General features: G+C 42.9%; 3 protein-coding genes and 1 pseudogene across 6 annotated transcripts; 2 read left to right on the top strand and 2 right to left on the bottom strand.

The window, feature by feature from the left end:
- The first annotated feature begins 930 nt into the window (after positions 1-930).
- Positions 931-4,011, top strand: LOC115178681 (trichohyalin). 2 transcript variants are annotated; one of them, XM_029739953.1, is made up of 4 exons: positions 931-1,197; positions 2,137-2,401; positions 2,497-2,699; positions 3,061-4,011. In XM_029739953.1, the coding sequence occupies exons 1-4, from the start codon at positions 1,164-1,166 to the stop codon at positions 3,396-3,398; spliced, it is 840 nt and encodes a 279-aa protein (XP_029595813.1). In that variant the 5' UTR covers positions 931-1,163; the 3' UTR covers positions 3,399-4,011. The 2 variants fall into 2 exon arrangements, with proteins under 2 accessions (XP_029595813.1, XP_029595812.1); XM_029739952.1 differs by lacking the exon at positions 931-1,197 and adding an exon at positions 1,550-1,763.
- Positions 4,012-4,235: 224 nt separating this feature from the next.
- LOC115178680 (phosphoribosyl pyrophosphate synthase-associated protein 1) lies at positions 4,236-27,026 on the top strand. Of its 3 annotated transcripts, XM_029739950.1 has the most exons (12): positions 4,639-4,818; positions 6,877-6,920; positions 10,726-10,778; positions 14,368-14,434; positions 18,629-18,801; positions 22,256-22,371; positions 22,524-22,579; positions 22,710-22,864; positions 24,015-24,059; positions 25,727-25,797; positions 26,062-26,208; positions 26,539-27,026. In XM_029739950.1, the coding sequence occupies exons 1-12, from the start codon at positions 4,789-4,791 to the stop codon at positions 26,695-26,697; spliced, it is 1,116 nt and encodes a 371-aa protein (XP_029595810.1). In that variant the 5' UTR covers positions 4,639-4,788; the 3' UTR covers positions 26,698-27,026. The 3 variants fall into 3 exon arrangements, with proteins under 3 accessions (XP_029595809.1, XP_029595811.1, XP_029595810.1); XM_029739949.1 differs by lacking the exon at positions 6,877-6,920 and having other exon boundaries at positions 4,236-4,818; XM_029739951.1 differs by lacking the exons at positions 6,877-6,920; positions 24,015-24,059 and having other exon boundaries at positions 4,238-4,818.
- Positions 27,027-30,109: 3,083 nt separating this feature from the next.
- LOC115178679 (GTP-binding protein Rhes pseudogene) lies at positions 30,110-32,025 on the bottom strand (annotated as a pseudogene).
- Positions 32,026-54,585: 22,560 nt separating this feature from the next.
- LOC115178678 (E3 ubiquitin-protein ligase TRIM39-like) lies at positions 54,586-57,610 on the bottom strand. The gene is made up of 2 exons (XM_029739948.1): positions 57,332-57,610; positions 54,586-56,395 (listed from the first exon to the last, which is right to left on the bottom strand). Exon 2 carries the CDS (start codon positions 56,391-56,393, stop codon positions 54,717-54,719), a length of 1,677 nt encoding a protein of 558 aa, XP_029595808.1. The 5' UTR covers positions 56,394-56,395; positions 57,332-57,610; the 3' UTR covers positions 54,586-54,716.
- Between the last annotated feature and the right edge of the window lie 3,338 nt (positions 57,611-60,948).

The raw sequence follows: 60,948 nt of genomic DNA, 5'->3' as shown, positions 1-60,948 counted from the left end.
GGGGTGCAACTCAATATTAGGTGTTCCTAATGTTTTGAACACTCAGTGTAGATGTACATTTAACTTCTTCAATGAGACACTGGTCAAGTAGGTCAGTTGCCAGTTGGATCCCATCTCTAAGAGTGTCCCAAATGGCACCCTATTCCCTACTTTTGACCAGGGCACACTTCTTTTGACCAGAGCCCTATGGGCACTGGTAAAAAGTAGTGCACTATATATAGGGAATAGGGTGCCATTTAGGATACAGACTAGATGTATGTTTTTAGGAGTGCGCCTACTCTGGTCTGATGGGGTAGAGACCATTATAACGATTATTGCATAACTATTATGGTGATGTGTTATACACAGCACATTAAGCCTGTCCAATACTTCAGTAGATTTCATTAGTGCCAAGTCACCGTGACAAGATAAGTGCCTTGCATTGCGCCAGTAACCGAAAGGTCGCTTGTTCGAATCTCCAGGCAGGCTAGGTGAAAAATTGGTCAATGTGCCCTTGAGCAAGGCACTTCACCCTAATTGCTCCTGTAAGTCGCTCTGGTTAAGAGCATCTGTTAAATGACTAAAATGTGAGAGAGTTGCAGGGGGGCAGAGTGACGTGTGTGTGTGAGCGAGCGAGATGGATAGGGTCAAAAGGTGGGAGGTAAGAGACCACCTGAATACTGCTGATATTCAAAGGTCATTATTCAACACATCATTCCAGTAAATAGCTCTTGACCTGGAGAGTGAATTATGACATTTGAGGTGTCATTCACTCTGAAGTGAGTACATTGTTCGACTGTTTATGGTCAATAAAAAGAAATCAGATGCAGAATAGAGCAATCTTATGTAGGTCAACTATATATTCCAGATTGCCTGTTACCATGCCAAGTCAAAGCCACAAGTGAATGTGTTCTGTATTATGGATTGCACAGAGCATCCAGACCCTTTTCTCTGTGATGATGGAATTGACTTTACTTGTCAGAATACACCAGAAACTTTACGCGCGGTATTTTGACCCCATCGTGTGGACACTCCGCGGTCCTGCACAATTTCCGTCTCGCCAGTTTTGCCAGATTTCCAGAGAAGTTGAGTTACACGTCAGAATGGAACCTGTACTGGTGAGTGGACGTGTACTGTGACCTCAACATTTTGTGTGTATCAGCTGATCCCGGATACATGCAGATATGGAACGTGTGGTGGAGATGGCAAATAACGGTGGTGAGCCCGACATAAACTGCTACGTCTGACATTACATATTTTATTGTTCATAAATCCATAACCAGCATTTGTCATTTTATGCGGCTCGTGTGATTTTCCTGTGCGCGCGCTGGCCCATAATAAACAATGCAACATTTATACTTTTACTTTTCTAACTGCGTTGCCTCTGCATAGGTAGACGTGCCGTGTTGCTTGCACTTGTGCCTGGGATGGCAAAGCGTTTTAGCAACTAGCCTACATCACCAGGCAAATAGGGGGCTTCGGCTTTGCTTTGACAGTGAAAGTGATAATATCGGCTTTGCTTTGTATGACAGCTGATCCCCAATTGCCAACAAATAGCCTACAGGCCGTTCACAGTTAAATTACGTTTATGATTAAATACTTTGCCAGGGTTGTAATCATTAGCTTAATCTGTTACAAATCGTTTCGCCCTGTTCCACAACCGTTTACTTCAAACGGAAAACGCAACCGAGAGTTTCTCTTGGACAAATTCAAAAAGGGTCTCACCCGTTTTCTTTACGTTTCCTTCTTAAACGGAAACGGTTTCCAAAATGACTACAACCAAGGTATGTTTCACTAACATTCACCAATGTGAACCCCCTTATATTCAGCCCAGTAGTTTATCTTGCAGCTCCCTCCTATGAAACATCATGTTGAACTTCGAGTTATTTCCTTACCATCTGGATTGTCTATCTACTTTCTGAAGTAGCAATTGAGGAGGAACAGTCAGTGAGGCTTGAACCAGTGTTACTGGATTGTCTATCTACTTTCTGAAGTAGCAATTGAGGAGGAACAGTCAGTGAGGCTTGAACCAGTGTTACAGTTTTAGTGCACTAAGGCCCAGACCTCTTGGCAAGGGTCATATCTGAGGATTCTATACCAATAGTCTACGACTTAGATATTGCCTCTCACTTTTTCCGTCCCCCTTCCTCTCCCTAGGTTTCTCCCTCGCCGGCCCCTCCACCACTCCCCGCAAGCGACAGGTGCGATTCTCCGCCCGCCACGACATCCTGCTGCTCCGTGAGGTCATTGCTCAGAACCCGTTCTGTTCCAAGGAGTCGGGTCGTATCTGGGCCCGTGTCGGGGAGATCATCACTGCTGCCCTGCAGGACGAGAGCTTCGAGGTGGACTCCCGGCGTTGCAGGGAGAGGACCATGCTACTGCTGGACTACTACAAGAAGCAGGACTTCCCCAGCCTACGCAGGTTGGTCAAGACTGGCCAGAAGTTGACATTAGACATACATACGCTTAATAGGAGAAATGTATTAGAAGCTGATACCCAACCTTGTATGTGTTCAGGTTTGGGACAGAGAGGCTGTATGCCCAAAAAGAAGACCTACTCCACGAGGTTTTGGAGCTGGAGGCAGAGAAGGGTCTTCTGGCCAGCGGGGAGAGTAAGTACCAGGATGAGGAACTCAGGAAACGAGCCTTGGAAGAGCTGGCTAGTCTACCAGAGCAGGACAAACCCATCATTATCTCCACACAAACAGGACATCCCAAAGGTAAGAACCCCATCCAAGTCTGTTTAGATCTGTGAGGTGAGAGAATAACTTTTAGATCTGTGATCATATCCAAAGGGAGGAAGGAAATAGGACACACACCTGAAGAGATTACTGTTATTATAGCACAACTGTGACCAAACCAGTGGTTCCCCAGCAATTGCTTAGAATGCCCTGCCCTTGCCCCGCCTAAAACAGTTGTCTCTGTGTGTGCTGTTACTCAAGAGACACACAGTGACATGTTTGCTCCTCAGCAAAAATGTTTGAGTGACTACAGATCAAAGAAATGATAACCAAAAAACATTGACCTTTTGAGACTTTATCCTCCCCATCACCGACTATCTTCCCTCCCTGCCCCCTACAGTCCCCACGACCCCAGAGCCCGAGGAGCAGCAGGAGGACCTGGCGGAGCTCTCGCTAGTCTCGGCGGCGCCCATGGCCAAGCAGCCTTGCCAATGCTGCTGCCAGACCTACTCAGAGATCCTCAGCTTCCTGGAGAAGCGCTCGGAGGCGGAACAGCGACTGCGGGAGGAGGAGCTATTGCTGAGGAGGGAGGAGCTAGAGATCCAGAGGAGTAAGATCACTCTGGAGAGAGAGAGGCTGGGGGCGGAGAGGAAGGAGAGGGAGAGGAGGTTCGAGCTGGAGAGCCAGGAAAGACAGGTCATATTGGACCTGCTAAAGGAGAAGGTGCTCAAAGGATGAGAGGATTGGTGGGGGGCAGGTGAGGGGCTGAAGGAACCCTAGGTGTATGGTGTGGATATAACATTAAGACGTTGGGAGGGTGGTACTACCTCTGGATCCCACCCTCTGCCCGTTGTTCTACGCCAATGGCCTTAGTGAAGGAATCTGCTGTGACACCCATATCCAAGTGTGGAGAACCATGCCTAGCATTGAGCTAAGCTGGATGACTGTGTTCCACAAGGACACTGACAAAAAATAGGTAGCACATCCTCACACTGTACACACCCACACGTTATCTTATTAATAGTGTGGGTATAGAATAACAAGCTGTTCATCAAATGTAATTTTTATAGTGAAAAGACAAAATTGCCTCCCAATGTCAATTAACTCTTTAGTCAATTCTGACGTTGTGGTCATTATTATGAAGCTGTTCCTGCTGAAAATTCAAGAAAGTACTTTACGTAACCTACTAATGATATGGGATGGCTGCAATCAATTTTGAAACTGTATTTGTCAATTGAGGAAAGAGTGAAGAAAAGTTTAATTAGGCTAGTTAGATTTCTAGGAAATATGACAAAGTTGTGTGACATTTATTTTAATTGTATTTATATTATATTAAATTATACATGAAATACCACTCTTTCATCATTTAAAACAGAATATGTTACCTACATGTTTCTTCTTCATAATAACTAATTACTTGAACGTCTCTTTACGCCTGCTACGTAAGGTTACTCTTTGACCTCGCGCATGATTGAAGTGCTCTGAGTGGTTGAAAATCCGCACAAACCGCCCTCAGTTCCAAAGCAGCAATCACATTGGATTATTATACTGCCAATATGTTAATCGTTGGCTACCCAATGAAATTACTCGTATTATTTTCTTTGACTCGACCTCATTGCTACAAAGTTTACATTAGCTACGCTAGAAGCAACATTGTATACACTTTTTGAGATTACACGAGTCTGCTGCAGTGTACTTTTATTGCAAAATATTTTTCCAATTGAAGAATTAGGTGGAGGGCGTTTTTCGTAGAGTAGCCTACAGATCTATGTGCGGATGTGGAACAACTCCGTTTTCTAGTTTGTTAGACCAGTCATACTGCGATCGATAAGTAGACTTGTTTACTTACGCCAGTTATGTAGGTTAGCTACATGCAGTTCGGCGTTTATGCTTTGAGATTTTGTAACATTCCGCACTCATTCGACGTATTTCCGTGTTCTTAAATCCTGAATTTATAAAAGGAGTCGATATTGTCAATGTGAGTAGGCAAAATACGTTGCCATTGACTTTTATAAGGCCTCATAAGTCTCGTCTGTCATTCTCGAACTTCAAAGCTTTCCTATAGTCACTCAACAATGAATATCTCAAAAAGTGGGTACCGTGTCTTCTCTGCTAACTCGACCACCGCATGCACCGAGCTCGCCAAGAAGATCACGGAGTAAGTATATGCTGCGCATTCAAATGAATCCCTTGCAACGGTCCTCAAATTACTTTTTTTTCCGCTCTTCAACTGTATTTGAAAGTACTCAAAAGACAAATTAGTGGTGGCCTAGCGCAGTAGTTCCCAAACTTTTTCGGTTACTGTTCCACTAACTGAATTTTGCTCTGCCGGAGTACCCCTGAAGTACCCCCTCGTGTGCATTTTACCAGTGGGCCTATGGTCTCATGATTCTTCTCAAGTACCCCCTGTGGATAGGCCTAGTACCCCTGGGAACCACTGGTCTAGCGGTATAGGGCGCTGCTTCTAGAGAACATGAATCCGGCCCAGTGCTCTTTCAGCAAAAACTCGTAACTTTCCTCTCTCCTATACAATAAAATAAGTAAACGACAGGACTGCCCCACGCCTTAAAAAAAATAAAAAAGTATTGGAAAAATATCTGAATTGATCTGTCTGCGTAAAAGCAGCCTATTAAGCCTACTTTTACGTCGCTAGACTCCAGAGGATCTGTCACTCAAAAGTGCAAGGATGAGAGAGAATGACCTCGCACATAACTTTGCTAAGAGACTTCAAGCAAACTGGGCTAACAAACAGGGCCCATTCCAGGCAAACAGTATTTCAAGCATAGGGGCAGTTACAGTTGGTGCCCGAGACACTGACCCGTTTTTCCGGTTCAAACCGATCCAAATGTAACATGCATCGGTCAGAAAATTCATTAAATTGCATTCTTTCTGGCCTCCCGAGTGGCGCAGTGGTCTAAGGCACTGCATTGCAGTACTATCTGTGTCACTTGAGATCCTGATTCGAGTCCAGGCTCTGTTGCAGCCGGTCGCGACCGGGTTACCCATTGGGCAGCGCACAATTGGCCCAGCGTCTTCTGGGTTAGGGGAGGGTTTGGCCTGTAGGGATGTCCTTGTCCCATCGCGCTCTAGCAACTCCTGCGGCAGGTCGTGTGCGCATGCACGCTGACAAGGTCGCCAGGTGTACGGTGTTTCCTCCGACACATTGGTGTGGCTGGCTTCCTGGTTAAGCGGGCATTGTGTCAAGAAGCATTGCAGCTTGGTTGGGTTTTGGAGGACGTACTGCTCTCGACCTTTGCCTCTCCCAAGTCCATACAGGGTGTTGCAGCGATGAGACAAGGCTAACTACCAATTGGATACCGGGGGGGGTGAATGTAAGAAGCGCTCATCACTTTAAATAGGCTACATAGTTTTTAGAAACAGTCGTTTGGCCATTCTTTGGCATTAGGCTCATGCGAAGGTGCCTGGAAAGCAGGCTAGCAGTGGAGCCACTGTGGATGCTAAACACCCTTTTGGCCACTCTTGCCAGGCTGGGCAGAGATGCATAGTTGTTTTCTTTTTCTATAGGTTGGCCTAAAGATTTTTAATAACCCAATCAAAATGGAAAGCTCCTTGAAAGTGGGAATATGCCAGGCCTATTGGGCCAAAATCAATTCTGGCCTATTGTATAGATAATAGAACAACTGAACAAAGTTTTTAAGATCAGATTTTTAGTTTAGAAATACTTTGTAACAATGACACTTATCTATCCACCTCATTCCTTTCTTTTAGCATGTGCATGTAGTAAGTACACATCATGCTTTTGGAATACTTATCTTTTCAGATTCCACAATGATTCTTTAGTTGTGGACACTACATCACTCTCTTACTCTTGGTCCTCGTCTTTGTAAGTCATCTTGATTTTGCCCCTGTGTTTTATCTGTTTCTTTATGAAAATATTTAGCAAACTCATGACAGTAGCGAAAGCAAGGGGCTGTAGCAGCACACCAGTAGGCTACAAATGCATGCTGGGCCGGGCATGCCCTGAGCTTGTGAAGTGAGCACTGCTGGAGCGAAATTGGAGTGGGCGAGAAAGCCAACGCTCCAGCCTTTGGCAATCTCGCTCCAGCCCCGCTTACATACTCTGCAACTGATGAGTCCTCTTCTTCAGTGTCGAACTGCATGTAACTGTGTTGACAGTCATTGAGCTACAAGTCATTTTGCATGCTGAGAAATCTCAGGCAATATTTTTTTTTAACCCTTATTTTATTTATCCTAGTCAATCTCGTACTGTGCCCAGCTTCACACGCTGACCAACGCAAGGTAGGCGGGCTGTTCGGGATCTTGCTCATCTGCATGGCACTTTCAGCATTCAAATTCTAAAATAGCTTGCATGATATTAGGCTTTATTAGTTGAGTGACAATCTATGTAATTTGCTAGGTTATTGTTATCTATTTTTATTTTATTTAACTAGGCAAGTCAGTTAACCTGTTGTGGTATAGGGGGCAGTATTTTCACAGCCGGATAAAAAAACGTACCAGAAAGTGGAATGGGGTGTCTGCTGTCTTTGTGCAAAGTACAGCAGCAGAGTTTGTAAGTGGTCAGCCTGGGGACAGTGAGACTGGAGATTCGCGTTCACAAGACTTCTCCATTTTTTTCTTTCAGTCTTTGAATGAATACAACGTTGCCCGGTTGGAATATTATCGCTATTTTACGAGAAAAGTAGCATAAAAATTGATTTTAAACAGCGTTTGACATGCTTCTAAGTACGGTAATGGAATATTTTGAAATTTTGTCACGAAATGCGCTCGCGCGTTACCCTTCGGATAGTGACCTGAACGCACGAACAAAACGGAGGTATTTGGATATAACTATGAATTATTTGGAACCAAAATAACATTTGTTGTTGAAGTAGAAGTCCTGGGAGTGCATTCTGACAAAGAACAGCAAAGGTAATCCAATTTTTCTAATAGTAATTCTGAGTTTAGGTGACCCCGATGTTGGCGGATGTCAAAATAGCTAGCCGTGATGGCCGAGCTATGTACTCAGAATATTGCAAAATGTGCTTTCGCCGAAAAGTTATTTTAAAATCGGACATAGCGATTGCATAAAGGAGTTCTGTATCTATAATTCTTAAAATAATTATGTATTTTGTCAACGTTTATCATGAGTAATTTAGTAAATTCACCGGAAGTTTTCGGTGGGTATGCTAGTTCTGAACATCACATGCTAATGTAAAAAGCTGTTTTTTGATATAAATATGAACTTGATTGAACAAAACATGCATGTATTGTGTAACATAATGTCCTAGGAGTGTCATCTGATGAAGATCATGTAAGGTTAGTGCTGCATTTAGCTGTGTTTTGGGTATTTGTGATGCATGCTAGTTGCTTGGAAATGGCTGTGTTTTTTTGTGTCTATGTACTATCCTAACAAATTCTAATGTCTTGCTTTCGCTGTAAAGCCTTTTGGAAATCGGACAACGTGGTTCGATTCAGGAGAAGTGTATCTGTAATATGGTGTAAAATAGTCCTATGTTTGAGAACTTTCAATTATGACATTTTGTGGTTTTAAATTTGGCGCTCTGATTTTTCACTGGCTGTTGAATAGTGTGGGACGATTTCGTCCCACCTCCCCTAGAGAGGTTAAGAACAAATTCTTATTCACAATCACTGCCTACAGCCAAACCCGGACGACGCTGGGCCAATTGTGCGCCGCCCTATGGGACTCCCAATCACGGGCAGTTGTGGATTCGAACCAGGGTGTCTGTAGTGACGCCTCTAGCACTGAGATGCAGTGCCTTAGACCACTGCGCCACTCGGGAGCCCCATTTATGCGCTGTTAAATGTTTTTTACCGGAATAAAAGTAAGGTACTGGAGACAAGTCCTTTATTTTTCTCTAACTAGGCAAGTCCGTTAACAAATTCTTATTTACAATGACTGCCTCCCTGTGTCATGCCAACAGTAAAGCATCCTGAGACCATTCATGTGTGAGGTTACTTCTCAGCCAAGGGAGTGGGCTCACTCACAATTTTGCCATCTGTACAAACAATAGTACGCAAGTATAACACCATGGGACCACGCAGCCGTCATACCGCTCAGGAAGGAGACGTGTTCTGTCTCCTAGAGATTAATGTACTTTGGTGCGAAAAGTGCAAATCAATTCCAGAACAACTGCAAAGGACCTTGTGAAGATGCTGGAGGAAATGGGTACAAAAGTATCTATATCCACAGTAAAACAAGTCTTATATCTACATAACCTGAAAGGCCGCTCAGCAAGGAAGAAGCCTCTGTTCTAAAACCGCCATAAAAATGCCACACTACGGTTTGCAACTGCACATTGGGACAAAGATCGTACTTTCTGGAGAAATGTCTTCTGGTCTGATGAAACAAAAATAGAACTGTTCGGCCATAATGAACATCGTTACGTTTGGAGGAAAAAGGGGGAGGCTTGCAAGCCGAAGAACATCATCTCAACCGTGAAGCACGGGGGTTGCAGCATCATGTTGTGGGGGTGCTTTGCTGCAGGAGGGACTGGTGCACTTCACAAAATAGATGGCATCATGAGGGAAGAAAATTATGTAGATATATTGAAGCAACATCTCAAGACATCAGTCAGGAAGTTAAAGCTTGGTCGAAAATGGGTCTTCCAAATGGACAATGACCCCAATTATAATTCCAAAGTTGTGGCAAAAGGGCTTAAGGACAGCAAAGTCAAGGTATTGGAGTGGCCATCACAAAGCCCTGGCCTCAATCCTATAGAACATTTGTGGGCAGAACTGAAAAAGCATGTGTGAGCAAGGAGGCCTACAAACCTGACTCAGTTACACCAGCTCTGTCAGTAGGAATGGGCCAAAATGCACCCAACTAATTGTGGGAAGCTTGTGGAAGGCTACCGGAAACGTTTGACCTAAGTTAAACAATTTTAAAGGCAATGCTACCAAATACTAATTGAGTGTATGTAAACTTCTGACCCACTGGGAATGTGATGAAAGAAATAAAAGCTGAAATAAATCAAATCACTTCTTGGAAAGGTGGCATCCTATGACAGTGCCTTGTTGAAAGTCACTGAGCTCTTCAGTAAGGCTGTTCTACTGCCAATGTTTGTCTATGGAGATTGCATGGATTTATGCTTGATTTTATACACCGGTCAGCCTCGGGTATGTCGGAAATAGCCAAATCCAGTAATTTGAAGGGGTGTACACACTTTGGTGTGTGTGTATATATATAGTGTATATTAGCATAACTAGGCTACACAGAACCAAACTGACCCATTGTAAAATGAGGCTATTCTTCCCATATTAAAACATATCCAAGTGCAACATGCCTAGCTCTGCCCACCTGGGCTTCGCTTATGGAGCGCTCTTTGAAATGAGCACTCATGTAGTTGTGTTCCAACGGCTCGAGTTCTCTCACCACACTGGTGCAACATTATCTTCCTATTGCGGATTACCGGGACCCCATTTTAAATTCATAAATCAGGTTGTGGGCCTACTAAAACTACTCACCATTTTACACATTTTTCAGTCATGTTACTTCATTGACTAGCTAGCTAACAATGTAACTTCACCAGTATATCCAAACATTTTCAGGCAAAGAAAGGAAAGGGATAGCTTCTTCAGGATATCAATGATCATAGCAAAGAAGGAATGACATCTCTTGCACCTGACATTTTTAGAGAGTGGACAATTTTTTAAATGTAATGCATCTCAATAGAACGTTGTGTTTCTATTGAGATGCATTACATTTACATTCTACACAATGTAGAAACCTAATATTCCACAAATTACTAAGTAATTTTAATGACAGGTATTCATAAACATTTCATCTATAATAAACAAATGTCTTTGCACCACCGCTTTAGAGTTCAAAAGTCCTAACCGACTTGCCAAAACTATAGTTTGTTAATAAGAAATTTGTGGAGTGGTTGAAAAATCAGTTTTAATACTCCAACCTAAGTGTGTGTGTAAACTTCCGACTTCAACTGTATATGAAATAGGACAAATATAAGCACCCACAAGAATAATAATGATTGACAGTTGGGCCAGTTACTCAAAAGGCGGGCATTCCTCCTGTGTGTGGACGATTTTAGTTATGCGTTTTAACACCTTTCTTCTCTCCTTGCAGACGGCTTGGCGTAGACTTGGGAAAGTCAGTTGTTTACCAAGAGTCAAACAGAGGTGAGATGCCAGGTTATACCTTTCAGCTTCATACAGTATACACTGAGTGTACAAAACATTAAGGACACCTTCCTAATATGTGAACGACCAGCTCGATTCAGTCTTGTGGCAAAATTGTGTTTTTTTTTTTTTACATTGGATAAAAGTAGAGACTCAGAGTTGGAAAATGTGATATCATACACTACAGTTGAGGAACAATTGGGAAAGTACTTCTGCCTTGAAAAACTTGTAACCCCACTTTTGATAAAATGGCCCTTGAATGTTTTGTTACACCTATTAGAGATCTTTGTCTACACCCATTCAGTATTGTTCACACCCTCTTAAGGCTTAGCCCCACCCATCTCTTTAAGGATTTACATGTGCTAAACCGAGTGAGTACGGTAGTGAACTAAACAACCAAAGATTTCAAGACTAATGGTTTATACTATGTCTATTGACATGTCTGTATACAGTTGTTGCAGTGACACTGTGGCGCCCCCAGTGGTAGGATATACGCAAGAGGTTAAAAACTACAAACCTCAATTCCACTTCCTGGTTGGATTTTTCTCAGGTTTTCGCCTGCTATATGAGTTCTGTTATACACAGACATTATTTTAACAGTTTTGGAAACTTATGTGTTTTCTATCCAAATCTACTAATTATATGCATATTCTTGCTTCTGGGCCTGAGTAACAGGCAGTTTACTCTGGGCACGCTTTTCATCCAAACTTCCCAATGCTGCCCCCTATCCCTAAAGAGTTAATGCTTCTCCCTCACCGATGCCATGGTTTCCCTTAGTTTGAAGATGTAATCCGGAGACAGGTGTTTTATACAACAGCCTTCTGTGTTCTCTTTTTGACTCCTTCCGCATATTTGCAATTAAACGGCAGAATTTTCTCCATCTCCTTAGCTGTCATACTCTGCTTCCACTGGGCATTCCACCAATTTCAAAACTCTGTCCTCACGAAAGTGGAGAGCATTAGCAACACTTTTGCAGTTCTTTGTGATATCGTTCAAAAAAGCAGCGTTCGAAAGGATTACCTACACATACTGAGCAGTTCACGCTATAGAAAGAAGCGTGCTACATGGCAGACCAATCCAATCGGCATATCCAGCCCATCTATTATCTCAGCCAATCATGGCTAGCGGAAAGGTTCCTGTTTTTTTTTCTGTGGCTAAACCAACTAGGCTCGTAATTTAACTATTTTATTCATATATACAGATGGCATACAATTTTATTAAGGCACTTGAGTACACATTCCAAAAGCATTTTTTATTTAAAAAATGTTTACGTTCAAATACCTCGTCAAGTAGTGACACGCGACAGGAGTTTTCCTGAAACGAGTCACATATTGAGTTGCACCCCCCCACACTTTTGCCCTCAGAACAGCCTCAATTCGTCGGGCAGGGACTCTACAAGGGGTCGAAAGCATTCCACAGGGATGCTGGCCCATGTTGATTCCAATGCTTCCCAAACATGTCAAGTTGGCTGGATGTCCTTTGGGTGGTGGACCAGTCTTGACACACATGGGCAAACTGTTGAGTGTGAAAAACCCAGCAACGTTGTAATTCTTGACACAAACCGGTGCACCTGGCACCTGCTACCATACCCTGTTCAAAGGCTCCCTCTGAATGGCGCACATACACAATCCATGTCTCAATTGTCTTAGGTAAAAAATGATTTTTAAGCCTTGTCTCCTTCCCTTCATCTACACTGATTGAAGAGGATTTAACAAGTGACATCAATAAGGGATTGTAGCTTTCGTCTGGTCAGTCTGTCATGGAAAGAGCAGATGTCCTTTGATGTTTTGTACAGTAAGTGTATATAAAATCTACAGGCCTACTATAGTATAGATCCCTCAAACTCATATCTGGATCTCAAAGCCAGTTCCACTGCATCTTTTCATTGTTCCCATTTAATCAGGGACAGATTTAGACCTGGGATACCAGGTGTGCAATTATCAGGTAGAACAGAATACCAGCAGGCTCTGGACCTCGTAGTGTAAGAGCTAAATATCCCTGGTATACAGTGCATTCGGAAAGTATTCAGACCCCTTGACACTTTCCACATTTTGTTACGTTACAGCCCTATTCTAAAACTGATTAAATTGTTTTCTTTCAATTTACACACAATACCACATAATGACAAAGCAAAAAGAGGTTTAGACAATTTTGCTAATGTATTAAAAATAAACTGATCACATTTATATAAGTATTCAGACCCTTTACTCAATACTTTTGAAGCACCTTTGGCAGCAACTACAGCCTCAAGTCTTCTTGGCTTGGCACACCTGTATATGGGGAGTTTCTTCCATTTTTCTCTGCAGAGCCTCTCAAGCTCTGTCAGGTTGGATGGGGAGCGTCGATCGCGCTTAAGTCCGGGCTTTGGCTGGGCCCCTCTAGGACATTTAGAGACTTGTCCCAAAGCCACTCCTGCGTTGTCTTGGCTGTGTGCTTAGGGTTGATGGCCTTAAGGTCCTGAGCACTCTGGAGCAGGTTTTCAACGAGGATCTTTCTCTACTTTGGTCCGTTCATCTTTCCCTCAATCCTGACTAGTCTCCTAGTCCCTGCCTCTGAAAAACATCCCCACAGTATGATGCTGCCACCACCATGCTTCACGTAGGGATGGTGCCAGGTTTCCTCCAGATGAGACGCTTGGCATTCTGGCCAAAGAGATCAATCTTGGTTTCATCACATCAGAGAATCTTGTTTCAGTCTTTTGTTTAGTCTGAGTCTTTTGGTGGCCATTGGCAAACTCCAAGCAGGCTGTCAATGTGTCTTTTTACTGAGTGTCTTCCGTCTGGCCACTACCATAAAGGCGTGATTGTTGGAGTGCTGCGGAGATGGGAGAACCTTCCAGAAGGAGGACAATCTCCACAGAGGAACTCTGGAGCTCTGTCAGTGACCATCAGGTTCCTGGTCACCTCCCTGACCAAGGCCCTTCTCCCCTGATTGCTCAGTTTGGCCGGGTGTCCAGCTCTAGGAAGAGTCTTGGTGGTTCCAAACTTCTTCCATTTAAGAATGGAGGCTACTGTGTTCTTGGAGACCTTCAATGCTGCAGAAATGTTTTGGTACCCTTCCCCTGATCTGTGCCTCGACACAATCCTGTCTCTGAGCTCTACGGACAATTCCTTTGACCGCATGGCTTGGTTTTTGCTCTGACATGGACTGTCAACTGTGGGACATTATATATAGACGTGTGTGTGTGTGTTTCCAAATCATGCCCAAACATTTGAATTTAACACAGGTCGACTTCAATCATGTTTGAGAAACATCTCAAGGATGATCAATGGGAACAGGATGCACCTGAGCTCAATTTCGAGTCTCATAGCAAAGGGTCTTGATACTTATGTAAATAAGGTATTTCAGTTTTTATTTTTATGTAATTGTGCAATTTTTTCAAACTGTTTTTGCTTTATCATTATGGGGTATTGTGTGTAGATTGAAGTAACATTTTTATTGAAAACGTTTTCGAACAAGGCTGTAACGTGAAAAAATGTAAGGGGTCTGAATACCTTCCGAATGCACTGTAGATGATGGTCCGCATACTGTATCTGGGGTTACTTGCTCTTGGAACTGATTTGCTGCTCTTTTTAAAATGTATTTACAGAAACCAGGGTGGATGTGAAAGAGTCTGTTCGTGGTCAAGACATCTTTATCATTCAGACCATTCCAAGGTGAGAGGATCCGGGTGTCATGTCTTCTACACCGTCTGAATTGAGTGTGTATTTTCTAGTTGGTTGGATATGCAGTATCACCACAGAACCAAATTGATCATTAGAAACTAAAAGTAAATGTATTCCCTTGTGAAATTAGGCAGACATTGTTGATTCATCGCTGACCAGTCAGAATGACCCCCCCCCATGGTTGTCTGTCCTCCACAAACATATTTTCATCCAGTGGTTATGTCATTCATTGGTTGGCAGGAGCTGCCTGTTAAATTATTGGGATTGCAATATTAACAGCCAACTAGGGGGCACTGACCTGTAACGAGTAACTTTCCTGATCTTTATTTAATTTATTTTTAATCGAAAACCAGATGTTTTAGGCTTATTTATAGTGAAACACATCAATTCTGGTCTTAATTTTGACAGTTTGTTGCAAAGGTGATATATTTAGGTATTTTAGTAGTAAATCTAGCTCTTTTTGTCCCCAACAGTTAAACTCAACCATTGAAATCATAATGTAAAGAAGGCACCTTGAAGGTGCCTCTTCATCTCAAGGGAGGGGTTTGGTATGAAATACACTCCCTTCTAGATGTGCTAGGTGGTACAACCTCGAGGCTCACTATATAAAAGCAGGTGACCGCACGCCTTATTTGGTAATGGTCTTGGTAAGTGGAGTGTGCCAGTATATTTTGCATGAGACTTCCTTGACTAGACTACTGACGTTACACAAAATTCAAAAGGCAGTAAGGCACATTTCCGCATATGATAAATGTTTTTGCTTACCGTTTCATACACTTATGTGCTTTTATGAAGAATAAAAACATGTAGGCTATGTGAATTTTACGTTCATATTCGTAGCTATATCCATCATAACGAGAAATGGGTGACAATGGTTTCCCAACTGCTATGACTAATTGGTGGCTCATAGTTCAATGGTTGTGATTTCTAATCCCACATGGGGCAGACACTTTTTATTTCAAGTCCTTAATTTACAATATTTATTCCTGGTAGTAGTTGTAGGGTTTTATAGAGTTCCTACAGGGCTGGTCCTGGCCCTTCTGCACCCCTAGGCGAGACAACAAAAATGGACGCCCCTTCAACAATAGTCCCAGTAAGCAAAATGATGTTGGAAAGACGTCTAAAGTATTTTTTTCCAGACATTGAAGTTAGATTCGTTTTCAGTTCTGAATGAAAGTTGACAAGATGTTATTCATAGTCTGTTTGTTGCAAATAAAGGCTGGTCCAGACCGGACAAAAAATACGTCCAAAATGCGTCAGTATCGGTCCGTTCTTACTGAGATATAGCCTACAGCAGGGATGGTCAACTCCAGTCCTTGGGGTCGGGAGAGGTGTCAAACTTGTTCCACATCTCTGGTCAACACAGCTGCTGACACTAATTCCATTCTAAACTGTAGATGATCATTTGTTGATTATTGGTGTCAGATTTGTTATCTGGGGCAAAAGTGTGACACGAGTCAGGCCCTAGAGGACTGGAGTAGCCCATCCCTGGCCTACAGTGTTGTCTAAAATAAAATTTTAGGAATGCCATCTATGTGGTAGGACTACCCTATGTAAAACACAAAGATGACTGGGGAAAAAAAGGTGTCGGTGCTTAATGGAGTGTAGTCAACCATGTCTGCCCACAATGGAATTTTATGAATGCCCATCCTTGGGGTGTAGGCCCATATTTTGTAAAACAGGCTGTTGCATTGGCTTTATTAGTCCTGATTCCTGCTTTTTAAGCTCTGACTATCAGCAATCCAATTGTATCAGTAGGCATTATCCTGAGCCTATTTGCAATGTGTTTACACAGTGGGAAGTGCAGAATACATTTTTTTGCTAATATCAGTAAAAAAAAACATGTAGGAATACACATGAAATTTAGCACACGGGATGAAAGTCCTGAACAGTGAGTAGCATGATTGTCCATTCCATATTGTCTATTTTACTTTGACTTATCCTGTTTTTAGGATGTTTGTTAATATGTCAGCGCATTCTTTATTTGATTGGACGCCATTTAGGTTTGGCAATTTGATTGGAGAAACCTGCATGATGTAAAAGTTGTTCGTCTCATTACGTTGTTATACATTTTATCTCCAGCCTTTTGGCTACAGAAAAGGCGACATACTCTTTCTACCATATGCTACACGATTTATGTAAAAAAAAATTATGGTATGTTGGAACGCCGTAGCGACGCGTCTCTCCAACTGCACTCTGGAGAGGCGCACTTGGAATGGATAAGTTAAATATTTTGCGGCCCTGCCTTTGACGAAGTTTGCAATGCTTATCATAGGGCAGCATCAGCACTCACCTTAAGCTGGAGACTCATATCTCCCTCACTAACGTCAAGCACCAGCTGTCAGAGCAGCTCACAGATCATTGCACCTGTACGTAGCCCATCTGTAAATAGCCCGTCCAACTACCTCATCCCCGTACTGTATTTATTTTACTCCTTTGCACCCAAGTATCTCTACTTGCACATTCATTTTCTGCACATCAATCACTCGTGTTTAATTGCTATATCGTAATTACCTCGCCACTATGGCCTATTTTATTGCCTTACCTCCCTTACCTCATTTGCACACACTGTATATAGACTTTTTCTACTATGTTTTTTTTTATTCCATGTGTAACTCTGAATGTGTCGAACTGCTTTGCTTTATCTTGGCCAGGTCGCAGTTGTAAATGAGAACTTGTTCTCAACTAGCCTACCTGGTTAAATAAAGGTGAAATTTAAAAAAAAAACATTAAAAGCCCATATGCCACAGGTTGAGAGAAATTGTCATTGTTTTTGGGCAGAATTAATTATGTGAGGTTGGAGGTGAGTCTTGGTCAGTTTAGCTCAGAAAATGGCGCCCTAGTCAATCTGCCACCATAGGTGGATGCCTAATCCTACCTTTGGTCCCGTGTGGCTCAGTTGGTAGAGCATGGTGTTTGCGACGCCAGGGTTGTGGGTTCGATTCCCACGGGGGACCAGTACGGAGAAAAAAAAATAAGGTATGAAATGTATGCATTCACTACTGTAAGTCGCTCTGGATAAGAGCGTCTGCTAAATGACTAAAATGTAAATGTAATGAGCGAGCCGGCCCTGGTACCCAAGACCAATCTGAGTTAATTTGACCGTTGGAAAAAGAGCTACTGCGTAAATAATGCAATACAGGTTGGATTGAATTGAGCCCCTAATCTTAATTTTCAAATTGACGATTGCATTTTTTCCCCTCAACACAATACCGCAATAAATGTGAGTCCACATTTAAAATGTTTTTTGCACCCTAAGGGGGATTTGATCTTAAACCTCAAGTGGCAATAGATGCTAGGAACTTGGTGACTAACCACTGTGCGCTAACTGTCTAGAGATGTATTTGCTCACAATGCACAGAATTGTCAGATTATGCTTTAGTGAGAAAGTGTTGGGATCAGGTACAACTATGTTTACCAATTCCTTCCACCTACAACTTCTAGCCTGAATGCAATTTTAGAACATGCAAAGGGTGAAATTGGGGGTTGAGTTGCCCTTTAATGATTGTGGTTGGCTCTGCTGTTTCAGGAGGCTGCCTAGGCCAAATATACTCTGGCACTACCTTATTGCACTCTTTCTATTAGTTAAGTAATAAGACGTTATCTTTGATTACTAATTATAGTGTTAATAAAAGTGCATCAAGTCCCCAAGAAAGTTTGCCTCTGCTTCTCTCATGAACTGGCTGAATCCCATACAACAAGGGAGTCATTCTTCGATACGATCTTGAGGCTTAATCATTTATAAATGCCCCATAGCTTTCAAGGTTATACTTCAGGTTTTAGGGAACGACTATTAGTGTGGCGCTCAACGTCTTGTCTTACAATGTGGCGATTAGTGCCAGGACAATGGGCACGTAGTCAAGTAAGTTAACATTGTAGGATACTGACTAGAGTCATAGACTCACTCACTTAAATGTGTAGTGAATGTGTTTGTTCAAAGACGAGTGTTAACTCAGAGAGCGAACGCTCTCAGTGGGCTAATGTGGTCTTGAGACGTGCCGACATCTTGAATTTTATACCCCGTCAGTTACTACGACATGCAAATTAAAACCATGACAACACAACAGGCAGTTTTATTCAACAGTTTACTGAAATAACTACTCTGTATCTCACTCTTGCTTATCTTATTACATTATCCTATTTCTGTCTCCATTGTCTCTTGAATGGTTATTTTGTCCTACCCAGAGACGTGAACACGGCCATCATGGAGCTGCTGGTCATGGCCTACGCTCTCAAGACTAACTGTGCCAAGAACATCATTGGGGTCATCCCCTACTTCCCTTACAGCAAGCAGTGCAAGATGAGGAAGAGGGGCTCCATTGTCTGCAAGCTGCTGGCCTCCATGCTCGCTAAAGCCGGTATGATACTATATGGCTACTGTATGCTTCATGTGGCTTTCTCGTTGTTGTGATACCAAGAATTATCTTTTTTTTTTTTTTGCATAGTAGGTTACAATGTTGTAGGAAGATGGTTACAACACTGCTAAGATAAGTTGTACACGTAAGTTATTAAAAAAAACAAAAAACATGTTTTTACCACATACTGGTAGGTAACGCAGCCTGGTATCAAATTGTTGCGCCAACAGTGCAGTAATATCTCAAGTATATCTAACAATTTCACAACAAAACACACAATACACACATCTAAGTAAAGGAATGGAATTAAGAATCTGTAAATATATGGACGGGCAATGTCAGAGCGACAGACTAAGATACAGTGTATATACATATGAGATGAGTAATGCAAAATATGTAAACATTATAAAGTGACTAGTGTTCCATTATTAGTGGCCAGTGATGATTTCAAGTCTATATAGGGCAGCAGTCTAATGTGCTAGTGATGGCTATTTAGTAGTCTGATGGCCTTGAGATGGAAGCTGTTTTTCAGTCTCTCGGCCCCAGCTTTGATGCACCTGTACTGACCTCGCTTTCTGGATGATAGCGGGGTGAACAGGCAGTGGCTCAGGTGGTTGTTGTCCTTGATGATCTACTAGACGTAACAGGAAATGTAAATCCCGGACACTCAAATTGTATGATATGTAACGTATGGTTACATAAGACACAATGGTCTAAGGCAAACATTGAAGTCTGGTGGGTGGGCTTATAAGGCGAACGTCTAGCAACCGAAAGGTTGTGAGTTCAAATGTCATCACAGACAACTTCAGCGTTTTAGCAACTTTTCAACCACTTACTACTTTTCAGCTACTTAGCATGTTAGCTAACCCTTCCCCTAACCTTAACCCTTTTAGCTAACCTTAACCGTATCATATGTTTTGCAAATTTGTAACATATAGCACGTTTTGGAAATTCAGAACATATTGTACGTTTTGCAAATTTGTAATTTATTTTTATTCAACCTTTTATTTAACTAGGCAAGTCAGTTAAGAACAAATTCTTATTTACTATGACGCCCTACCAAAAGGCCGCCTACGGGGGCTGGGATTAAAAAATAAAATAAAAATATAGGAGAAAATATCACGACGAGAGAACACTACACAAAGAGAGACCTAAGACGACAACATAGCATGGCAGTAACACAACATTGTAGCAACACGAAGCATGGTACAAACGTTGGGCACAGGCAACAGCACAAAGGGCAGAGACAACAATACACGTGAAGCAGTCACAACTGTCAGTAAGAGTGTCCACGATTCCATCTTTGAATGAAGATGGAGATAAAGCGGTCCAGTTTGAGTGTTTTTTTTGCACCTCGTTCCAGTTGCTAGCTGCAGCGAACTGAAAAGAGGAGCGACCAGCAGAACAGGTTTTGTATGTGGAGGTTGAGGGGTGCGCTAGGCATCTCAGATAGGGTGGAGTGAGGCCTGAGAGGGTTTTATAAATAAGCATCGACCAGTGCGTCTTACGACGGGTTTACAGAGATGGCCAGTTTACAGAGGAGTATAGAGTGCAGTGATGTGTCCTATAAGGAGCGTTGGTGGCAAATCTGATGGCAGAATGGTAAAGAACATCAAGCCGCTCGAGAGCACCCTTACCTGCCGATCTATAAATTATGTCTCCTTACTCTAGCATGGGTAGGATGGTCATCTCAATCAGGGTTAGTTTGGCAGCTGGGGTGAAAGAGGAGCAATTACGATAGAGGAAACCAAGTCTAGATTGAACTTTAGCCTGCAGCTTTGATATGTGCTGAGAGGACAGTGTACCATCTAGCCATACTCCTTAGTACTTGTATGAGGTGACTACCTCAAGCTCTAAACCCTCAGAGGTAGTAATCACACCTGTGGGGAGAGGGGCATTCTTCTTACCAAACCACATGACCTTTGTTTTGGAGGTGGTCAGAACAAGGTTAAGGATAGAGAACGCTTGTTGGACACTGAGAAAGCTTTGTTGAGCGTTTAACACAAAATCCGGGGAGGGGCCAGCTGAGTATAAGACTGTATCTGTATACAAATGGATGAGAGTGCTTCCTACTGCTTGAGCTATGTTGTTGACATATAATACAAATTGTAATTCATAACATATCATACAAAATGGGTGATGGACATACACAAATTAATAAATACCATATGAAACGTAACATATATTAAATGGAGTGTTTCCGATTTACGTACAGAATAATACGAAATGCTCTGAGACCGAGTTGGGTAACGTTACACCATTGCAAGTCCATCAACTCTGTCACCACATACAGCTAGCAGAAAAGCCAACGGTCATATTATGGTATTTTAGTAGGGAAAAACGTATTGCATCACTCTGTAAAAGCTAACACTCTTACTAGAGTGGGCACATTGCATGCGCTAGCATTGCACATTTTTCTTTACACATGCATGTTATTTAATCATTTTATCCACATTGCTCGCGTGCGTCAACGAGCGTCTGTGTTGCCGAACGCTAAAATAGAACTCGGTTTGGTTTTCACGAGGATACAAACCCACGAGGGTGCTTGATAGACGAAGAATGAGAGAATAATCAAAGATAACAAACTATGCTTTCCTTTTTATCTGTGGATTAATCGTCAGAGTAGAGAAATACTATTTTGTATAACACCGGGTCAAACTTCTACAAAGAACCAGGTAAAAAGAGGACCATATGCATGTCAGGTTAAATCCAATGTTCATCTCCAAGGACAACTAGCTAGCTAGATAAATGTCCATGAATGTTTTTTGTTGCTTGACCCAGTGGCGGAAAAAGTACCAAATTGCCATACTTGAGTCATTTTCTATTAAGGTATCTGTACCTTTTTTTTTTTTTACTCAAGTAAAACTGCAAGTCACCCAGTAAAATACTACTTGAGTAAAACTCAAAGTATTTGGGTTTAAATATACTTAACTATCAAAAGTAAATGTAATTGTAAAAATGTACTTACGTTTCAAAAGTAACTATCAAAAGTAAATGTAATTGTAAAAATGTACTTACGTTTCGAAAGTAAAAGTATAAATCATTTCAAATTGCTTATATTAAGCAAACCAGATGGCACAATTGTCTTTTTAATTTATTTTCTGTCAGGATAACCAGGGTCACACTACAACATGCAGGCATAATTTACAAGCGAAGCATTTATGTTTAGTGAGTCTGCCAGATCAGAGGCAGTAGGGATGACCAGGGATGTTCTCTTGATATTTGCGTGAATTGGACCATTTTCCTGTCCTGCTAAGCATTCAAAATGTATGGAGTACTTTTGGGTGTCAGGGAAAATGTATGAAGGAAAAAAGTATATAATTTTATTTAGGAATGTATTGAAGTAAAAGTTGTCAAAAATACAAATGGTAAAGTACAGATGCCACCGAAAAAAACTATGTAAGTAGTACTTTAAAGTATTTTACACCACTGGCTTGACCCACTGGTGTTATCCCAGGGCTGACTCACATCATCACAATGGACCTACACCAGAAGGAGATCCAGGGCTTCTTCAGTTTCCCTGTTGATAACCTGCGTGCCTCGCCCTTCCTGCTACAGTACATCCAGGAGGAAGTAAGACTACATTACCCAGAATCCTCCAGTCACTTGTATCATTTCAATCATTATATAATGTATTTGTTGACTAAAGTTTAGTTTTTAATGTGGTGTTGAACTGTGAAATCGTGTTGGATAATGTTTATTTGTCACCATTTATTCGTTTCTAGATTCCAGACTACAGAAATGCCATTATCGTTGCGAAGTCTCCTTCGGCGGCCAAAAGGTAACATAAATGTTGGGAGTTTTTTCCAGCAAGATGGATCGTGAATGATGTGAAGTGTTTGTGGCTGCAGATTTGTGGGTAATTGTGATTGTTTGCTCTGTATGTATTTTTGTGTGCGCGTTCTTTCCAGAGCTCAATCCTATGCTGAGAGGCTGCGGCTGGGCCTGGCGGTGATGCACGGGGAGGCCCAGTGTTCAGAGTCTGACATGGCCGACGGAAGACACTCTCCCCCTCCAATGTCTTCAGGACGCACCACCTCTGGCCACCCTGGTCTGGAGCTGCCATGTAAGATACGCCTGACACGCACAGGCGTGTGCACACACACACTAGAAAATATCCCTGCCTTTGACCATAACACACAAAAATCACTGTTGCGTTGCTCTCATGTATATAATCTGCCTAATCAGCAGACAGTGCTGGTTTATGTAACCACTAGTGACAGGATGAGTTGAGCCCTGACTGCTGTCTATCTGAGGAATCCATAGAAAGGTAATTAGTCTGAACAGCAGGGTTTAAACCCCCCGCTGCCTTTGGGGAGTAGACGGCACTGGGATTGGCCTCCCATGTAGCATGCATACACTTGTGAACGCATGTACACCCAGACTCTGATCCTATCTATTGTAGAGACACTGAAACATGGCATTGGGTTAAAGGGAGGCTTTACAGAGATCTAATGGAACAGTATTTACAGAAAGAGAACAAACTGGATTTTACATTTATGGACTGGAAAAGTGGTAATCTGTCTGAATAACAACCCATAGCTCAGAGAAAGTTAGTTTTACAAATCCATTTGTCACAGAAATGCTGTAAAAAAAAAAAAAAAAAATATCCAGCCCTGAATGCCCAAAGGCACTGGTAGCAAAGAGGACCTCCACACATTGTCCTCATGCTGACGGTGTACAACTGCAGTGGTTCAGCCAGTCAGGGCTGTAGTATGTGTTGGTTCAGCAACAAAGCAATCCTTCTCAGCAGCCTGACACTACTGCGGATGCCTGTGAAATACTGCAGGCAATAACAGGCATCTCTTCCCCTCGTCCCCCTCTCCTCCATACAGCCTCTGGATTTCTCTTCTCACCCTCTTTTTTAAATTGATTTTTTTCTACTTTTATACAGCGACTATTTATTTTCTCTCCATTTCTCCCCTCCTTTATACAGGAACAGGGTTGATCTCCCTTTATCAACACAGCAGCTAAATTCAGATACGGAGCAAAGGGACACCTTTTAATCTTTCAGAAAATAAGACTTCGCCCCCCCCCCCCCCCCTGTTATTCTTTATTTTAAACTTTATTTTATTACATTCCTTGGATAAATAGGACCAGAAGGCCTGTCTTCAGTTCTGGAGTTGTTTGTCTGTATGCTGTCTATGTCTGTCTGTATGTCTATTATATATTCTCTGTATATGACAGTGTTAACATATACCATTTATCTTTTGAAGACACAGGGAGGCACCAGCCTTCATTCCCAGGCATAGAGCTCCCAAGTACGACCGTAATGCTCCACTCTGTCTTCTGCTAACTCCCATCCTGCAATACTATTTGATCGCTTATACCTGCATGTAATGTTGATGTCTACCGAGGGAGTTTCCATTTCTAGCAGTACTGACCTTCTAAATTCCCATTTGTGAAGATCTCAGTTAAGTGTTTAGACCCAGGGCGGGGCCGTCAAACATATGTGGTGTTTGAGTTTATTATTATTTTTTTAAACTGTAGAAATGATAATCGTCCTACAATTATAGTCTCTTCACTTTTCACGTAGCCTGCTAGCTGTCATGGTAATGAAAGCCAGACAGTCGTGGGAGCAACGGAAATTCCTAAAGCGATGTATAGGGGACTATTTAAAAAAATAAAATAAATTGAAGGCAAGGGAATATAATCAATTTTAAGTGCTGCCCTCTGACTGTTGGCTGTCACCAAATTTGGTATGATTATGGAAACAAGATATGTAAAACAGCACATTTCTTCACCTCAAATTGGTGTCACGGTCTCAGATAATCCCAAGCTTACGTTGTACGGTATTCCTCACTTGATACATTTTTGACATTACATGCCTTTTGTCTAATACACAATTAACTGTGAACTTCCAAAATGCTAATAAATTCACCACGTTCACACCCTACCGATAGCAATACGAATCTGCTGGATGCATTCATGCAAGCATCATGGGAAAATACATGGCTCTTTCCATGTATACTTTGGAGTTGCACTACAATTAATACCAGTTTGAAACAATGTGGCCTGTCAACATCCCCTTCAACATGCCTCAAATGTAGCATTTATCTCACTTTTGACCCCTTCAAAGCAACCAACAAAATGGCTGCTAATGCAAATGCCTTACCGGAGGGCACCTACTGTATTACACTGCCAGGTTGGTGATTGGCATATGTTTTATGGGGCCAATCATTGCCCCATAAATGTTATGTCGTTTGGGCAATTTAACCATGTCTCTATAACTCCAATGGAGATGAAGGAAACATTGCAAGCACCTCAGAGGTTGAGTAGGGCATGATGGCAAGCTTGGTTGTGTTCCCCTGCATCCTTTTTCTTGATCAAATTCTAGTTTAGAATTTTTCGAGTTAACTTGCTGATTCAGCAATGGTATGATTGTTGTTTATTTAAAAACTCAACCCCCCTCCCCGAAGCCTTAAAAAAATCTATTTTAACAAAATAATTTTGTTGTTAATGTCAACATCTTGGAGTTCCAAGTAGAGCCTCATGATTCAAACCTGAGTTTTTAAATATGCAGACATCTGGTTGGATGCCTCTGGGCTGACGAGGAAACTGGTTTGAAGTTGGTTGTGATTTGGCATGGCATGGGGTTGCTGTGTGGATCCCTAAATCCCAAACCGGATGTTTTATTTGTGGGAAGGAAGACAGCTCTATACTCATAAGCCATGTGTTGCTATAATTGCAATATGCCTGAAGCTGCCCTATATTTACCCCAAATCATTTCACCTAGTTGTCCCTTTGTCAAAATGAGAGTTTCAGGATTATTCTGTAGCAGTCTGTGGACATTGAGGTAGAGCTGTCTTGCATGGTCTTTGCAGGTGTTGAACTTGATCCCTTACTCAATGTCATTTTTCCCCCCCTCATTTTCCTCTGCACCACTGTTTTGAAAGTGATAATAAACCTCTCTCCTTTTCTCTTTCAGTAATGATGGCCAAGGAGAAACCGCCTATTACTGTAGTGGGAGATGTGGGAGGTCGCATCGCTATCATTGTTGTAAGAATTCTATCGTCTCTTATTTCTGTTAAACTTTAACCCCTATGGGACAAAAAAAACTGCTTTGTCCAAGTTATTGCTAATAAGCGAGAGTGAAAGTGTTATCATCTACTGAAATTTCACACTCACTGTTCTGAGGAAGTCCTCATGTAAGATGTATTTGGACATACTGTATGATACAGAACTAGTGTTTTTATCTATCTAGACGCTAATAACTGTCATTTTGTTCTAAGTCCTTCCGTCCTTGTCGTTTCCCTCTCTCAGGATGACATCATAGACGACGTGGAGGACTTTGTGGCGGCGGCTGAGATTCTGAAAGAGAGAGGGGCCTATAAGATCTACATCATGGCGACACACGGCCTGCTCTCAGCAGAGGCCCCGCGGCTCATAGAGGAATCCGCCATCGACGAGGTAAGACGAAGGACATGGGCCGTACTCTCATAGGCTATTATTAAGCCTGAAATGGCTCTTTTCTAACACAACTGACAATTATTGTAAGTAGTCTGTGCTGCTCTCATACTTGAAGCTGCTCAAGGTCAGAAGTGTCTATTTGCTGGATAAATCAAACAAATCTATGCTTTCTTAAAAAGACAAGTACACACACCGATACAGTAATATGCAATGCATACTCAAACTCTGCAAATACACTATTTTCCAATATGGCCTGAATTATTGAAAGGGCATTCTTAAACAGGTCCTGCTGTAACCTGGCTCTCCATTTTGTGTCCTTGTGCCCCCCAGGTGGTGGTGACCAATACAGTCCCTCATGAGGTCCAGAAGCTCCAGTGTCCCAAGATCAAGACAGTGGACGTCAGTATGATCCTGGCCGAGGCCATCCGACGCATCCACAACGGAGAGTCCATGGCCTACCTGTTCCGTAACATCACAGTAGATGACTGAGCTGCTCGCACAAATACGTTGTTCACACCGTGAGACCAAGGATTTTCAACTCTGTTACATAGGCACGTGTTTCTTTTCATTCTAGTTGACTTCCTATGTAAAAAAATATATATCTTGCATTCTCAATAAATGTCTACTGTTCAGTCCAATACTGTACTGTGTTATACTATATGCATGGTAAATACACCACCCATACAGACTCTTATAAAGAACAAACTGCACTGATATATCTTGGATTAGTTTCATTTAATCCTACAGTGTGTGTTGTATGTAACTTTTCAGTGTTTACTTACAGCACAACATTTGGTTAATAAATCCTTTTTGATGAACATGTATTTGTGATCAAGTGAACTCCAACATTGAAGCAAGATTGGTACATGGTTAGTCTGTTTGAAAGGTTACTGAATTAGGTTGTAGTTAGATGCCTATAGCCTAAAGCCCTTCGCAGCCGTTGAACTATAGCACAGTATTGTAACAAGTGGCAAGGCCTATTTTAGTCAGATACCGACGGACAAGAATAGACACTTGCACACAGTCTGTTTTCTGCACACCTAAAAAAACATGACAATAGGTTTTCATCTGTCACTTTGCAAATTATGATAGTCAAATCAGAGGACCTCAGTCTATCAGCTATCAAAGAAGACTGCTCTGTTTTCATGGGGATTTGATCTCTATTTGCTCATAGATTAAAACAGGGAATATGCATATCGATGACTTTACTGAACCCATTAACCACACAGAAGTAGACGAGGCTAAGCCTTTGAAGAGAACAAATGCTTTAATCTGCTCTTACATATTTTCATGTGTAGCGATAATCTCTTCTCTCTTGTTCCCTTGAAGCTTTGTGTTCTGTTGAAGTCTGTCATGAGCAAACAACTGTCTGAGTGGTGAAGTACTGGCTCTGTTCTGCAGAGGTGCATTGAATTGACCTGCTCTGTGTCCAGATCTTGCGCGCCTCTTGTGTCTCCCTCTCATTTACCACCAGTGGAATGAAATACAACGTTCATAAACCTGTCGAGCTGATGTTGAAGGGTCACGCTGAATAGGTCTGTCAGTTGCCTCTTTCTGCCAGCTTATTCAATAGGCCTGCTTCTCATCTTTTATGATCTGCCACACACGCAATGACTCAATGGAAACATTGTCTCAATGTTGACGGTGGTTTTGGTTGCGTGTGGTTAACATCTTGGTTCTGGGTTCCTCTAAATTCAAATGAAGCTTGTCTGTATTTTCCATCTGAACCATGTCATGAAAGCAAGCGGTACTAGCTCAAATGTACGGCAACGAGGCAAGTGCATGGATCTATTAAACAACTAGTCTGTTAAAGAAGTGAGGACGTATATTTTGTGTAGTTTTATTTTTTTTGCCACTTATGCAAGTGGTATCACCTAATTTCACTTATGCTTGTCTGAGGATACAGTATTAATAGCAACTACGGTATATTGCTGAAAGTAGAAAGAACAGTTCATTATGGGCTAGAACGTGGAGTCAAACGGCACCTGCTAACTGTCCCGTGCAAGCAGTATATTAAGAGAATTGGTGTGTTGTCTCAACCAGCTTGTTTGTCTTCACGGAACACATCACATTTCATAGCAAGTTTTTTAACTTAAGATGTATTGTAGTCTAAAAGAGTCCAGGACCCTGAACTTGTTCTAAACGCCTCAGGATTCTCTGAAACATCTGCTGAGGAGCTTTGACCAAGTCTAGGGGCAGAGACAACTATAGACACTGGACATCCATCTGAACCGAGGACACGATATGTACTTTCAACTTATTTTTATTCTCTACAAAATTAACCAAGTCATTTCAAAACATTAGGTTATAGTACTGCATTCGGTGATCAGTCATCACAGACAGAATTATTGCATATGAGAACCAATTTTAGGTATTGCAATTAAAACGCCTCAGTTATCATTGAATAACACTATTGTGACTCAAAGGCCGACGTACCTGTTTGACTGTGTATATAGACCTCTCTTCTCCAGTCGTCCATTCTATGAATGAATAGGGGGAGAGTACGGAAGAATGTTTTAACTGGACAGAAAGAGGAACTAGAGGACTAACGTTCATCAGGCCACTTCCTCATATTAGACAGGAAACAATGCATCTGATGGGGGGACAGGGGGAAGGACCAACCACAGCTATTGGTGGAGACAGTGTGTTGTACTGTGCTTTACTTGTATGTTGGAAGCTGTGACTGTGTTGTCTGTGTTCATGACATACAGGGAAAATCCGCATACATATTTCTTTCAGAAGTTTTTAACATTCCTAATATCTGATGTATTGCGCAAGGCTATCGAAACAAGACAGAAATACAATACTTTGTAAGGGATATGCTTTGTAAAGTAAAAATGTCCCAAGATGGGCTCACTCAAGTGCAGTATATTGTGCTAAATATCATTTGAGAAAGGTAGCCTATTGTCTCGTGATGATGCTACTTTGCATACAGTACTGAGGCTTGTGGCGCATGCCTAGACTGCTCACAGCAGGTGTAACTAATTAAGCCAAATTTTGTTTGTGTCAGCAACGGTCAATGTCTTAAAGGAAGACTGATTAAATACAGTAATTTAAAGAAATACAATGATTTATGCTTATAAAGTTGATAAATATTTTATGAAGGGGGGCGCAGTGAAAGATAACTGTCGTTAGAGGGCGACGTTGGACTATAATACAGCCTGCACAATTCAGTTTGTTGCCTTTTCTGGACCAAGAAGTGGGGCTGTGTGAACTGAATCACAGTAAGCTATATCTGCAATTTTTATAAGCCTGTCTTATTCTTTACAAATTAAGGTTCAGGCTTAATGTTATTCAATTGTATTCCAGGTAGCCTGATAACGCCAGCATAGTTGTCTTTAAACAGTTTGGCGGAAAATCCCTTGAGCCTTGTGTAATTGTAGGCTATACCCTAAGTCAGGGATGGGCAACTGGCAGCTTGTTTGTAGGCCCGCGGATCAACCCCCCCCCCCCCCCCCCCCCCCCCAGAAAATGTAGCTTTGGGCCCCCAAAAGGCTAGGGCCTGCTCTGACTGCATGTGTGGGTATGGATGTGGGTATGCAGACCCGTGCGCCACAGCGGCCCCTCATGATGAGTCCCCACCCCCATCAAAGTTGCCCATCCCTGGCCTAGGCCGTATCCTACAGTGCAAACGTTCACCAGTAAGTGTGCTTTGGTAGTATGTTTTTGTAGTTTGTTTGTGGAAATTTGATCCACATCATGGTGCACCTGCACATCTATTGGGGTCCTGATGACAGACAGACCGTTGCTATTTGATTGACGTGTGCGATGTCTGATGTGTGTGATATCCATTTCCCTCCTCCAGTTTGTGTTTGCGTTGTTCATTCTCTATTGAGAGTGCAAATATGTGTCTCATATTCATAAGGCAGTTAGTTATTACAGGAGACCATAGCTTTTTTTATTTGTGTACTATTTATTTAGCTTTATGGGGTAAACATTCCATCTTAAAATGAACACTGGTAAAGCAGTTTAATGTATAAATCGTGAATAAAAAAAAAAGGTAAGAATGTAAAAACATGTTTCAAATTAAAAATTGCATGTAATAGACATTTGCATGTCACCACTTTTTACACACATTAATCAAGTCATGCTTAATAGCAAATCAATAAAAAAGAAACTTGAATACAAGCAAGTCTTTCGTAAACAATAATGCTGTGCTACATGTGAATTTCCAACTGAATAGATGGTGTTTTACATCAAACCATTGACTTTGCACAAACCCCAGCATATAAATCTTTCTTTTGAGTCAATAAATAATCTTATTGTATGTTTGCAACAGTCAAATGTCTTATTGCAAGTGAATGTCAAACACACATTGCAAAATTAGCATAATTTGAATACAAAAGCTATACATTGATCTAAACTGAAACAGCAGAAGCCTGTTAACAAAATAAGCAGCAACACATTACATTAAGTAATTACTGAGCAGTTGAACATCTTTGTCACCTTTAAACCCTTATCTCCCCACCGTACAATGTTTACATTAGTTGGACCAAGTCCTCTTTCATAACCATTCGTTGTCACCCATTCTCTTCCCATATCAACCACATCGCTTGGACAAGGGAAGCAGACCTGGAATCAAGAGTGTTTGGGAGTCACGTTTCAGCACACTGGCAGTCCCTCAACTCAACCTTTTCAGTCCATCCATAGTCAAGTTTCCCTCTCCCTCTTGTCCAGCAGCACTTTAACAGGTGTACTAGCCCACACCCTTTCCCTCTCTTTCTCCTTCAACCTGCCCTATTAGGAGATGATGCAGGAGTTGGTCTTGTTCATGGGCGGCCGGATGCCCTTGGGGTCTCCTTTGGGGAAGGTCTCCCTGCGGCGCCTCAGAGCAGGGCTCAGCCGGCTGGGCAGGTTGGTCTGCTGCAGCAGCTCCCTGAACACCTCCATCACGTTGTTGTTCTCCTTGGCCGACGTCTCCACGTAGCTGTTGTTCCAGTCCAGCTCCACTGTTGACAGTACGTCGACAGCTGCCACCTGCCGGTCGCTTCCTGCTCGATCTGACTTGTTGCCCACCACCACGATCGGGGTGTACTTGTCCTCCTTGACCTCCAGGATCTCGTTTCGGAGGCTCTTGACGGCCTCCAGCGACTCTGCGTCATCGACCGCGTAGACCAGGGCGAAGGCGTCGCTGTTCTGGATGGAGAGCTTGCGCATGGCAGGGAAGGAGTAGCTGCCGCTGGTGTCCAGGATCTCCACGGTGACCTTAGAGCCGCCGATGTCGTACTCCTTGCTGTGCATCTCCTCCACGGTGCGCCGGTGCTTGGGCTCGAAGGTGTCCTGGAGGAAGCGGCGGATCAGGGCCGTCTTGCCCACGCCGGCCGCCCCCAGGAACACCAACCTCACCTGGGTCTTCTCCTTCACCTCTAGAGACATGATACTGCTTTTTGTCTGGATGACGATGTGCTTCTAAAAGTGTCTTTAAACGGACCGTTCAGTCACTGACAGTCTCTGTCAGTAGACAGGTAGAATAGTAGAACACAAGTCCAGTCAAACTCTTCTGCCTTCTGGTGAAGTTGCTGTCGGTAGAAACAGCTGCGCAATTGCACACCGAGTGTAGATTGTCTGAGATTTCTGTACAGATTCTAGCAGGTCTCTGATAGTGCTCAAAGTTATCTTGTAATAGGTAGGTGCTTGTCTGCCTCTGTCGTTTTCCACGGTCCCTTTTATGTGTGTTTTTGGTCGCAGGGATTCCATGCCCTCTTCCCGGCAGGAGCCAATCAGCACATGGCTGTCTATTGCGGCGTTAAGATACGAGCGGCCAATCACTGGTCTGCATGCAAATGTGAGTACTAGACAGATTTGGGAGGGGAAAACGAGGTGATATCTGAAAGTGTATAAACAAGAGCTGCTGGAAAAGTGGAGCAGAGAAAATTTGGTAGGAGCAGCAGTCTGATTATCATTCAAAGCAGAATCACGTAACGTTAGCTCACAGATGAAAGAGCTGCCTGATCTCTTGATGTTCTATTTTGTGTTTATGTGCACAATGAAAAATACATATATTTTAGAAATATAGTAAATCCGCCTTGAGTAGTGATTACAATGTGTCTTTAGTTGTACATTTATAGTATGGACTTCAATTCAGTAGAATGTGTTTGACAGTGATTACAACAGCAAAAGATTCCATCAAGGAGACTATAGCTTGCTGCTTGCTATGTATTTCCTCATGGTTGAAGTCTCTCAGTCCACATCTAAATGTGTTGATAATACATTTTGAATCAAATGATGACATCCCACTTTATGACCCATGCTTGTCATTTTCTTCTACATAAACAACTCTTTGCCAGTGCAAGGACAGCTTGTCTGGTTTGCTATGGTCCTCCTGGTTAAGTAAACCGTTCACCTCACATGACCATCATGGTAATGTCTATAGGTCATGCAAATAATGTATGACATAGATGATTAGCGTGACATAAATAAACCCTTTGGCAGTGTTGGCCTGATTATTTAAGAAGCCAATTAGTGAGCTGAATATTATATCAGATGAACTTAATCACAACACTCAATATTATATCAGATGAATTTAATCACAACACTCTGATTATATCAAATGAATTTAATCACAACACTCAATATTATATCAGATTAATTTAATCACAATACGCTGAATATTATATCAGATGAATTTAATCACAACACTGATTATATCAAATGAATTTAATCACAACACTCAATATTATATCAGATGAATTTAATCACAACACACTGAATATTATATCAGATGAAGTTCATCACAACACTCTGAATGTTATATCAGATGAACTTAATCACAACACTCAATATTATATCAGATGAATTTAATCATCACTGAATATTATATCAGATTAATTTAATCACAACAGTCTGAATATTATATCAGATGAATTTAATCACAACACTCTGAATATTATATCAGATGAATTTAATCACACACTGAATATTTTGTCAGATGAATTTAATCACAACACTCTGAATATTATATCAGATGAATTTAATCACAACACTGAATATTATATCAGATGAATTTAATCACAACACTGAATATTATATCAGATGAACCTAATCACAACACTCTGAATATTATATCAGATTAATTTAATCACACAACATTCGCAGAGTACGACCCTGCCTCACACAGGAAGTGGCGCAGGTCCTAATCCAGGCACTTGTCATCTCCCGTCTGGATTACTGCAACTCGCTGTTGGCTGGGCTCCCTGCCTGTGCCATTAAACCCCTACAACTCATCCAGAACGCCGCAGCCCGTCTGGTGTTCAACCTTCCCAAGTTCTCTCACGTCACCCCGCTCCTCCGCTCTCTCCACTGGCTTCCAGTTGAAGCTCGCATCCGCTACAAGACCATGGTGCTTGCCTACGGAGCCGTGAGGGGAACGGCACCTCCGTACCTTCAGGCTCTGATCAGTCCCTACACCCAAACGAGGGCACTGCGCTCATCCACCTCTGGCCTGCTGGCCCCCTACCTCTGAGGAAGCACAGTTCCTGCTCAGCCCAGTCAAAACTGTTCGCTGCTCTGGCACCCCTATGGTGGAACAAGCTCCCTCACGACGCCAGGACAGCAGAGTCAATCACCACCTTCCGGAGACACCTGAAACCCCACCTCTTTAAGGAATACCTGGGATAGGATAAAGTAATCCTTCTAACCCCCCCTAAAAAGATTTAGATGCACTATTGTAAAGTGGTTGTTCCACTGGATATCACCAATTTGTAAGTCGCTCTGGATAAGAGCGTCTGCTAAATGACTTAAATGTAAATGTAAAAATGAATATTATATCAGATGAATTTAATCACAACACCTATTCATGTATTTTTTATGGACAGTCAGTGTTCACAGGAAGTAATTCCAGTTGACCTTTCCACACCAGGGGTCTGTGTTGCTGATGAGTGAAACAACTCTACGGCCATAAAGTCCGCTCTGATGACATTTGACAACATTTCAAAAGCCCTCAATGCATTCTGAGGGAGATGCCACTACTGCGTTATTACCAGGAGGAAACTGTACCTGATGAGAGGGTCCATGGTTCAAATCAAATCAAATCAAATTTCTTTATATAGCCCTTCGTACATCAGCTGAAATCTCAAAGTGCTGTACAGAAACCCAGCCTAAAACCCCAAACAGCAAGCAATGCATGTGAAAGAAGCACGGTGGCTGGGAAAAACTCCCTAGGAAAAACTCCTGAGAAAGGCCAAAAACCTAGGAAGAAACCTAGAGAGGAACCAGGCTATGAGGGGTGGCCAGTCCTCTTCTGGCTGTGCCGGGTGGATATTATAACAGAACATGGTCAAGATGTTAAAATGTTCGTAAATGACCAGCATGGTCAAATAATAATAATCATAGTAATTGTCGAGGGTGCAACAAGCACGTCCGGTGAACAGGTCAGGGTTCCGTAGCCGCAGGCAGAACAGTTGAAACTGGAGCAGCAGCATGGCCAGGTGGACTGGGGACAGCAAGGAGTCATCATGCCAGGTAGTCCTGAGGCATGGTCCGAGGGCTCAGGTCCTCCGAGAGAAAGAAAGAAAGAGAGAAAGAGAGAATTAGAGAGAGCATATTTACATTCACACAGGACACCGGATAAGACAAGAGAATACTCCAGATGTAACAGACTGACCCTAGCCCCCCCGACACATAAACTACTGCAGCATAAATACTGGAGGCTGAGACAGGAGGGATCAGAAGACACTGTGGCCCCATCCGATGATACCCCCGGACAGGGCCAAACAGGCAGGATATAACCCCACCCACTTTGCCAAAGCACAGCCCCCACACCACTAGAGGGATATCTACAACCACCAACTTACCGTCCGAAGACAAGGCCGAGTATAGCCCACAAAGATCTCCGCCACGGCACAACCCAAGGGGGGGGCGCCAACCCAGACAGGAAGACCACGTCAGTGGCTCAACCTACTCAAGTGACGCACTCCTCCCATGGACGGCATGGAAGAACACCAGTAAGTCAGTGACTCAGCCCCTGTAAAAGGGTTAGAGGCAGAGAATCCCAGTGGGAAGAGGGGAACCGACAAGGCAGAGACAGCAAGGGCGGTTCGTTGCTCCAGCCTTTCCGTTCACCTTCACACTCCTGGGCCAGACTATACTTAATCATAGGACCTACTGAAGAGATAAGTCTTCAGTAAAGACTTAAAGGTTGAGACTGAGTCTGCGTCTCTCACATGGGTAGGCAGACCATTCCATAAAAATGGAGCTCTATAGGAGAAAGCCCTACCTCCAGCCGTTTGCTTAGAAATTCTAGGGACAATTAGGAGGCCTGCGTCTTGTGACCGTAGCGTACGTGTAGGTATGTACGGCAGGACCAAATCGGAAAGATAGGTAGGAGCAAGCCCATGTAATGCTTTGTAGGTTAGCAGTAAAACCTTGAAATCAGCCCTTGCCTTAACAGGAAGCCAGTGTAGGGAGGCTAGCACTGGAGTAATATGATCAAATTTTTTGGTTCTAGTCAGGATTCTAGCAGCCGTATTTAGCACTAACTGAAGTTTGTTTAGTGCTTTAGCCGGGTAGCCGGAAAGTAGAGCATTGCAGTAGTCGAGCCTAGAAGTAACAAAAGCATGGATTAATTTTTCTGCGTCATTTTTGGACAGAAAGTTTCTGATTTTTGCAATGTTACGTAGATGGAAAAAAGCTGTCCTTGAAGCAGTCTTGATATGTTCTTCAAAAGAGAGATCAGGGTCCAGAGTAACGCCGAGGTCCTTCACAGTTTTATTTGAGACGACTGTACAACCATCCAGATTAATTGTCAGATTCAACAGAAGACCTCTTTGTTTCTTGGGACCTAGGACAAGCATCTCTGTTTTGTCCGAGTTTAAAAGTAGAAAATTTGCAGCCATCCACTTCCTTATGTCTGAAACACAGGCTTCTAGCGAGGGCAATTTTGGGGCTTCACCATGTTTCATTGAAATGTACAGCTGTGTGTCGTCCGCATAGCAGTGAAATTTAACATTATGTTTTCGAATGACATCCCCAAGAGGTAAAATATATAGTGAAAACAATAGTGGTCCTAGAACGGAACCTTGAGGAACACCGAAATTTAAATTTACAATTGATTTGTCAGAGGACGAACCATTCACAGAGACAAACTGATATCTTTCCGACAGATAAGATCTAAACCAGGCCAGAACTTGTCCATGTAGACCAATTTGGGTTTCCAATCTCTCCAAAAGAATGTGGTGATCGATGGTATCAAAAGCGGCACTAAGATCTAGGAGCATGAGGACAGATGCAGAGCCTCGGTCTGACGTCATTAAAAGGTCATTTACCACCTTCACAAGTGCAGTCTCAGTGCTATGATGGGGTCTAAAACCAGACTGAAGCGTTTCGTATACATTGTTTGTCTTCAGGAAGGCAGTGAGTTGCTGTGCAACAACTTTTTCTAAATTTTTTGAGAGGAATTCGATATAGGCCGATAGTTTTTTATAATTTCTGGGTCAAGATTCGGCTTTTTCAAGAGAGGCTTTATTACTGCCACTTTTAGTGAGCTTGGTACACATCCGGTGGATAGAGAGCCGTTTATTATGTTCAACATAGGAGGGCCAAGCACAGGAAGCAGCTCTTTCAGTAGTTTAGTTGGAATAGGGTCCAGTATGCAGCTTGAGGGTTTGGAGGCCATGATTATTTTCATCATTATGTCAAGAGATATAGTACTAAAACACTTTAGTATCTCCCTTGATCCTAGGTCCTGGCAGAGTTGTGCAGACTCAGGACAATGGAGCCCTGGAGGAATACCCAGATTTAAAGAGGAGTCCGTAATTTGCTTGGTTGGCAACAAAGGTGGTGTTTTGTATTCCGCGAGTAGTTCAGCCAGGTAGATATTGGAGTAGGTGATTATTGTTATTCAGCTCTAACTCGCTGACTCAATGAAATTATGTATTAGTGGCACATCTTTTGGAAATCCGGCAAAATCCAATAATAGTCCTCACAATCTTATTTCACTGTGAAAAAGAAAGGTGTTGTTTGCTGAACGTCTGGTTTTTGACTCCAGTAATGCTTCCACAAATTGAATATTTTTTTTTATGTCTTGAGGCACATTTGTCCTTATTGCCTAAATCGTTAATACATTCTCTTTCCTCAGCATCCAATTAGGTGTAGGCTAAAGCATTTCATAGCCTTTGAGTGATAGGTACTGAATCACGCGCTCCTGTGTGAGAGCCAGATGCTTTACAGAAGGGAACCCATTTCCTTCTTAAATTTCCCCTGGGATCTGCAGCGTTTGACGGACTGTGACTTTCCCTGTCCCTGCCTCGTCAGGCTAGTGACAGCGTGGAACCATCTTGAGCTCTAGGGAGGGACTCCCACCCCACCACGGTGTGTACCCTATCTCAGTTATCTTCTCTGGACCACTGGCCGTGTGATAGGCAGCTATAATCTATACAATCTATGTTCTAAGACTGCCATGCACTGGTATACTGCAAGGCTGTATGCACTCTCAACTCTGGAATTTTAATCAGTGGTCTACCGTTCTTATTCATTCAAAATGTTCGGTCCACTCTGACATGACCTGAGACATTAGTGGGCTCATTTAGGAGCATGTCAAGTGTCCAGAACAACCAATTTCCAGTAAATAGGCCTATCTTCCATTGCGTTTATTAGTGTACCTCCTTCTTCCCTTGTGACGTGGGCATAATGGGGGGGGGGGGATCCTCGTAGTGCTGTAGATTGTACATTATAGTACAGTCTGTCCAAAAGCTGCCAATGTCCCATCACCAGGCAAGACACTGGTTCTCCCTGTCCTGCTGTTGATCTCAGGAAAATGTTCTATCCCTGTGCTCCTCTACATCACAGATGAGTCCTCTGATTGTGCCTCAGCCCTCATCCACCCCATACCCTTCTTGACTTTCGTGACCGGACCCACAGGTGTAAGGTGTAAGGACCGACGCTGGAGTAGAGAAGCAGGTACGGGGAGTCAAACATTTAATCAGGAGCAGACATGAAACGAGACAGGAACAACGTCAGCACACGGATATACAAGGACATAAGACAATCAATGCTGAAGCGGGGAACAGAGCGGGGAACCAGACAGATATAGGGGAGGTAATGACAGAGGTGATTGAGTTCAGGTGAGTCCAATAATCGCTGATGCGCGTGACGGGGGAAGGCAGGTGTGCGTAATGATGGGGGCAGGAGTGCGTAATGCTGGGGAGCCTGGCGCCCTCGAGCGCCAGGGGGGAAGAGCGGGAGCAGGCGTGACAACAGGTGTCTTTGTGTTGTCATGGCGGCAGTGATGGAGATGTTTGGGCGAAGGGGGGCGACCATGTGCACTCATGCAGTCCACTTCTTCTCTAATTGCCCGTGTCCTTCTTCTCCTTGACTGTTTAATGTTCCCAAGACAAAGCCCCTCCAACATGGTGGGTCTCCCCCCGCGTAGGAGAGCCCAATTAGGCTGCACGCGCACCCAGGTGTGCCAAGCTCTATCGCTCCTTCAGCTCGAACATTATGTGTGCAAGTGCCGGACGGACATCCATTTACTACGGTAATTAAACAAGCATTCATTTACAATCATTATCAAGATCACAGGAACATTCATTTGCAATCACCTAAAACCTTCAACAGACTTTCTAATCATTTTTAATCACCAGAGTCATTACTTGGACATGAATTAACAATCATTATAAACTGGGTAGTTTGACTCCTGGATGCTGATTGGCTGAAAGCTGTGGTAAATCACACAATATACCACAGGTATGATGCAAAATTACTTGTTTACTGTTCTAATTTCATTGGTAAACAGTTTATAATAGCACTAAAGCACCTCGGGGGTTTGTGGTATATGGCCAAGTGCTGTATCCAGGCACTCCGCCTTGCCCTAAGCCGTGGTATATTGGCCATATACCACACCTCTTCGGGCCTTATTGCTTAATTAGAAACATCGCAAAAAATAACATTTTAAATCACTTCAATCATTACAGGAACATGCATTACAAAAACCCTTAATTTTCCAATCATTCCAAGAACATTCCATTCGCTCCATTCCAGCCATTATTATGAGCCGTCCTCCCCTCAGCAGCCTCCACTGAACACAACACAACACTGTGAAAAGACTGTGGAGATGACAGCAGTGATATTTGGCCAAAAATATATAGACCTATATTCTATTGTGTATGTGAGGCACCGAATTAGCCAGCACCAGTTAAAGATTGAATCCGCATTTAGGGAAACAGCGCCATGTTCACGGCAGCGCCTTTGTTATTGTTTTTTGTTGATGAAATGGAGGAACATGGAGGAGAGGAGTAGGATGAGCTTTGTAAAAAGCTGCTGTTCTTTCACACATATAATGATGTTCGTAGGGGGAGAAAGTGTTCTTATTTGTCATTGTAACATATCAAACGGATGTGGTGCTTCCACCACAAAGAGTAAATACTCTTGACTGCGCAATCTTTCCCATGTTTCTGATCAGGAAGTAACTCTAATTCCCTCGATGAAAAAATGATTTTGTAATCAAAGATCCCAGCATGCATGGAGTGGAACATGATCAGCTCGACAGTATCATCTCCCATTGAAAATGTTTCCAGTTTTTCATCTCATTGGTCACACATCTGCTATGATGGGTTTGACAAATCTACCTAGATGGGTGGAAAATCCATTCTCTATGGGCTTACTGTAGGTTTATGGCTTGGACTGATTCCAAATGGTTATTGTACTGTATTTACTTGTGCTTACCATGGTTTCCACTCTTCCCTCATCGTGGTATAGTAGTAACTGTTGATATGGAAATGTCATTAAACCAATGTTTTGGTAATTTGTGTCACGTGCTGTTGTTGACCAAAGTCCTGTCATTTACACCATATGACTTCCCTAAGTACAGTCCAATCATCTCTTACTTTTCCCCTTCCTCGTATGTTAGAATTCCAGAAAGCAGCATCATATGCACAATTACCTGAGAAAACAAACACTATCATTTGATCCGGTAATCCAACTCTAGCCAGGCCCGTATCTTCTCAACATTATGGCATTCTTAACATGGCTCATCGGATGTTTGCAAGGATGGGTAGTACAGTAAGTCATAGGGTATCCCCTACCTATCCTACTGTACCTAATGTTGCCTTCCGCCATAAACACTGTATATCTCTTTTGGCTCGTTCCACACCAACACGCCAGTATTGATGTCATTCTTTCCCTTTGTTATCCTCCGCTGCTTTTTGACCTTGGCTGACTCAAGACAGAGAAACAAGGCCATTTTCTAAATCGTATCCATGTCCTGCTGGGTTGGTTTGGGTTGAGCCACTTCTCCTTTCTTTGGGCTTCAACACGTGTGTCACTCGTGTTTGATTTGTGATATGGGTTGACTGTCCCTGTCCTCTTCCAAGATGCTCTCTAAAACGGATTAGGTTTTGTCCAGAAGGCTGCCGGACCTAGGTCCCCTCTACTTTCGAGGGTTCCATATTTAGGCCTGTCAAAATAGCATTGTGCTAAAATAGTTGCTCCTGAGCCTCTATCCTTTCGTATGCGCTCTGTCCAATGGATGATGTCTTAGGGTAAAACAAAGTCCCACGCTCCTCTCCTTGCTGTGGATTTATTTGACCAATGTTTCGGCTGAAGAGCCTTTATCAGCGTGTGGCAAATAGGTCTTATTGGTGTAAAACAATGACAGACTCCTGGTTCTTTCATGGGCCCATGTTGTAAATAGACTAGTTAACCGGAGGTTATGTCAGCACAACATTTTCTCTCTCCTAACACAACCAGGGCAGGTGAGAAGCTGTGCTGAAGTGCTGTTCAATGCACAGGCTTAATTGGACAATACCCCCTGCGAGGTGACAGAGAGAAACACATGGAGGGCAGTGCAGGCCAAGGCAGTTGTAATAGAAAGCAGCGAGGGAGACACTGTTGTGCATACTCAACAAGCAACCAGTAGCGGTGCGTGAGTAAAATCACTGGGGAAGCCAACAGTAACAGACAGTTACATGACCTACAGCATGGCCAAGCAAGTTAATGTTTCCCACTTTTTCGGACCACTAAACAACCATTGATTTAGAACCACGGAGAGTTACCGCAAGTCACAAAGAAAACAGGAGCCGCCTCCACTATTCCGGCACCATTTCAACTTCAACATTTCAACATCATCAAATCACCTGTGCTTAGTCTAATACAGTGAAAACTAAAAGATACCAAAAACAATTTAGTCCAATCAACGTAAGCTAAATATGATGTGGCTGTCAATGATTCTGTGTGTTTTTCTGTCAATGACGTATGCTCTCAATGGGATTTTATAGGAGTGACACCAAATCCAAGATGGCTTCCCAACAGCAGTCCCAACACCTTACCACCGCTACACATGGTGGAGCCTTGTTTGGCAGCGAAACAGTTCTTTCAGCCTCATTTCTTGCCTTTTAAAAAAACATTGCTGATATGGCTGACTTGCTTAAACAAATGTTGTTTCTACTGACAATTGAGATGTACAAACTATGGCATAAGGGGACGACGAGCGGTTAGTGGCAATCCGTAAATTTGATTAAGTCATTAATGAGCGAGCTAGGACGGACGTAGTCAATATAACTATTTGTTCAGTACTTTTGAAATGTACAGCGACAGATTTCAGATCATGGGTTGTTCTTACAGTATTCTCCCTCTGCTGGGCCAAAAAAACAAAAAACAAATCTGTCTGGAGCCGCAAAAAATTAAAAGCCTTATATAAGCCTTATAATGAAGGCAACACATGCTGTAAGTGTCTATTAGCTATATTAGCCTACTATCAAAATGATAAGTAGGCTACAAATACATAATGAGCATTCATGATTAAACGTTTATTTTACCTGCAGCGCATCCTGGAGAGAATGACGCACAACGTGACTACTCTGCTGTACGTTGGTGCTTTAAGTTTAACTTCCATTATAATATTAATGTATTATGTTTCGTTGCATTGATGAAATTATAGAAATACAATACAGAAATCAGATTTTTGATGTCATTTTTATTTTAGGATTCGAAAAAACAAAAACAGCCACTTTGTTACTAAATATGTGCCTATGACAGGATTGTGTTCTTACCCGTTTAATGTGACTTCTGTTTTCGGACATCACTGGACAGCTTCTCAACATCGGGCATGTAAGATGTAACTTCACGCAGGACTGCAAGCTCTCATCTGTGAGGCGGGTGCGGTATTTGGATTTTATGTAGTTCATGTTTGAGAATATCTGCTTGCACAGGTATGTTGATCCAAAGATGGATAATACTCCAAATTCATATTTCTTCATGTTCCTATAACTGTCAGGAAGAATGGAAATGTCTTTCCACATTACTCTTTTTGTTATTTGACAACTTCTCATTACAAAGCAAACATGCAGGCAGTCCTTCCGCATTGGCAATGAAAGCAAATGATTCGGTCCAAGAACTGTGGAATCCTCTGTTCTCCTCAGCTATCTTTCTCTTTTTCCCTTTGGGATCCATGGCCCATGACACACCCGCCGGTTTGTTTGCAACAGCCACCTGTCTGGCACTACGCCGAGCTGAAAGAAACGTGTGTCGCAGGCTATGACGTAAATCTTCGTTGACAGAAATGTTGAAATTAAATATTTATTATACACATTTTTACAGCATTGGATAATAAATTATATTAAAACAAAAAATATATTCACACCATCTTTTTCCATTTTCATATTTTTGAAAAAGCTCCAGGGAGCCACTAGGGCAGCGCTAAAGAGCCGCGAGTTGCCGACCCCCGGTCTAGGGTGTCAGGTAGGGTGGAGGTGATATGGTCCTTGACTCAAAGCACTTTATGATGACGGAAGTGAGTGCTATGGGGCAATAGTCATTTAGTTCAGTTACCTTTGCTTTCTTGGGAACAGGAACAATGGTGACCCTCTTGAAGCATGTGGGAACAGCAGACTGGGATAAGGATTGATTGAATATGTCCGTAAACACACCAGCCATCTGGTCTGCGCATGCTCTGAGGACGTGGCTGGGGATGCCGTCTGGGCCGGCAGCCTTGCGAAGGTTAACACGTTTAAATGTTTTACTCACGTTGGCTGCAGTGAAGGATTGCCCGCAGGTTTTGGTAGCGGGCCATGTCAGTGGCACTGTATTGTCCTCAAAGCGAGCAAAGAAGTTATTTAGTTTGTCTAGGAGCCAGACATCGTGGTCCACGATGGGGTTGGTTTTCCTTTTGTAGTCCGTGATTGACTGTAGACCCTGCCACATACCTCTCGTGTCTGAGCCGTTGAATTGTGACTCTACTTTGTCTCTATATTGACACTTTGCTTGTTTGATTGCCTTGCGGAGGGAATAGCTACACTGTTTGTATTCTGTCATGTTTCCGGTCACCTTGCCAAGATTAAAAGCAGTGGTTCACGCTTTCAGTTTTGCGCGAATGCTGCCATCAATCTACAGTTTCTGGTTGGGGAATGTTTTAATAGATACTGTGGGCACAACATCACTGATGCACTTGCTAATAAACTCGCTCACCGAATCAGCGTATTCATCGATGTTATTGTCCGACGCTATATCCCAGTCCACGTGATCAAAGCAATCTTGAAGTGTGGAATCTGATTGGTCGGGCCAGCGTTGAACAGACCTGAGCGCGGGCACTTCCTGTTTTAGTTTCTGTCTATAGGCTGGGAGCAACAAAATGGAATCGTGGTCAGATTTTCCAAAAGGAGGACGGGGGAGGGCTTTATATGCGTCGCGGAAGTTAGAATAACAATGATCCAGGGTTTTGCCAGCCCGGGTCACGCATTCGATATGCTGATAAAATTTAGGGAGCCTTGTTTTCAGATTAGCCTTGTTAAAATCCCCAGCTAAATAGATGCAGCCTCAGGATATGTGGTTTCCAGTTTACGTAGAGTCAAATTAGGTTCTTTCAGGGCCGTCGATGTGTCTGCTTGGGGGGGAATATACATGACTGTGATTATGGTCGAAGAGAATTCTCTTGGTTGATAATGCAGTCGGCATTTGATTGTAAGGAATTCTAGGTCAGGTGAACAAAAGGACTTGAGTTCCTGTATGTTGTTATGATCACACCATGTCTCGTTAATCATAAGGCATACACCCCCACCCTTCTTCTTACCAGAGAGATGTTGGTTTCTGTCGGCGTGATGTGTGAAGAAGCCAGGTGGTTGTACCGACTCTGATGACGTAATCCGAGTGAGCCATGTTTCCGTGAAACAAAGAACTTTACAATCTCTGATGTCTCTCTGGAAGGCAACCCTTGCTCGGATTTCGTCTACCTTGTTGTCAAGAGACTGGACATTGGCGAGTAGTATGCTCCGTCTACGGAGCCTGACCAGAAGACCTCTCCGTCTGCCCCTTCTGTGGTGCCGTTGTTTTGGGTCGCCGGCTGGTATCCGATCCATTGTCCTGGGTGGTGGTCCAAACAGGGGATCTGCTTAAGGAAAGTCGTATTCCTGGTCGTAATGTTGGTGAGTTGATGTTGCTCTTATATCCAATAGTTCCTCCCGACTGTATGTAATTAAACCTAAGATTACCTGGGGTAACAATGTAAGAAATAACTCATAAAAAAACAAAATACTGCATAGTTTCCTAGGAACGAGAAGCGAGGCGGCCATCTCTGTCGGCGCCAGAATCTCATTTATGTGTGAGAACACATCACTTTACTCCCGACAGACACAAGCAAAAACTCAAGCATGGAAACAAGACAATTTTTTTCAGTCTGATCAACTGTAGGCTACTAACAACAGCAGCTGCATAGTCTAGCCTACTATGCGCCCTGTCCCTCTGGCAAGGGTAAACAAGCTGTAACGTTGTGTATTTATAGCCCATTTGTTTATGAGAAAATATGAATGGGATCAAATTTGGTTTATATTCAAACTTGGGCTGACTAGGCGAAGTATACTTTTTCAAACCAAAATTATTAACTGGAATTAATCAATTAACACAATAGCTGACATAGACTGTGAGTAAAGGTTTTATTGTCCAATCGTGTTGTTTTTTCTGTGTCTGTGTATAGAAAACCCCTAGTCCTTCTTCTTTAAAATATAATTCAAATGAACATATACAAGGTTGCTGCAGTTTCACAGGGTTTTCATCCTCCCCAAGGCCAGGAGTTTTTCCAGGAAGTTTTTTTAAAACCATGTGACCTGATTAGAAAAACTCTGGTCCCATCTTCGCCCAAATTAAACCTTTTTACAACAGATGAATCACGTCATACCGTATAAGGTCTGGAGTTTTACCTGGTTAGGTTTCCAGATCAGGAAAAACTACAGGCCCCAGATTTGTTTCCCCCCCGCCACACCTGTGCTGCTATGGAGTTTGAATATTGAATGTTTATCTTGGATGCCCCTCCACTAACCTACTCAGTGATGTGCAAATCGGTTCAGACAACTTTTATTTGTAGAGAAAATGAAATTGCAAGATGGAGATGCCAAAAGGCAGAATAGTAACTTAAATTCATTCCTTATCAGAAGACAAATGTTGCCCCAGGTGCTGAGATGACATGACGGGGGGGGGGATGTTTAACATGGCAGTGGCATAGCTATCAGACTATAGTCCCTGTTCTTGGTATAGGGCTACAGCGGTATCATCACCATTTACACATGCTCCTGTTACGGGGGCTGACCTTATTATGGGGGCTGAGTCACTGGCTTACTAGTGCTCTTCCATGCTGTCGTTAGGAGGGATGACTCACGTCGTGCCTTTTTTCGCTATACTTGACTTCAGTGGGTTGAGTCACTGACGTGATCTTCCTGTCCGGTCTTACGTCCCCTCAGACTCGTGCTATGGAGGAGATCTTCGTGGGCTATACTCTACCAGTCTCAGGGCAGTAAGTTGGTGGTCTGTTGATATCCTTTTAGTGGTGTGGGGGCTGTGCTTTGGCAAAGTGGGTGGGGTTATATCCTGCCTGGTTGGCCCTGTCCGGGGTTATCGTCGGACAGGGCTACAGTATCCCCCAACCTCCCCCCGTCTCAGTATCCAGTATCTATGCTGCAATAGTCTATGTGCTTGGGGGCTAGGGTCAGTCTGTCCTGTCTGGTGAAATTCTCCTCTTATTTGGTATCCTGTGTGAAATTAAGTATGCTCCCTCAATTCAATTCTCTCATAATTCTCTCCCCTCTTTCGCTCTCTCTTGCTCCCCTCCTGGAGTACCTGCCTCAGGACTACCTGGCCTGATGACTCCTGGCTGTCCCCGTCCCCAGTCCACCTGGTCTTGATGCTGATCCAGTTTCTGCTGTTTTGCATGTGGCTACGGAACCCTGACCTGTTCACCGGATGTGGTACCTTGTCCCGGACCTGCTGTTTTTGACCCTCTCTCTCCCTCTCCCTCCCTCTCTCTCTCCCTCCTTTTCTCTCGCTCTCTCTCTCTCTCTCTCTCTACAGCACCTGCTGTCTCGACCTCTGAATGCTCGCATGTGGAAAGCTAACTGACATTTACTCATGAGGTGCTGACCTGCTGCACCCTCTACATCCCCTGTGATTATTATTTGATCCTGCTGGTCATCTATGAACGTTTGAACATCTTTAAGACCGATCTGGCCTTAATTGCCATGTACTCTTATAATCTACAGCCAAAAGAGGATTGGCCACCCCTCAGAGCCTTGTTCCTCTCTAGGTTTCTTCATAGGTTCCTGCTTTCCTAGGGAGTTTTTCCTATCCACCGTACTTCTACATCTGCATTGCTTGCTGTTTGGGGTTTTAGGCTGGGTTCTGTGTAAGCACTTTGTGACATCTGCTGATGTAAAAAGGGCTTTATAAATACATTTGATTGTATGACTCGCTGTGCTAACAGGGAATAAGCAGCAAGCAAAACAACACTCTCAACACCCTGACAGATAACCTTCATGACTCATGTTGGTGTGGAGGGAATTCAAATGAAGATCTGATCGATTAATGTATGCTGTTTACAATCGATTTTGTTCTGGAACGGAGCCAGTCTCAGATATTTACAGACATAAGACTCTCAAAGGACAAGGCACTGTGAGCCTGTGGGGCGTGGGCATTGGGCACACACACTACTACAACACTGACAGGACAAGAGTGTTTGTGTGTGTGTCTGAATTCTTTTAGTTTGCCTGCATGTGAGTGTGTTGGTGGCGATGCGTGCTATGCATGCAACTCCTGGTTTTCTTCCTGTGTGTGTGTGTGTGTGTGTGTGTGTGTGTGTGTGTGTGTGTGTGTGTGTGTGTGTGTGTGTGTGTGTGTGTGTGTGTGTGTGTGTGTGTGTGTGTGTGTGTGTGTGTGTGTGTATGCGTGCGTGAGTGTGACTCTACAGCAGCAGTCAGATGGCCTGGCTGCCAGTCTGCGTTGGCCCTAATGGTGTGTGACAGGGACAGATCCGTTATGCCACGTCTTATTGGGCCGTCACATCTCTGCCACGGGCACGCATGACGAGCTGCCATGCGAGACTGGCTCGGAAACAGCCAGAACATTCCGGAAAGAAGAGGCTTATCCTCCTCACTACCGCTCAGCCTCGGCCCAAATTCTCCTCATGAACAGGTGCTGCGTTTAGTCATAGCAGCTTCATCACCGAGAGAGGATGAGCCACCTCAATCTGTTGTTTCTGATGAAATCCTTGAGAGTCTAATGAAAAAGTTGTTGAGCTCTCCTCTCCGGGCAAGCATTTGCCATAGACACACTCTTTAATGTTAACCGGCTATGACAGCAGACATTCAGCCAGTGCTAACGTCCTCTAGTGCACTGACGACATGGGAAAGAGAAGGACAGACGTGTTATAGGAATAACCACCCATTGGTCAACAGATAAAATGTTTCCTGAAGCTGAAATAAACAGGATTATTTGTTTGTGTTTGACCCATAATTACACAGTCCCACGCTTGCTAAGTACCACAGTACGTGGTGGTGTGTGCTATTGTACACCAGGAAAGGATTTGTTTAACATTCAACAGGACATCCTTGTAAGGGCCATTATGCAGTGAAATCATCTATATGCAAGCAGTAGGAGAGCCCACTTACAGCATGGCTGTAAGAGCCCTCTTGTAGGTGTGATTGTAGTAAGTCATCTCTGTGTAGGTGATATTGTGCAATTCGCCCTACATTGCTGACCCACATTTTATTATATTCCACTGAGTCCAATAGAAAAATGAACACCATTGCTGTTCAGCCTTACCTTTAAAAAACATGTTCATACTCAAACCCAGACACACAACCACAACAACTGAATTCCTTGAAAATGCTGCTCCATTTCTGCAGTCCGTGCCCTCTGACTCAGATAGCAGAGCTTGGGCAGATCTCAACCCCTGTTACAGTAACCTAGCTTATATGAATATCATTTTTCAGAGTCAAACTCAGACACAAGACCCCAAAAATCTATTCCTCGGCAGAAGTCCTTCTCTTCTTCTGCAGTGACCCCTGATTCAGGTAACAGAACTTGGTCCAATCTCCAGTGTTTCAGCGACCTACATAAGATCCCAATTAACCTCCCTGGGCTAGGTGGGACGTTTGCGTCCCACCCTAGTCAACAGCCAGTGGAATCGCATGGCGCGAAATACAAATACCTCAAAAATGCTATGACTTCAATTTCTCAAACATATGACTATTTTACACCATTTTAAAGACAAGACTCTTGTTAATCTAACCACATTGTCCGATTTCAAAAAGGCTTTACAGCGAAAGCAAAACATTAGATTATGTCAGGAGAGTACCCTGACAAAAATAATCACACAGCCATTTTCAAAGCAAGCATATATGTCACAAAAACCAAAACCACAGCTAAATGCAGCACTAACCTTTGATAATCTTCACCAGATGACACTCCTAGGACATTATGTTATACAATACATGCATGTTTTGTTCAATCAAGTTCATATTTATATCAAAAACCAGCTTTTTACATTAGCATGTGATGTTCAGAACTAGCATACCCACCGCAAACTTCCGGTGAATTTACTAAATTACTCACGATTAACGTTCACAAAATACATAACAATTATTTTAAGAATTATAGATACAGGACTCCTTTATGCAATCGCGGTGTCAGATTTTCAAATAGCTTTTCGGCGAAAGCACATTTTGCAATATTCTGAGTACAAAGCCCGGCCATCACAGCTAGCTAATTTGACACCCACCAAGTTTGGCCCTCACCAAACTCAGATTTACTATAAGAAAAATTATTATTATTAAAGGATTACCTTTGCTGTTCTTCGTCAGAATGCACTCCCAGGACTTCTACTTCAACAACAAATGTTGTTTTGGTTCCAAATAATCCATAGTTATATCCAAATACCGGCGTTTTGTTCATGCGTTCAGGTAACTATCCGAAGGGTGACGCGTGAACGCATTTTGTGACAAAAAAATTCAAAATATTCCATTACCGTACTTCGAAGCATGTCAAACGCTGTTTAAAATCCATTTTTATGAGATTTTTCTCGTAAAATAGCGATAATATTCCAACCGGGCGACGTTGTATTCATTCAAAGGCTGAAAGAAAAACATGGAGAATTCTCATGAACGTTCATCTCCAGTGTCACTGTCCCCAGCCTGACCAGTAACTAACAGAGCTGCTCTACTTTGCCCAGAGACTGCAGACATCTCATTCCACTTTCTGGCGCCTTCTGAGAGCCAATGGAAGCCTTAGAAAATGTCACGTTACAGCAGAGATGCTGTATTTTCGATAGAGATGCAACAGAAGGAAAACAAATTGTCAGACAGGGCACTTCCTGTATGGAATCTTTTCAGGTTTTGGCCTGCCATATGGGTTCTGTTATACTCACAGACACCATTCAAACAGTTTTAGAAACTTTAGAGTGTTTTCTATCCAAATCTACTAATTACATGCATATTCTCGTTTCTGGGCAAGAGTAGTAACCAGTTTAAATCGGGTACGTTTTTTATCCGGCCGTGCAAAATACTGCCCCCTAGCCACAACAGATTAAATCGGGTAAATTTTTTATCCGGCCGTGCAAATACTGCCCCCTAGCCCAGACAGGTTAACAACAAGAACATGTAGGCTCTGACCCAGAAACGCACATCTAATGTCTTTGTCACCCAACCCTTAACAGGTGCAGCATTATAATTACATTTCCCCTATTACGTGGGCTTGACAGATGGGTCACCTTCACCGCAGTTCCCTTAACGGTGGAACTGAACCATTATCAATATAATGTGTGTGGAATTCAGGGGCGGAAATCCCGGGGGGACGGGGGGGACACGACCCCCCCATCCTTGGAAAAATATGATTTGTCCCCCCCAATATATCACTGAAACATAACTATGTCATTTAAATAATATTAATAATACGCAATGAAAGCAATTGTGCTGATTATAGACACTTAATAGCGCGTTTTTAAGTTTCAAAAGATTGCGACCCCCCCCACCCTTTGCCTCACAATGTTTTGATCCACTGCCAGTTCCTTAGTTGGCAAGGTAACAGAGGGGTTGTATCTACTGTCTGAAAGGCACTCAATGAACGTAACTGAAGTGAGGTTAATCCAGTCAATCGCGCACACACACTAGCTGAATATGCAGAGCTAGCGCGCAAATATTAACTATTAAGCTAGCTAGTACCTATTCCATTTATGTGGCGTCGTCAAAGATGGAATCTTTGCTATCGTCAATTTATTCCAAGATCAGCATGCAGATGATGTAAGTTAGTGCTTCAAAGTCCCTGCGATAAGGTTAGCGATAAACTGAATTCCAAACTGAACAGAACTACACTCTCTTCTACCATTGTCTTAAATATATTTAATGGTCTCGTTGCAAAAGCTAAATTGTCGCAAGGGAACTTTTATTTATTTATTTTATTTCACCTTTATTTAACACGGGTAGCAAAGATTATAGCAAACACCACTGAAACGGAATTGGTGCTCGCTAGCTTTGCAAATTCAGCTATTGTTGGAAGCCAGCCAATATGAAACAAACTATTAAAATTACAAAAGGTTGCAGCATATGTTGTGTAAATGGTGAACTAATACAGCTGTCAACTCTTGTCATTTTAATCCGTTTCACATTTGCTAGCTACCTTTTAGATCAAAGCCCAAATAGAATGATAAAAGATAAGATGATAGAAGCCCATCTCCTACTGTAAATAACCTACACACTGTGTGTGTGTGTAGCCAGCCAGCCAGCCAGGTAGAAAAATGGCAGAAAAATAAAAGACGGACATCAGAGTATTTTTCAGTACACCAAAACGCAAAGTAAGAACCCTAGTAGCCTAATATCTCAAAGACGAGTTGATAAAATGTTCATAAGAAAGAAATGAAATTCTAATGGAAATGTTTCACAATGATGTCATTAGGCAGAGCAGGCAACAGATGGCACACAGACAGCAGAGTTGGGGACAGATATGCAGGGACAGACTGGCAGAGACAGGGAGTCTCAGGTAAGTTTGTTGAGTCTTTGTTTGGCAACATTATGAAAGGTTCTCAATTTTTTTGACTTGTAAAATAGGAACATAATTGGAAAATGCCATGGATACCCCCACTCTCAACTTAAACTGGTGACTGAACTAAGATTTGTTAAAGGCAATGGTATTGCTGTTGTGATTAGTTGTGTAGTTTTGGGTACCGGTAGTTAGGAGTACGGAAAACACTTTATTTCTTTGGTTCCTCAATATATATTTACCATATTACAATGTAGGCTATGTGTTACAGCACTACTTTTGGTGTCCCCCTCAGGAATTGCTCTTGAGAAAATTTTATGTAATTGTCCCCTCCAAAGTTGATATCAGATTTTCGCCCCTGGTGGAATTATTAGTAATTGGTGCACTGCTATTTAGCTTTGTCATTACTGCAAACAGCCGCATCTAGGACATTCTACTGTATAGTGTGGGCACATTGTGCATTGATACATCAGATTCAGTAGGAGGTGTTGTTATGTCAAATTATGGGTCAGTTAGATAAGGTGTGGTCAGAGCAGTCATATATACTGTAACTTTAGCCTGGCACAAAGCCACATTAGGCCTGAGTCAATAACCTGCATGTTTATTTTCTTTCACATACTTGAGGCATGATTGATTTAGCTAACATTCAGTGTGTCAGGTGGGCAGTTTTGCACTTTTGGAACTATTCCTATTGGTTCCATTGTGCCGGGAAGGCTAAAATGCACCTCAAGTATTTGAAATAGCAAATGTACATTTCACCCAGGTTTGTACTACCTGCATATGACCTGAGATTATCATGTTTACGAAAAAGAGCTCAGAATCTACATTAAATAAATCACTTAGGCCTTTGCATTTCATCACAAAATGTGTTCAAATAGTCTGCCTGAATTACTGGATGTGAAAAGGTGTTTGCTGGAACACACACCTGCCTGTTGTTCCTGTCAGACCAGATCAGATTAGTTCAATTAACAATGCCAGGAATGCTGTTCCCCACACTCCTTTGGCGTTTTCTATTAAAGCCATTGATCCAACATACAGAGACGGATCAACACACACAGTTTAGGGAAGTACTTGTTCTTTATTTTCACATAATAAATGAGAGTAAGTTGTAATCATACATTTATACCAGGCGATTAGCTACTATACAGTGGTATACAGTACTTAAGTAAAAATACTTTAAAGTACTACTTAAATAGTTTTTGGGGGTATCTGTACTTAATTTTACTATTTCTATTTTTGACAACTTTTACTTTTACTTCACAACATTCCTAAAGAAAATAATGAACTTTTAACTCCATACATAAATAAAGGAGGAAAGTGATGTATTCTCACACCCAAAATTACTTGTTACATTTTGAATGCTTAGCAGGACAGGAAAATGGTCCAATTTATACATTTATCAAGAGAACGTCACCCTGGTTATCCCTACTGCATCTGATCTGACAGACTCACTAAATTTGAAATATTTGAAATGATTTATACTTTTACTTTTGATACTTAAGTATATTTCAAACCAAATACTTTTAGACTTTTACTCAATTAGTATTTCACTGGGTGACTTTCACTTTTACTTGAGTCATTTTCTATTAAGGTATCTTTACTTTTACTCAAGCATGACAATTGGGCACTTTTTCCACCTCTGAGTATACAGTGCATTCGGAAAGTATTCAGACCCCTTTACTTTTTCCACATTTTGTTACGTTACAGCCTTATTCTAAAATTGATTAAATGGATTTTTCCCTCATCAATATACACACAATAACCCATAATGACAAAGCAAAAATATATATTTTTTAAAAATGTTTTGCAAATGTAAAAACAAAACAAAAATGTAAATATATAATTTACATAAGTATTCAGACCCTTTACTCAGTTCTTTGTTGAAGCACCTTTGTCAGCGATTACAGCTTCGAGTCTGACGCCACAAGCTTGGCACACCTGTATTTGGGGAGTTTCTCCCGTTCTCCTCTGCAGGTCCTCTCAAGCTCTGTCAGGTTGGATGGGGAGTGTTGCTGCACAGCTATTTTCAGGTCTCTAGAGATGTTCGATCTGGTTCAGGTCCGGGCTCTGGCTGGGCCACTCAAGGACATTCATTGTCCTGAAGCCACTCCTGTGTTGTCTTTGCTGTGTGCTTAGGGTCGGTGTCCTGTTGGAAGGTGAACCTTCACCCCAGTCTGAGGTCCTGAGCACTCAAGAGCAGGTTTTCGTCCATAATCTCTTTGTACTTTGCTCCGTTCATCTTTTCCTCGATCCTGACTAGTCTCCCAGTCCCTGCCACTGAAAAACATCCCCACAGCATGATGCAACCACCACCATGCTTCACTGTAGGGATGGTGCCAGGTTTCCTTCAGACGTGACTCTTGACATTCAGGCCAAAGAGTTCAATCTTGGTTTCATCAGACCAGAGAATCTTGTTTCTCATGATCTGAGAGTCTTTAGGTGTTTTTTGGCAAACTCCAAGCAGGATTTCATGTCCCTTTTACTGAGGAGTGGCTTCCGTCTGGCCACTCTACCATAAATGCCTGATTGGTGGATTGCTGCAGAGATGGTTGTCCTTCTGGAAGTTTCTCCCATCTCCACAGAGGAACTCTGGAGCTCTGTCAGAGTGACCATCGGGTTCTTGGTCACCTCCCTGACCAAGGCCCTTCTCCCCCAATTGCTCAGTTTGGCTGGGCGGCCAGCTCTAGGAAGAGTCTTGGGGGTTCCAAACTTCTTCCATTTAAGAATGATGGAGGCCACTGTCTTCTTGGGGACCTTCAATGCTGTAGAAATGTTTTGGTACCCTTCCCCAGATCTGTGCCTCGACACAATTCTGTCTCGGAGCTCTTCGGACAATTATTTTAACCTCATGGCTTGGTTTTTGCTCTGACATGCACTGTCAACTGTGAGACCTTATATAGACAGGTGTGTGCCTTTTCAAATCATGTCCAATCAATTGAATTCACCACAGGTGGACTCCAAACAAGTTGTAGAAACATCTCAAGGATGATCAATGGAAACAGGATGCATCTGAGCTCAATTTAGAATCTCAAACCTGTTTTTCGCTTTGTCATTATGGGGTACTGTGTGTAGATTGATGAGGATAATTTTATTTTGTATCCATTTTAGAATAAATCTGTAATGTAACAAAATGCGGAAAAAGTCAAGGGGTCTGAATACTTTTCGAATGCACTGTATATTAGAATACACAAAATACACAGGAACGAAGAACAATATTACTAAATCTATGCATCTTCATCTTAATAGGAAGAAAACAAAGCAACAAATGTTTTTAATGACAAACATCCCTAATGTAGCACTGGGCCAGTCATCTGACTGACAGGAGAGATGACCAGTGGGGCTATGTTTCTTTCACCATCAGGATACCCACAGTGGAAGTATGGATAGAGTTTCTCTGTGAATTTGTGGCCAGTGAAAGAGCAGATGTGAGATCTGGCAGTGGCATCCACATTATAAATGGAGACCCGACCCTCCTCATAATCCACAAACACCCCCACCTTCTGGGGCTTCTTTTTCAGGCTCAGCTGTACTTTGGGGTCATTAGCCTCATAGTAATTATTTGTACTCAGCCCCAAAGTCCACACTCCATCCTCATGGCTCAGTGGTAACCACCCCTGCCTATTGATGGATTTTGTGGCCACTCCTAAATCCCATTCAGTCTTGCCCTTCACCTGTACCTCATAGTAAGATTTCCCTGAGGAAAAGCCCTCCTTCCCCAGGACACTGTATATATAAGTAAATCTCTTTGGGTTATTTGAGAGATTCTGTGATTGGTTCCCACATCTCACTTGTTTCCCATCCACGGACAGGATTAGTTCAGGATATGCTGTATCAGGGTCCAGAGTCACATTCACTGCATACTGCAGAATCGTCATCTCAGCTTCACACAACTTCTTCAGCTCATTCTCCATCTCATTATGAAATCTCTTTACCTCACTCGTCAGTTTGTCTTCCAGCTGAGATACAGCTCTCTTCATGTACCCCATGTGCAGGGGGCTTTGAACACTGATCTCCGACCAGTCCTTGGTGTTTACAGGGAGACACCAGGATGGGGAGCTCTGGAGGAGTTGGAGATGGTCCGTGGTGTGTGTGAGCTGCCCCAGCTCAGAGCTTATCCTCTTCAGCTCAGTGATTTCTTGCTCCAGTTCTTTAATGATACCTTCAGCCCACTTCTCTGTAGCTTCTTGCTTCTGCTCAATCACACAAATGAGCTCATCCTTACATTTATCAATGGAGTGAACTAGAGCGGTGAAGATCTGTACTTTGTCAGACATCTCCCTCTCAGTGTGTTTTTTGCTGAGATCTACTGAGTGTTTGATCTCCTTAACCTTCTGCAGTCGCTCCTGAATCATCTGCTTCACTTGTGCCTCTGTCTTCCCAAGCTGAGACTTCCTTTGGTCACATTCTTCTTCCAGAGGTACGCTGTTGTGAGCCTTGTGGTCAGTCTCAGAGCAGAACTGACACACACATGTCTGGTCAGTCCTACAGAACAGCTCAAGGAGTTTGTTGTGCTTCTTACACATCCTGTCTTCAAGGTTCTTTACAGGGTTGATCAGTTGGTGTCTCTTCAGGGCTGGGGCTATCTGATGGGGCTCCAGATGAGTCTCACAGTATGAGGTCAGACAAACCATGCAGGACTTCAGAGCCTTGCGCTTCCTGCCAGTGCAGACATCACAGACCACTTCTCCAGGCTCTGTAGCGAAATCCTCTCTGTCTCTCACTATCAATACCTTAAAAAGTTCTGCAACTCCTCTGAGTGTTCTGTTGACATCCGGTTCAGGTCTTATGTGGAATATCTGCTTACACAGGGGACACTGGAACAGGCCCGTGCTATCCCAGTATCCTTTGATACAGGCCTTGCAGAAGTTGTGTCCACATGGGATGGAGACTGGGTCAGTGAACACATCCAGACAGATAGAGCACTGGAACTGCTCTTCAGACAGGAGACTGCCGGGGGATGCCATATCTGGAACACATAAAGAATATAAACTATAAAGAACCCCCAAAACATAGGCTAAATCAGTTATTGGAATGAGTCAACTTCAATATCTTAGCTTACTAAACATACAGTGCCCTTCAGAAAGTATTCATAACTCTTGACTTATTCCACATTTTGTTATGTTACAGCCTGACTTAAAAAAAATCCATCCTCAGCTTTCTCCTATCACAGCCATTAAACTCTGTGTTTAAAAGTCATCCTTGGCCTCATGTTGAAATCCCTGAGCAGTTTCATTCCTCTCCGGCAACTGAGTTAGTTAGGAAGAATGCCTGTATCTTTCTAGTGACTGGGTGTACTGGTACACCATCCAAAGTGTAATTAATAACTTCACCATGCTCAAAGGGATATTCAATGTATTTTTTTTTATCCATCTACCAATAGGTACCCTTCTTTGCGAGGCATTGGAAAACCTCGCTGGTCTTTGTGGTTGAATCTATGCTTGAAATTCACTGCACGAGTGAATGACCTTACAGATACAGTAATTGTGTGAGACATTTATTATTGCACACAGAGTGAGTCAATGTAATTTATTATGTGACTTGTTAAGCACATGTTTACTCCAGAAATTATGTAGGCTTTCCATAACAAAGGGGTTGAATACAAGACATTTCAGCTTTTCATATGTAATTGATTTGTAAAAATTCTAAAAACATACACTACTGTCTGTAACACAACTTAAAAGTCAAGGGGTGTGAATACTTTCTGAAGGCACTGTATATAGAGTAGTAATAACTGTACATTTATTCCGATTTAGAGTAGTTAGTCACATTGACCTGATATGGAACATATTGAAACGGTAGGGTATGTTTTAGGATTTTATATAGAAATTCTTTTTTTTGCTAAAGACAAACAAGTAAAAACAGGTTTGGAAACAGAAAGGGCTGTGATTATCTCTTTACTCACGTTCGCTTGTGTGTATGAATGTGTCTGTGTGGACACTGCTCTCTCCGCAACTCTGGTCCTAGTAGTGCCGCTGTGTAAAAAAGCCTCTGAAGATAAGACAAGATGTGTTACATTCCACTTCTATCAAGTCTCTGATGCTCCTTACCATCAGTCGAGTGACAGAATACCTGCATTGCAATGCTTTACTGTAAGTTTGTATTTCCTGCTAGCGTAGGTAACCATTCATAGATCACGCCCTTATGTAATTTCAATCAAATCAAACTTTATTAGTCACACGCACCAAATACAACAGGTGTAGACCTTACAGTGAAATGCTTACTTACGAGCCCCCAACCAACAATGCCGTTTCAAAAAATACGGACAAGAATAAGAGATAAACGTAACAAGTAATTAAAGAGCAGCAGTAAAACAACAATAGCGAGACTACAGTATATACAGGGGGGTACCGATACAGAGTCAATGTGCGGGGGCACCGGTTAGTGGAGGTAGTATGTACATGTAGGTAGAGTTATTAAAGTGACCATGCATAGATGACAACAGAGATTAGCAGCGGTGTAAAAATGGGGGGGGGGGGCAATGCAAATAGTCTGGGTAGCCATTTGATTAGATGTTAAGGAGTCTTATGGCTTGGGAGTAGAAGCTGTTTAGAAGTCTCTTGGACCTAGACTTGGTGCTCCGGTACTGCTTGCCGTGCGGTAGAGAGAACAGTCTATGACTAGGGTTCTCTGGAGTCTTTGACAATTTTAGGGCCTTCCTTTGACACCGCCTGGTATAGAGGTTCACACTACCCTCTGTAGTGCCTTGTGGTCAGAGGCCGAGAAGTGATGCAACCAGTCAGGATGCTCTCGATGGTGCAGTTGTAGAACCTTCTGAGGACCCATGCCAAATCTTTTCAGTCTCCTGAGGGGGAATAGGTTTTGTTGTGCCCTCTTCACGACTGTCTTGGTGTGCTTGGACCATGTTAGAATGTTGGTGATGTGGACACCAAGGAACTTGAAGCTCTCAACCTGCTCCTCTGCAACCCTGTCAATGAGAATGGGGCGTGATCGGTCCTCTTTTTCCAGTCCTACACAATCATCTCCTTTGTCTTGATCACATTGAGGGAGAGGCTGTTGTCCTGGCACCACACGGCCAGGTCTCTGACCTCCTCCCCTATAGGCTGTCTCGTCACTGTTGGTGATCAGGCCTACCACTGTTGTGTCATCGACAAATTTAATGATGGTGTTGGAGTCGTGCCTGGCTATGCAGTCATGAGTGAACAGGGAGTACAGGAGGGGACTGAGCACGCACCCCTGAGGGGCCCACGTGTTGAGGATCAGCGTGGCGGATGTGTTGTTACCTACCCTTACCACCTGGGGGCGGCCCGTCAGGAAGTCCAGGATCCAGCTGCAGAGGGAGGTGTTTAGTCCCAGGATCCTTAGCTTATTGATGAGCTTTGAGGGCACTATGGTGTTGAACGCTGAGCTGTAGTCAATGAATAGCATTCTCATATAGGTTTTCCTTCTGTCCAGGTGGGAAAGGGTAGTCTGGAGTGCAATAGAGATTGCATCATCTGTGGATCTGTTGGGGCGGTATGCAAACTGGAGTGGATCTAGGGTTTCTGGGATAATGGTGTTGATGTGAGCCATGACCAGCCTTTCAAAGCACTTCATGGCTACAGACGTGAGTGCTACGGGTCGGTAGTCATTTAGGCAGGTTACCTTAGTGTTCTTGGGCACAAGGACTATGGTGGTCTGCTTGAAACATGTTGGTATTACAGACTCGGACAGGGAGAGGTTGAAAATGTCAGTGAAGACACTTGCCAGATGGTCAGCGAATGCTCGCAGCACACGTCCAGGTAATCCGTCAGGCCCTGTGGCCATGTGAATGTTGACCTGTTTAAAGGTCTTACTCACATCGGCTGCGGAGAGCGTGATCACACAGTCTTCTAAAACAGCTGGTGCTCTCATGCATGTTTCAGTGTTATTTTCCTCAAAGCGAGCATGGAAGTAGTTTAGCTCATCTGGTAGGCTTGTGTCATTGGGCAGCTCTCGGCTGTGCTTCCTTTGTAGTCTGTAATGGTTTGCAAGCCCTGCCGCATCCGACGAGCATCAGAGCCGGTATAGTATGATTTAATCTTAATCTTGTATTGATACTTTGCCTGTTTGATGGTTCATCGGGAGGGCATAGAGGGATTTCTTATACGCTTCTGGGTTAGAGTCCCGCTCCTTGAAAGCAGCAGCTCTACCCTTTAGCTCAGTGCGGATACTGCCTGTAATCCATGGCTTCTGGTTGGGGTATGTACGTACTGTCACTGTGGGGATGATGTCATCAATGCGCTTATTGATGAAGCCAATGACTGATGTGGTGTACTCTTCAATGCTATCGGAGGAATCCCGGAACATATTCCAGTCTGTGCTAGCAAAACAGTCCTGTAGCTTAGCATCTGCTTCATCTAACCAGTTTTTTATTGATCTAGTCACTGGTGCTTCCTGCTTGAATTTTTGCTTGTAAGCAGGATTCAGGAAGATAGAATTATGGCACTTCATGACTACAGATGTGAGTGCTATGGGTCGGTAGTCATTTAGGCAATATTACCTTAGTGTTCTTGGGCACAAGGACTATGGTGGTCTGCTTGAAACATGTTGGTATTACAGACTCGGACAGGGAGAGGTTGAAAATGTCAGTGAAGACACTTGCCAGATGGTCAGCGATTGCTCGCAGCACACGTCCTGGCCCCCCGTCAGGCCCTGTGGCCATGTGAATGTTGACCTGTTTAAAGGTCTTACTCACATCGGCTGCGGAGAGCGTGATCACACAGTCTTCTAAAACAGCTGGTGCTCTCATGCATGTTTCAGTGATCAGATTTGCCAAATGGAGGGCAAGGGAGAGCTTTGTATTCGTCTCTGTGTGTGGAGTAAAGGTGGTCCAGAGTTTTTTTCCCCTTCTGGTTGTACACGTGACATGCTGATAGTAATTTGGTAATACAGATTTAAGTTTCCCTGCATTAAAGTCCCCGGCTACATGGAGCGTCGTCTCTGAGTGAGCATTTTCTTGTTTGCTTATGGCGAAATACAGCTCATTCAATGCTGTCTTAGTGCCAGCCTCTGACTGTGGTGGTATGTAAACAGCTACGAAAAATACAGATGAAAACTGGTAGATAGTGTGGTCTACAGCTTATCATGAGATACTCTACCTCAGGCGAGCAATAGCTCGAGACTTCCTTAGTTATCGTGCACCAGCTGTTATTTACAAAAATACATAGTCTTACAAGACACCGATGTTCTATCCTGCCGGTATAGCGTGTAACCAGCCAGCTGTATGTTGATAGTGTCGTCGTTCAGCCACGACTCTGTGAAGCATAAGATGTTACAGTTTTTAATGTCCCGTAGGTAGTTTAATCTTCCGCGTAGCTTGTCGATTTTATTCTCCAAAAGATTGCACGTTTGCTAGCAGAATGGAGGGAAGTGGGGGTTTATTCGATCGCCTACGAATTCTCAGAAGGCAGCCCGCCCTTTGGCCCCTTTTTCAATTTACCTGTTCTTTAAAACCCTTTTGCACCATTCACGATATGGCTTCACCTTTCAGGTATAAAAACCAGCTTTAAAAGATGAGGGAAGGCCTACCCTTTACACCAA

The sequence above is a fragment of the Salmo trutta genome, chromosome 38, assembly GCF_901001165.1.
Source record: "Salmo trutta chromosome 38, fSalTru1.1, whole genome shotgun sequence".
In the NCBI taxonomy this organism is placed as follows: Eukaryota; Metazoa; Chordata; class Actinopteri; order Salmoniformes; family Salmonidae; genus Salmo; species Salmo trutta.
Note: the sequence above shows the minus strand (reverse complement) of the source record. Positions and strands in the feature narration are given on the sequence as shown.

Bases quoted from the DNA above. Each gene is read 5' to 3' on its own strand.
- LOC115178681 (XM_029739952.1), top strand. From the start codon at position 1,568: ATGATTAAATACTTTGCCAGGGTTGTAATCATTAGCTTAATCTGTTAC. The intron at 1,764-2,136 runs GTATGTTTCACT...TCCTCTCCCTAG, and splicing joins CCAAAATGACTACAACCAAG to GTTTCTCCCTCGCCGGCCCC. The intron at 2,700-3,060 runs GTAAGAACCCCA...TGCCCCCTACAG, and splicing joins ACAAACAGGACATCCCAAAG to TCCCCACGACCCCAGAGCCC.
- LOC115178680 (XM_029739949.1), top strand. From the start codon at position 4,736: ATGAATATCTCAAAAAGTGGGTACCGTGTCTTCTCTGCTAACTCGACC. The intron at 22,580-22,709 runs GTAACATAAATG...CGTTCTTTCCAG, and splicing joins TCTCCTTCGGCGGCCAAAAG to AGCTCAATCCTATGCTGAGA. The intron at 26,209-26,538 runs GTAAGACGAAGG...TGTGCCCCCCAG, and splicing joins AGGAATCCGCCATCGACGAG to GTGGTGGTGACCAATACAGT.
- LOC115178678 (XM_029739948.1), bottom strand. From the start codon at position 56,393: ATGGCATCCCCCGGCAGTCTCCTGTCTGAAGAGCAGTTCCAGTGCTCT.